General features: G+C 31.8%; 1 protein-coding gene across 2 annotated transcripts; it reads left to right on the forward strand.

The window, feature by feature from the left end:
* The first annotated feature begins 7571 nt into the window (after positions 1 to 7571).
* On the forward strand, positions 7572 to 59078 carry LOC139519870 (nucleolar complex protein 3 homolog). Of its 2 annotated transcripts, none has more exons than XM_071312159.1 (21): positions 7572 to 7679; positions 16714 to 16991; positions 18240 to 18409; positions 19485 to 19666; positions 21735 to 21896; positions 22553 to 22646; positions 23085 to 23161; positions 28900 to 29019; positions 30512 to 30583; positions 32276 to 32332; positions 35457 to 35564; positions 37590 to 37670; positions 38786 to 38886; positions 42485 to 42557; positions 43591 to 43726; positions 46958 to 47028; positions 48033 to 48143; positions 49796 to 49924; positions 51197 to 51291; positions 53966 to 54062; positions 58979 to 59078. In XM_071312159.1, the coding sequence occupies exons 1-21, from the start codon at positions 7665 to 7667 to the stop codon at positions 59045 to 59047; spliced, it is 2298 nt and encodes a 765-aa protein (XP_071168260.1). In that variant the 5' UTR covers positions 7572 to 7664; the 3' UTR covers positions 59048 to 59078. The 2 variants fall into 2 exon arrangements, with proteins under 2 accessions (XP_071168260.1, XP_071168261.1); XM_071312160.1 differs by lacking the exon at positions 7572 to 7679 and adding an exon at positions 7682 to 7855.
* Positions 59079 to 60948: the final 1870 nt, after the last annotated feature.

Consider the following 60948-nt stretch of genomic DNA (forward strand, 5'->3'; position numbering starts at 1 on the left):
CAATCTCAAACTACTCATGAACGATGCCGTTTTGCTGAAATTTTTTGTTTGATGGATATCATTTTGGTTTAAACGTTGCATATCCATATTATTGGCTAAACAGTGTCGGTGTGCCTGAATTGCACTTGACCGATTCTCAGAGTTGAATCTTTCACACTTATTTAGACACGTTTTAAGTTATTGCTTTTTTTTTTACTTTCGAGGTAAAGTGCTGAATAGAAAGAAAAAAAACTTTTATGTTCATCCTTATCAAAATATATAGTTACAGGCTTTAACCAGTTGCAGGTTTAACAAATGGTAAAAGAAATGCTGATTTCTGATTACAAGTATTAAGTCTGGTCACGCATTATCTTTCACGATCAAAATCATGCGTTGCCTGATCTTTCACGATCAAAATCATGCGTTGCCTGATCTTTCACGATCAAGGTTGATGGAAATTCAACAAATTCAAGGTTTTCATATACAAATTAATGCTTTTAAGGGAAGAATATTCTTTAATTTTACTGTACTATCAAATACACCAAAGATTAAATTTCAAATATATCATGATAAACTGAAATATGACCACAGGTACAAAAAGCGTGTTATTTGTAATTAATTTCATAGACGTGCATTGCGCCTTTTGTGTTTTTTCATAGAGTACTGCATATTTTCTTTATCTTATTTCACAGTAATGTTGAGGAAGTTCAACCATTTTGACAGACATATTTTTTTGTTCGGATTTGTTCCGCGTTTTGAAAATTGATCTTTAGTTGGTCTTGGCCATTTTTTATTGTTCTGTACAATAAGCAATCGTCGGCAAAAGTCTTACTGATGATGTTACTCTGTCTGTAAGGTCGTTTATGTGGCACAAGAACAGGATTGGTCCTAAGACGGTGCCCTGAGGTACCCCAGAGTCAACCGTTGTTTCACCTTCCACGATGGTGCGCATTGAAACTGGCAGTTAGGAATAGCAACACCCGTAATAATTTTTTGTGTGGTACTGTATCAAAACCTTTGAGAAATTTGATATGGCTATGTCGATTTGGTGTCCCTTGTCATGCTCATGTGATAATAATAGTCTTTTATTCAGAAGCAATACAGCTTATAGAATTTACATATACAAATATAATAGCATCAGTGAATAGTTTCATACATTTTTTATATATTACAAACAGTTTGTAACAATGGACACATAATATAAATATCTAATATTATGAATAACGAATCTTCTCAGCTTAATAAAGGAACTTACCCAGATTGTTAAGCTCTTTAATGTTATGAACAGACAATAATTGTATAAGTTTATACACGTAACAAGATGGGTTTTTTTCCCAATAAAATATAGGAAGTCGTTGTCTCCTTTTTATAGGGCATTTTGCTAAAATTCGTATTAGTAACAGTGTTCTTAGAATTGAACAAGGGCGTCACACTAAAACCCCTGTAGAAGAAAGAATTTGTCCTTTGTGCCTCTTAGAAGTTGAAGATGAATTTCATTTCACTTTAAAATGTACAAAACTAAATATAATTAGAGACCAACTGTTTTCCAAAATTAGTGAAATAGTTCCCTCTTTTTTAAATATGACTAATGAAGCAAGATTTAAATTTTTATATACGTGTGTTGAGACTGATATAATTAGAATTATTGTTAAATTTATAAGCGACATGTACATTTCTAGAAATGCTTTATTAAGCACTAAATAACTTTGTGGTACCACCTCCTCATATAATGTTTATGAAATTGCTATGATATATATATGTTTGTATTTTTGTGTATAACAAATTTGTATTGTCTTGGTATCAATCCTGTAATTTTGGATTTTAAACCAATAAAAATTACTTACTTACTTACTTACTTTATATGACCGCAAAAATTAAAATTTTTGTTGGTCGTATATTGGTATCACGCGTCGTCGTCGTCGTCAGCGTCGTCCGAAGACTGATTGTTTCCGGATAATAACTTTTGAATAAGTAAAAAAAAAATCAATAAAATTTAACACCGCAAAAGGAAGCTTGGGATTGATTTAGGGGGTTATGGTCCCAATGGTTTAGAAATTAGGAGCCCAAAGGGGCCAAAACAGCATTTATCTAGTTTCAGGACAAACAGTTTTGTATTAGTATTTCAATTGTTCTGATATGTTCTGACAATGTAAAATACCAATAGTAGAAGATTGGGATTTATTTTTATGTGTTATTGGGCAAACAGTCTGGAATAAAGGGCCAAAAAGGGGCCAAAAAACAAGCATTTTTCTAGTTTCAAGACAATAACTTGTGTGTAAATGTATGGATCTTTATAACATTGTACCAAAAGTTTCCATATTACACAGGGGAGGAAGGCTGGGAATTAATTTGGGGGTAATTTTTCCGAATTTGTAGGAATAAGGGGCCAAAAAAAGGGACAAAAAGAAGGATTTTTCTAGTTTACAGACAATAACTTGTCTTTAAATGTATGAATCTTTATAATTGTGTACAAGAAGGTTCAATACCACTAAAGGAAGATTGGGATTGATTTTGGGGATTATTATCCCAATAGTTTAGGAATTAGGGACCAAAAGGGGGCCCAAAATAATCATTTTTGTAGTTTTCAAACAATAACTTATGTTTAAGTGTATGAACCTCTCTGAAATTAAACCACAAGTTTCCATACCATGAAGGGATGGTTAGTATTGACTTTGGGGGGTTATGGCTCAAAATGTTTCGAAATTAGGGGCAATATTTTAAAAAGGGGGAAAACTAGGTATTTCTGGTCAATGGACAATTAAGATAATTTGTAAAAGCAGTGTAAGGGAGGTAATTCTAAAACATTTAACATACAATGTTGGGTATGTTCGAATTTACCTCCCTTACACTACTTGTATATTATGTATAAAGTAATGTCAGGTTTTGGACTAATCGAAACAAAAAAAGGGTGGTGGTAGTTGTTTTTAATTATTTTTTTCAAATTTCTCAAATTCTAAATTTTTTAAAAGTTAAAAGAAGAAATCTTTAATTGCACAATATTGCGCAATAGATTTGTAAGATCTTGACATTTGTTTTGTGTCAGAAACTCATATTATGTCAAATTTGATTGCAATCCAAATTCAGAGCTCTATCAAGCTTGAATGTTGTTTCCATACTTGCCCCAACTGTTCAGGGTTTCGACTTCTGTGATCGTATAAAGCTGCGCCCTGCGGAGCACCTGGTTTGCGGATACTGGACATGTTTGCATCTCTCCAGTCTGTTGGTAGTTCACCTGTGTCTAGCGAGCATTGCATTATGATTTGTAGAAAGGTCGCTAGTTTTTCAGCAGTCCTTTAGTATGCGGTTTGGGATATTTTCAGGTCCAGATGCTTTGTATTGATTGGTGTTTTTTTGTTGTTTTCCTGAAGTCACTTTTGGACAATCGTTATTGGTTTTTATTGATTTCTACTCGCATTCTTGTTGTTGGTAAGCTAGTGTCTGATGTTGTTGGGAAGACGGACTAGAATTGTTCTAGAAGGAGTTCGTGTTTTCCTTTACTGTCACTGATGAGGTTAGTCCACTTTTTTAATAGTGCTATTCCTGGCGTTTAAATTCAATAAACTTCCGAAAAGGCTTTGTGTCTTTGATGTTTAGGCTCTCAAAGATGTTTTGGTTTATAAACTCATGTCCTGCTTTCCTGAGTTGTTTCTTGCATTCCTTAATTTTTGGAAAGACGTATAGTTTGACCATTTGCTTTTTTCTGACTTGTTTGTAAATTCTGTTTTTTTCTTTTGCATTTTTCTCTTTTTGTGTTTGATCCATGGGGTGTTGTTTCCCAAACTTATGTGTTTTTTGGAATGTTAGTTCTCTGCTTTTTTCTTTTGCATTCAAGTTTCTCTTTTAGTGTTTGACCCATGGGGTGTTGTTCCCCAAACTAATGTTTTTTTTTGGAATGTAAGTGTTCATGGTGTTTTGGAGCTGACTTTTGAAGGTGTCCCAAAGTTGACGTACCTCAGTTGCTTTTTTTTTTTTTTTTATCTTTTCTAGGATGTTTTAAGATCTATGCTAATTTGGTCTAGATTCAATCTACATTCATTTCTGTCAGCAACATTTAGGTACCTAGGGTAATGTTTTCCATAGTTCAGTAGACTTCCAACAGAATTTTTGAAACTTTGGCAGAAACTCTTTTTTGTTTTCTTATTTTGAGGCAAACTTGAAAATATTTTTGTCTCGCCTGCAACGAATTATCTAGTATGCTAGACATAGGTATTCAGAACTATCCGACAGCGACGGCATTAACTATTTGTATCATGAAAGCCTTATATTTCAGAAGGTAGAAGATGATTCATATCTTGTATGCAGATAGCTTATGTTACGAAGTTTCCGTCTGTCATGATGTCTTCGGTTTTTGACCTCATTTTCATGGTTCAGCGATTGCTTGAAAAAAAAATAGAGCTTTTTTTATGTGAATTTCTCACTTATTATGAGGAATAAGATAACCGTAATTGGTTTTTGGGTTCCTTGCGACCTATACATGTCGTCAGAGATGGTTCTATTCGAATGACCATGCTCTTATTTCATGGATTAGTGATCAAGGTTAGAGTTTCGTTTTTCAAATGCAAAAAGCATTATGTCAACTATATGTGGTGAATGGAATGACTTTTATGGGTACATGTCAGTCTGGCAGGTTTACCTTTACCTTAATTCCATGGTTCATTGGTCAATGTTAAGTTATTGTGGTATGGCCGTTTTTTCAAGTACTATAAGGAAGCTACCATTTGATTTTTAGGAGGACTAGTATGAAAAAAATTGTCCTGCATTTTTCATTTTTCACTCTATTTGGTCCTGCCTTTTTTTTTTTTTTTTACATAAAATGTCATCCTTCATTGATTTGGCCAATTGCTGATTTTTCCTTTTTTTTTTTATATATTTCATCGACCCCCCACCCCCCACCCCCCACACACACACAACAACCCACCCCTTTGCACTAAATATGTCAACTATAAGGATTTTGGATGATTATAAATTGTACATGTCTGTCTGGAAGGTATCATCTGACCTTGAACTAATTTTCATTGTTTATACTCAATGGAACGTTAATATTTAGTGTGTTGGTCTGGGTTTTTTTTCGTGAATTACTATAAACAATAGGTGAACCTAATCATCTGGTACATATTTCCCTTATTTGTGTATTAGCATATGGATTTCTATGACTTTTACTATAAGGTTCCATACTTCAAGAGGAAAGATGAGATCAAATTTAAGGGTAATGGTCCAAACCGATTTATAAAAGGGGTGATCATGAAAAGCGACCAAAAACATGAATTTTCTGATTTGTGAGTATAATTCTATTCATTCCTATTTAATTGTGTCACAAGGTGTTATACCATTAAGGTTCATGTGGACCCTATGGCTAAAATGGCCGTATTTTCACCTCAAAATTTTCTCTGAGTACAGACAAACCTGCGCATCTGTAAAAAAATTCAGGCATAGCATGCCCTAGATAAATGACTTTCAAGTATGTTTTATGTTTTAGAAAAATAAAAACTTACCAGGATTTTGCTGTGCACTTTTTTTTATTCCTCCAGAAGGTGCCAAAATAAACTAAGTTGGGAAACAGGTTTGAGAACTTCCCCACAGGTAAAAATTAAAGTGAGCGTTTTTAATTGACATGGACATTAGAGGACAATAGATACCTGACAATAATTGGTTATTTAAACTGTGTACCTGAGTGGACCATATCAAAGTAAACTCAACTGATTGTTAATTTTATCATCTTCTGCAGAGACGAAAAAAAGTGTACGGCAAAATTCAGTTAAGTTATGAATTTTCTAAATCATACAATGCATTTGAATTCTATTTATCTAGGGCATGCTATGCCTTAAAACTTTTCCAGATGCACAGGTTTGCCTATACTCAGAGAAAATTTTGAGGTGAAAATACGGCCATTTTAGACATAGGGTCCACATGAACCTTAAATGAAATTAAAATTGATTTTAAATTACTTTTGTTAATAAGGACCAAAACATATACTTTGAATAAATTAGTTTGTTTTTAAGCAATTTAAATGGGATTTACTTCAAAAGTCTTGAATTCTTGGAAGCGTTTTCATGCTGAATCTAATTGGGCATTTGAAATTCGGATTTAAGAATTTGATTTTGAAATTATTCATATTAAGGAGCAACCATTTGCTTTCAAGGGTGGGAATCATTTTTCTTCTAAGTCCGCAAAAAAAAAAATCCCCAATAATTTATGTAATTTTTCCACGCTTTCAATCAAATTATTTTTTCTCTCGAAATTTAACACCCGTGCATAAATCGAATTTAGAATGGTTTTTTTTTTGTTATCTACTTGAGCATATTTTTTTAATCAAATTGGGGACCAGAATATCTTTTTAGGAAAAACCATCAGCCCCCTTTGAAGTTAAATGGACATTGGTTGTTCCCTTAAGGTCCAAAGAGTCCAAAGTTAAACTTTTATATGTTAAAATAGGGTATGGGCCTTGCTCATTGTTGAAAGCCACGTACCGTACGGTGACCGATATTTGTAAATTTTTGTGTCAGTTGGTCTCTTGTGAAGAGTTTCATCATTGGCAATAAGACCACATGATCTTTTTTTATATATTTGTTTGATTTCTTTAAAAATTAGAATGTTTGCTGGATGTGCGTCCGTTCATCTGTCTCGCTTCAGGTTAAAGTTTTTGGTCGAGGTAGTTTTTGATGAAGTTGAAGTCCAATCAACTTAAAATCAAACTTAGTGTAAATGTTCCTATGATAAGATCTTTCTAATGTTAATGCCAAACCAGAGCTTTTATACCCATTTTACGGTCCATTGAACATAAAAATGATACTGCGGATGGGGCATGTACTAGTAACACATTCTTGTTTTTTTTTTTTTTTTTTGAGGCATGTCCTCAAATTGGTTTAATACATATGCATTAAGGTCCAAAGGGTTCAAAATACATTCTATCTTTGATTTAAAAAAATGAATTCTTGGTGTTCTTTGATATGCTGAATATTAAATTTATCGTGATTTACATTTTTTGACGGATTTGGGAATGATTGGTCCACATTAAGGTCCAAAGAGTCCAAAACTAAATTTTAAAAATAGCTTGCAGTAAAGAAATATGAAACATATCTAATTTTAGAGAACTATTTTGTTGTTTACATCTTATTGATTTGTTATTGTTCGTTAAAGATCGTTATAGCCTCATTGCATGCATTTTTATTTTTTCCATAGATGTGATCCTGCAGTCTGTAGTTTTGTTACTAGCATATATTAAAGATTATGACTGAAAACTATTGTTTCCACTCAGGTCATTAAATATTGCCGTTCACTTGATATTTTTATAGATTGCATTTTCCAATCAATGACTGATTTTGGTCTGTCATTCCATTTAACTTTAAAGGGGGGGTATAGCATGATTAATTTCTGAGTCAGTTTGTTGTGGAAACTGAATTTTTTTTTTGTATTTTTGTCATCGAATTGGGGATAAAAAAAAAAGAATTACCCTCCTTGAATTTAATTTAATGGTTCCCCAATGCCCCAATGGTTGCCCGAAGTTAGTGTAGTGAGTTTGTTAAAGTCGAGATTTTTGCCAGCGAACAAGACACGGAAAAGAATATTATCAAACCGAGAACGGTCTGTATGTTAATGTTTATTAAAATCTGTATCTGAGAAACGATTATAATGAATGAAAAACAAGTTCTTTGTAAAAAATCAAAATCTACATTGAAAATTTCGAAATGAAAATGAAAGGAGTAAGTTTCACGTGTTAATTCACAAAATTGACCAGCATGTCATTTGGCGTCCGTCATCCGCTTCTAAACTCAAGACTTTTAATTAGCCCCCGAAAAACACTGTCGTTTGGTCTAACTAAGTCCATCGCTTTCCATCTATCTATATAACTTTCCGTCAACAAGTGGCCTGTAACATGGTAAGATCGTTGTGGGGATCATATTATGGAAGGATCCTTTCCTTTTTAGCCCTCCCTATTTTGGTACACTCTTAAAACTGATTTACACATCAATCCTGTACATGGTTTGGCAAAGTTTGGTGCAATGTTTAACACAATTAAAATTAAAAAACTTTATGTCTTCATCAAAAATTATATCATTGACCTGACGAAATCTAGAAATGAATTAAAATAAGTAAAAGAAAGAGCATAAAAATAGTTAGCAAACTATAGTTACAGATAAATAATATGAGGCTGCATTACGTGTGAAAGGGGACAAAGTCCATATCAATTACTATTTTTTAATTCTAACATATTTTAATGTAGTCCAAATAATTATGAAGTCTGGCAAGGCTAATTTTAATATTTTTCTGGGACACCTTCCAACGACGTCATAACACTGAAGCCATTTTTTCCACCTGGAGTTTGAGAGCAAGTTTTGGATGTAAAAAATTAGGTTGCAAAGTCCGCTCAATATTTGCTCTCAAAGTCCAGACATAAAAAATGGTTTCAGCGTTATGACGTCATAGGAAGGTGTCCCAGAAAAAAAATGAAATAGCCTTGCCAGACGTCATAATTATTTGGACTGATTTTAATGTTTGAAATGAAACGTAAATGACATAACGTTCCCGATGTTTTCTCTGCTGTTGCTCAAAGTCTTATGACAAATGAGACTGGAAAAAAGACAGAGATTTCTGCCCAAATGTGGGAAAATAAAAAAGTTTTGAGTACATTGAAAATTATATATTTAAAAATATTTTTTTTTATTGATTTTTCTTCTGTTATAGGGGAAATCGTCCCCTTATTAAGAGAAAAAAGTAACAAAAGCTATTACTGCGCCGTTCTTTGAGATCATGATGTTATTATTAATGGACATGGAGACCCCTGTGGCCACCTTTTAGCATCCACTATTTCGTGTTGAGGAATAGGCTTTTTATGCGTGTTGAAGGCCTTACTTTGACATATATAATGGTTTACTTTTATAAATTGTTATTTGGATGGAGAGTTGTCTCATTGGCACTCACACCACATCTTCCTATACATTGCTATATCTACATGTATTAATGAATAGAACAATATTAACATCTGGGCTGTTTTTGTATTAGTCTCTGGTTTACTTTTTAATCATTTTCAGGACAAGCACAAGAAATTACAAGTAACACGAAAAATAAATAAAGGGAAATACAAAGCACACACATCAAACCAAACAAAAGAAAACAAAAAAACAACATCAAAGCACGAAACACATGTGAAATAAAAAGGCTGAATTTGTTGCACGTAAAATCTCTTTAGCACCCTATATCACAATGCCCATGATACCAGCAGGGTCCCTGAAATGCTAGAAAATCTAAAATGGCAAACTTTACAAGAATGCAGGTTAAACATCTTAAAAACCAGACTCCCAATGTTCCTCACAGTCTTCAACAATAAAATTGCAATACCATCGAAGATAAACTCAGAAAAAGCCAGTCTAAAACAAGATCCACCCATCAGTTAACCATTGTTAACAGAAAGACAACTTCAATGTAACTAAGACAGCTTTAACATGTTTAAATTTTCATTCTTCAGCCAAACAATCAAAGATCGGAATAAATTAACACTGGATACCTTAAACAACTTAAAGGATGCACTCCCTCATGAAGTGCACCTTCAAACATTCTCTCACCTAAACTAAATATGCTTATTGTTACATCTTATTATAAAAAATATATATATATATAAAAACTGTAAAAATCAAAACTCAAAAAATTATAAATTTCATAAATAAATAAAAGAAAAATTGAAATTAGCTCAAAAAGAACTCATACAGGCATGCCCTGGAAATTAATCCTATAAAGGTTGATGGTATTCTGTTACTAATGAAGAAGGAAAAGAACTGATATATAACGGACTGCCAATGATGGTCTATACATTGTACTTATTTTAAAAGCTTTCTTACACAGTTTTTGAAGAAAAAAAATAAACTTGTAGGTTCAATCATTTATATTATGTTGTGAAAAATGTCTTGAAGGAAAAGAAATATTACATCTAGATTTCGCTAATTTCCAATAACATGAATGTCCACAGGTATTTGTCTTGATAACAGTAAGATGTATCTTCAATTCGTTTAATAATTTTAAAAGCTTGTATCATATAATCTCTTCACCTTTTGTTAAGATGAAAGTTTAAGTTCTTTTAATCTTTCTTCAATTCATACCCTAAATGTCTTGCATGTATATCCAGAATTCTACTGCATTAATATCTTTCCTCAAATGTGGATACTATATTGTGTTTCCATATTCTATGTGTGGTTGTACTAATGCAACTATATTTGGTGTATGGAAATATTTTATATCATTTTCATACTTCATTGCTCAGTTTTAAGTTTTATGTTTTGGCCTGATTTCATTAAACTATAATCAAAAGGTCAAATATATAAGGTGTAATGAATGATTGTAAGGTGCATAAGTCTGTCTGGTAGGTATCATCTGACCTTGACCTATTTTATTGGTCAATGTTAAGTTTTCTAGTAAAGTTTGTTTCTTAGATAATATAAGTATTATAGATGTTTACTATTATTTAGTGTTGTCAACGGTTAACTGGCTAACCGGTTAACCGTTCGAATGACTGAATACCAAAACCACTAAACGGTTAAACAGTCTTTTTAGCTCACCTGGCCCGAAGGGCCAAGTGAGCTTTTCCCATCACTTGGCGTCCGTCGTCCGTCGTCATCGTCGTCCGTCGTCTGTCGTCCGTCGTCCGTCGTCGTTAACTTTTACAAAAATCTTCTCCTCTGACACTACTGAGCCAAATTAAACCAAACTTGGTTACAATCATCATTGGGGTATCTAGTTTAAAAAATGTGTGGCGTGACCCGGCCAACCAACCAAGATGGCCGCCATGGCTAAAAATAGAACATAGGGGTAAAATGCAGTTTTTGGCTTATAACTCAAAAACCAAAGCATTTAGAGCAAATCTGACATGGGGTAATATTGTTTATCAGGTCAAGATCTATCTGCCCTCAAATTTTCAAATGAATGCGACAACCCGATATTGGGTTGCTGCCCCTGAACTGGTAATTTTTGGGAATTTTTGCTGTTTTTGGCTATTATCTTGAATATTATTATAGATAGAGATAAACTGTAAACAGCAATAATGTTCAGCAAAATAAGATTTACAAATAAGTCAACATGACTAAAATGATCAGTTGACCCCTGAAGGAGTTATTGACCTTTATAGTCAATTTTTAACCATTTTTTCGTAAATCTTAGTACACTGTGTCTAAACCACACCGGCAGAATTTGATCGGACTCGATGGTATCTAACGTCCGGTACAATGACGGAACATCAATAGACAGAAGAAAGATAGGTTTCTCCTTATTTTCTTATTTTTTTAATGATATCGAAGAATATATATACATATACAACTATTTTCTATTGTGAGATGCAATATTTTCTACAACCGTTCTATATTAACGGAGAAATAAGTCAAAATGCATGTCAAAATGACGAATTGAGTGAACCTTGCCTCGAAATTGTTTAATTTCTCTTTAAATTGTTCACATTGTACGGAAAGACAGGTACGGGAAGATAGATATTGACACGGAGATTGCAAATATAGTTATTATGAGCATCTCAATAATTGTAACTCTGTGTATGGAACGAAAGAAATGGGTCATGCTAAAATGGAACTGGCCGGTTTCGTCAATGTATACAACCCGGTTTCGTCATAAATTTCAAAATGCATAACCCGGTTTGGTCAAATAAAAAAAATCATAATCGCATTACATTATAATTGATTATTTAATTTCAGAGTTCAAAAGGAGTTTTGTGGGTCGTTCGAAAACAAGTTCGTTCACCGGACAGCGGCTTATTATTTATATGAGTCTCAGATTAAAATAAATAATAAGCAAATTCCTACTCTTATAGAACTCAAATATTTTAATTTTACTTTGCATTCCGAACTTTTTTAACAGCATATTGAGATTAAAGCTCTTTAAATATGCGTTTTCTATATGAGTTATGGGAAAATATGTTGAACATGTTTAAACTTGAAATTAAAGGTTACGGGTCTTAAAAATAGAAACACACAATTGATATGTGATTTTCTCGCACAAAAGAATGGACACCTTTATAAGTAATCTAATCATTCCATGTATGTAATCTTTTCTACCATCGTTAAAAAATAAATCTTCTTAAGGATAAACGTTGATGACAAATGTATATGCATGCATAATCGACATAGAATGTAGGATTACAACTACCATGCATTAAAATAAAATGTATTTATCACTAATTGTAACTATACTGCTATGTACAAATTAGTATAATAGTCTCAGGTCATCGATAAAATTCAATAATAATTATTTTGTTAACATTATTAAAAAAAACGAGTCTGTACTGTCGCCATTGTGTTATGATGATCGTACACTGACGTTGGTCAATATATTTTGACAATGTATACGGACAGACGGATTCAGTTTATTTCAAAGTAGGCGATTTCGAACAACTTGTACATACCGCCGAGCGTAGCGAGTCGAACAATATTTTGATTATTTTTTGCTTTACAAAATCGTTAAATACAGGAATCAATATAGTTTTGGCAACCGAAGGTGGGTTCGGGGCGTGCAACCTATACGTCATCTAGATTCGCCACTTATCTTATAAAGTGTATAACGAATTAAAATATTGTAAGAAATGAGAAAACAGGGACACCCGGGAAATCGGATTATGTTTATTATAATAAATGCCGAATATCAAGTTCTTTTTATCGATTTCTATACATTTTTCTCAAATATATATAAAAGTTATATAGGAAAATGATAAGGCAGACAAATATACAAATAAATCGACTTGGCCGATATCCTAATAAAACTTATTGACCTTTTATTACGAATTTTTTTTCATTTCTTTGCGTTTTTACACGCCCATCCCAATTTTGACAGGACGTATTATTGTATACACCCGTCTGTCCATCTGTCCTTCCATCCGTCCGTTCCTTCATCTATCAGTCATTTGGTCCGTCCGTCCGTCCGTCCGTCTAGCTATCCGTCTATCTTTCTGTCCAGCGTAAACATGTCGCACCGTAACTTGAGAACAGCTTATCTAGTTTTCATGAAACTTAACAAAGTTATTTCTTGAAATGGTCAAACGATTTGTAAACCTTTTAGTGAAAATCAAATTAAATCTTTTTGAGTTACAGAACTTTGTAAGTAAAACAGGAGTGTTTTTTTTAACATGTCGCGCCATATCTCAATATGGTTAATCATTATTGCATCAAACTTTACACACTTCTTAGTAATATAAATCTTAACTTCTGCATACTTTAAGGTGATGTTTTAAATTTTGTTTTTAAGCGTTAATTAGGTTTTTTTTGTAAAAAAAAAAGGGGGGTCACATACTGCGATGTATCTCAAAACCTATTTAAAAAAAAATATCATAATGTTAATGTTATAAAAATAATTAGATATCAGTGTTTGCTATTGAGTATTTATATTCCATTTAAAATTAGTTTGAAGATCAGTGAAATAACGGATACGACTTTCATTAGGAAAATGTGTAGTACTATAATTACCTATGTAAATAAATGTAAACACGCCAAGTTTACTTTATAATGCATATATATTTAAATTCTTTCGAAAGACAATGTTCAGATCCGTGTTAACGTTGCTTTTCATAAATTGTTGGTTTAAAAAAAATATAAAAAAACCGGGTGACATATATAGACGAAACCGGGTGTTGTGTAGTAAACAACAATGACGAAACCGGTGTATTTTTATTTGACATGGCCCATTTCTTTCGTTCCATACACATAAATACAAGTATTGAGATGCTCATAATGACTAGTTTTGCAATCTCTGTGTCAGTATCTATCTTCCCGTACCTTTCTTTCCGTACAATGTGAACAATTTAAAGAGAAATTAAACAATTTCGAGGCAAGGTTCACTCAATTCGTCATTTTGACATGCATTTTGACTTATTTCTCCGTTAATATAGAACGGTTGTAGAAAATATTGCATCTCACAATAGAAAATAGTTGTATATGTATATATATTCTTCGATATCATTAAAAAAATAAGAAAAAAAGGAGAAACCTATCTTTCTTCTGTCTATTGATGTTCCGTCATTGTGCCGGACGTTAGATACCATCGAGTCCGATCAAATTCTGCCGGTGTGGTTTAGACACAGTGTAGTAATCTTTTACAAAAATCTTCTTCTCTGAAACTACTGGGCCAAATTAAACTAAACTTGGCCACAATCATCATAGGGGTAACTTGTTTAAAAAATGTGTGGTGTGACCCGGCCAACCAACCAAGATGGCCGCCATGGCTAAAAATAGAACATAGGGGTAAAATGCTGTTTTTGGCTTATAACTCAAAAACCAAAGCATTTAGAGCAAATCTGACAATGGGTAAAATTGTTTATCAGGTCAAGATCTATCTGCCCTCAAATTTTCAGATGAATCGGACAACCCGTTGTTGGGTTGCTGCCCCTAAATTGGTAATTTTAAGGAAATTTTACTGTTTTTGGTTATTATCTTGAATATTATTATAGATAGAGATAAACTGTAAACAGCAATAATGTTCAGCAAAGTAAGATTTACAAATAAGTGAACTTGACCGAAATGGTCAGTTGACCCCTTTAGGAGTTATTGCCCTTTATAGTCAATTTTTAACCATTTTTCGTAAATCTTAGTAATCTTTTAGAAAAATCTTCTCCTCTGAAACTACTGGGCCAAATTAATCCAAACTTGGCCACAATCATCTTTGGGGTATCTAGTTTAAAAAATGTGTCCGGTGACCTGGCCATCCAACCATGATGGCTGCCATAGCTAAAAATAAAACAAAGGGGTAAAATGCAGTTTTTGGCTTATAACTCAAAAACCAAAGCATTTAGAGCAAATCTGACATTGGGTTGAATTGTTTATCAGGTCAAAATCTATCTGCTCTAAAATTTCGGATGAATCGGACAACCCGTTGTTGGGTTGCTGCCCCTAAATTGGTAATTTTAAGGAAATTTTACTGTTTTGGGTTATTATCTTGAATATTATTATAGATAGAGATAAACTTTAAACAGCAATAATGTACAGCAAAGTAAGATTTACAAATAAGTCAACATGACTGAAATGGTCAATTGACCCCCTAAGGAGTTATTGTCCTTTATAGTCAATTTTTAACAATTTTCATAAAATTTGTAAATTTTTACAAAATTTTTTTTCTGAAACTACTGGGCCAAGTTCATTATAGATAGAGATAATTGTAAGCAGCAAGAATGTTCAGTAAAGTAAGATGTACAAACACATAATGATCACCAAAACACAATTTTGTCATGAATCCATCTTCTTCCTTTGTTTAATATTCACATAGACCAAGGTGAGCGACACAGGCTCTTTAGAGCCTCTAGTTTCAATTTATATAGATTTGATATAAATTTGTATTGCAATTAAATCATTAAATAGTTTTGTTTTCTTTAAAAATTATCATAGTGGTAATTAATTTGACGGATCAATTGTCCAGTATATTGATTGCTATTGTTAATCCAAAAATATAAAATTAATAAGAACTTGTCTCTCAGCTCGGGGCAAGATATTAGAAAAACATACATGTAATTAGTTGCATGTTTTTTTAACAGTAATTTTTAATCAGTAACACGATTAAATTTTACGATTTACTTCATTATTTTATTTTTGATCTTATATTGTGTAGACCATCATCTGAATGTGCAAACGTCAATTTAATCAATGTATACATTTTTGTACCTGATGGTACATTGTACAAATATCAGGATTAATCATTTTAAATTGAAACACCTCACATTATTTTCGGAGACAACAAGACAGAATGGAAGAATCATCGGTTTCAGACATATTCAGTTCTACGAGATCAAGACGTTTTTTTTTTATTTTTCAATCTAAAGTTAGTACAAACGCCATAGTTGGTATTTGATTAAAAAGTCAAACTTCGACAGGAATCTTCACAGGCATGCCTTATAATACCAAACGACAAACTTCAATTCATCGTATTATAGAAACGTAAACGTATGACTTGGATGGAAGGAAGTCACATTGACACTCATACCAAATCTTCTTATATCGATGTGTAGGGTACTATTGATAAGGCCTTCAAACATCATCTTAAACTACCGGTTAACCGGTTAATCGGTCAAACTATTATACAAGTAACCGGTTAGGCAAACGTGTACGATTTGACAACACTACTATTATTTAACCTATAGATTGATTGAAAGGTACTTGTCTGTCTTGCATAGTTCATCTGACCTTGACCTAATTATCATTGATCAATGTTAAGTTTTCCTGATTAAGTTTGTATCTTAGATGTGCAATAGGTAAACTATATTTAAAGCATATCTGGTGTATGGAATAATTGTAAGTTAAACATGTATTTCTAGTAACTAGTTTGTATTACATGTATCTGACCTTGATATCATTTTCTTGGATCAGATTAAGCTTAGGTTATAGTTATAGTGAAGCTTTAGATTTAGGACTATCAACATAAAATCAAGAGTTAGTAAGAAGGCAAGTCAACTCTTGTTTTACATTTTTGACTGTGATATACATTGTGTATGCTATGTATTAGGCTAAAAAATATTATATGTGTTTCCTCTTACATCTTTGAAAAAAATAGGGTAGGTACATTGTAGGTAGGGATATTTTTTTATTGAACCTTTTCTTTACATTGAGTCTATGGGAGGGACATTCATACATTAACAGTGCTTATTGAACAATGACAAAAAGAACTTTTTTAGCTTAAAAAATAGGGAGGGTAGGATAATAGGAAACACACATCATTTTTTTTTTGCCTTAGTGAACTGAATTTTGACATTTAAAATATCTTTTTTAGAAACCATCTAGGTCAAAAACCTCAAAGACAAGTCAGTCAAAATTAGCAAATAAAAAACATAATCGATTAGCAAAACAAGGAAAATTGAAGAAAAGAAAAAAGAAGGATAAAGATCAACAAAGCCAGAATGAAGACAAATTACAGCATCAAAATTCAGGAAAATTACAAAGTCAAAAAGTAGAAAATGGTAGTGAAGAAGAGGACCAGTTAAATCCAGAGGATGTAGAATTTTATGGAACTCCAGGACAAACCAGTTTTGTCAGTGCTGCACAGAAAAGGTACTCACTTTTGGCTTGTATTTTGAATAAGAGGGTGTAATATTATATGTAAACAAACCTAATAAAAAAATTAAGTGGTAAATTATTAAAATGAAATACATTAACATATAATGTGAATTCTGAAATTATTTTGATTTTTTTTTTATTATTGAGAATATTGCGACTGAATGAGTATTCAATAATGAGAACTCACATTCAGATATCTGATACATATCTGTATACAGATTTCCCCGACGTTGCAATATTTGAATTTAATTGCACTTTCTTCAACCATCACAATACTAAATGCAATTTTTGTCTACAAGTTTTCATCTTTGGGTGTGATTGCTAGTTTCATTACCCTTTGATTGAGCACAGGTGACACAATTCTTCCTTCATTACCCTTTGATTGAGCACAGGTGACACAATTCTTCCTTCATTACCCTTGGATTGAGCACAGCTGACACAATTCTTCCTTCATTACCCTTTGATTGAGCACAGGTGACACAATTCTTCCTTCATTACCCTTTGATTGAGCACAGGTGACACAATTCTTCCATAACAATCTTATAGGATCCTATATTTGAATGCAAGTTATACAGAGAGCCTTTACTTGTGATTTTTTTGTGTATGCTCCAGCAGTTCCTCGCTTAATTTAGATTGTGTTTGCCTATATAATATTTAAGGAATGACTGTAATATTTTTTCTGTCTATGAAGAAATAACATAAAAAATTTGGTGCACACTGACTAATGTGTGTAGCGGGTTATTTAACAGTGTGCACCACATTTTTTATGGTATTTCGAAAAGACAGAAAAAATATTGCAGTCATTTCTTATAATTTAATTCTAAATTCCATTTTAAACCGTAGAAACCATGAAAAAACGTTGATGACGTCACGGTCACATGATTAAATTATGTCTATATATGGGCTGATAACAAAATAACGTCAGCCAATCAGAAGACATGTAACATCCAAAATTAAATTATTAATAAACGTAGAACATTTAGAAAAGGATATGTGATATGATAACCAAGGAGAAATCAGAGCAGTCTGCACCAAAAACTTTTTCCACTACTAGTCCGAAGACCAATATTCTGAAATTTTTCTTATTGGTCAAATCAAAGTTATGCAAAATCTTACTAGTCTGAAAGAGTTTTTACTAGTCTGGGGCATCGGACTAGTGGCTAATCGTGCAGACTGTCAGAGTTCAAATGCAGTGGAGGTTTTAAGAATGAACAAATATCTACATGCTAAATTTTCTTTTAGATTTTCAAATGGAGAGAAAATTGTTTCTAAAAGAAAAAGAACATATTCAGAATCTGGAGAGATTTATGAGCAAGAGCCAAGAAAATTATTTGCTGGAGAAAGTCGGAAGAATATGAAAGATTTGCTACCAATTAAGACAAAGAAAGGAATTATTCCTCAGATGATTGAAGGTACAATTAATATTAAAAAGGGAAGTATGCACCATCATTTTTCAATGAAATATTTGTATGTGTTAAAAAAAATATTGAGCAATAAATAATGAGCCAACTAAGTTACCATTATATAATTGTTTAACTAGCTATGCTTCCATTGCATATACTGCTAACTTAGTCATGCTGTCAGTTGTTAATCTAAACCTCAATGCCAAGTTTTACAAGCCTTAAAATTTTACTTATGTCACCACATTCTGAGGAAAGTGCAAAAAATGTCATATAACAAGGATCCTAGGCATCAATATCAATGGAGTAACTCATTATGATTATTTCTTTGGTCACAGTGATTTTCTGTGGGAGAACAAAAACTATTGAAGATTGTGTTTAAATCAATTAAATCATTGTACGTTGTTTTTTCACTTATTGTAGAGCTTGTAACTTTTGTCGCAAAAGCAAGACAAAGCGATACTACATTCCGTCCTTGGAGGCTGTTGTGGCCACAAATATTCACTCTGAGGTTAATGTTTTTGAAATTTTGATAACTTTCTTAAACTGTCTTGGATTTCTACCAAACTTGGACACAAGCTTGATTATGATCAAAAGCTAGTATCTAGCAGGAAATTTTGTAAAAATATATTTCCTGTTTTTCCGTATATTGCTTATATATGGACTTAATTTTTCTTCCAGTTAACATTACAAACAGTCTGCAGTTTTTAAAATATTTAATTTTATTAGATTCATAGAGAGGCGATACACTGGATGACTGGGTTCTGAGGAACTCTTGCAAATTTATTCTTTTTAATTTTTTTTTTTTTTTATCAAAAATGGATAATCTTCAACTGAAGATCTATTATGAAATAATAAATAAATGTTAAGATATTACTTTAAAATTTTAAACAAAAAAGGTTAAATATTAAAAAAGAAAAACAATTTGACGGTGACTGGAATTCATCCAAATTCTACATGTACATGTATATGTTAATGCAATTTCCATGCAGATAAATGTCATAATTTTCAGCCTCAAGTTATTTTGGCAAAACTATTATTTTAAAAACTAAACATGATAGTTGATTATATGTTTTAAAATTTCCAGAACCAAATGGTGAAGCAAGTTCAGACATTATAGAAAGAGATACCATTATCAACCAGGAACCAAAACCCTTGCCACAATTATCTAATATTCAGCTGCTTATACAAAGAAAACATAACCTAAATGAAAGGAAAAAGAAGATTGCTTTACTAGCAAGTGATGTGATAGAAAACCCTGAGGAAAATGTGAGATATGTTGAGATTACTCTCTTTGATCATTTAGTATCCAATAGTTTGTTGCAAACCTATTTATGTGACTAATAGTTATTTATGAGGAAAAGCCTGCCTTTTTTTAATTTTATTTGTATTACTTCAAAATAGTAAATGCGTTTTATAGAGAGAAAGTGTTTGTTTGAGTATCATATAAACTATTGCTTTTTTATGATTACTATAGTCCTAGTTTTTTCATGCAAGTGATGTTTGCCTATCATCTGGCTACTATCTTAAAAACGTAAATCATTGTTGCAGATTTAAAGACTGAAGAAAAAAATAAAGAAAATGCAATTTTATAACTGTGATAAAAAGAATAAGTCAGAAATCCTCTATGTTTTATTCATCTTTATTGCAGGTACATGTATGATTTAAAATTAAATCAGATAAACTGAAACAATTTGCTCACATTCATACATACTTTGGTACTTTGGTAACTAACAACAATATACATGTATCTAAATATATGTCATTTACGCATGATTTCAATTCTGAAATTTAATTGCTTATTTCATCTATATATAAATGAGGAGATGTGGTATGATTGCCAATGATAAAACTATCCACTAAAGTTCAAATGAGATGAATGTAAGCCAACAAAGACAACCATACGGCATTCAAAAACTGACTCTGTATAGTCAGCTTTTAACAACCTATGCCTGAAAAATGTGAAACAATTCAATTCTGAGGAAACTAATGACCTGTTTGTATCAGAATTGACCATGTCCATCTTGACACCTCTTACACGTGAACATTTATAATTTCAAGCTTTAATGAGTCTGTTTGATTGAAAAAATAAGTATGAACTTACTTACATTGGTAGTTATTCAGGCAGAATAGTATATGAAAAATCTTATTCACAATGTACATGTAGCAATGAATATTTAAGAAATAATTCATGGGGGCTTGAATATATCATGATTTTACCATGGATTGGTCCTTTATGACAAATATTTACCCAGGGTCCTTTATGACAAATATTTTACCCAGGGTAAAATATTTGTCATAAAGGACCAACCCGAGGTAAAATCACGATATATTCAGGTAAAATATTTGTCTTAAAGGACCAACCCATGGTAAAATCAAGATATATTCAAGCAGGTAAAATATTTGTCATAAAGGACCAACCCGTGGTAAAATCACGATATATTCAAGCCGCCATGAATTATTTTGATTCTAAAAGGACAAAAACGGCAATTTGTTTTGGATCAAAGCTTTCTAGGTGAAGGCTTTTTTTGCGGTTCCCATGAATAAAAGCACTATCAAATTGACGTAAAAGAACGTAGCAAACTGAATAAGAGTCATGCTTAAACTATTTACAATAAAGTATTTTGATAGGTTTGGATGAATCTAAATGATTATTGTACTTATATGTCTTATAGTATTCAAAAATTGGCCTATATAACACATTTAGTATCGTTTGTTTACATTTCCTTGTTGTGGTGATTTCGGATTCACAAGTGTTTATTTTCCTGTAAAATGCTTATATTCTGATGTCATACATCTATGACGTCGTGTAGCTTATTCATAAAAAAGCATATGATGTGGGAGTACAATCGGAACAGCCCAAGCAATATATTCATATTCACAGGTGTGCACTCCAAATGTTTGAAGGACATCATTTTAGAGTTTAAACTTTTCCATTTTATGCTACCTGTAAAATGAACCTGGGTTGTTTTTTATTCTTGGCGCAAATAAAAGATTGATTTTAAAAAGAATGGCGCCAAAGGAATACTGCAATAATGTAAAGTTGTTGTTTGTTAATGTGTTGCATATTTGTTTTTTGTTCATTTTTTTTTATACTTAAATGAGGCAATTAGTTTTCTCAATTGAATTGTTTTACATTGTCATTTCAAGGCCTTTAATAGCTTACTATGCATTATTGGCTTTGCTCACTGTTAAAGGCTGTACGGTAACCTATAGTTGTTAATTTCTGTGTCATTTGGGTCTCTTGTGGAGTGTTGTCTCATTGGCAATCATACACCATCTTCTTTTTTATAAAAATTAGAAAGAAGTGTTTTTAAAATGTAAATGTAATTTTCAGATGAAGAAATTACGAGAGTTAAGATTGATGTTAGAAGAATGTGAATCAGATGCCTATATAACAGTAAAAAAACTTGTGATGCTATCACTGATGGAGATATTCAAAGATATCATACCTGGATATAGAATACGTCTTCTGACAGAAAAAGAAAAAGAACAGAAGGTACTAAACTTCTTTCTGAAGGGCAATTTTACTAAGCTAACTATTATTGTTAGTACATGTGGTTACAGCGCAATGTCTTGAGTTGTAGGTAAAGGTTATATCTTTGATAAGCTTGCTTGCTAGCTGAACCATGAAATCATTATTAGTTAAGGTTCTACTTTCATTATCTCGGGAGGCTTGGATAATAATTGTTTCATAGTTCAGCAAGTAAGCAAGCTAATCAAACACTTTTTCCTAGACACTGAAGTCCATATGCTTGAATTTCAAAATTAAAATTACTGGTAAGTCTCATAATTCAAATTTTGAAGAATTAGATTATTTACAGTTTATATTTATTTGTACAGTGTGTTAAAAATTATATGCTATAAAATTGAGAATGGAAATGGGGAATGTGCCAAAGAGACAACAACCCGACCATAGAAAAAAACAACAGCAGAAGGTCACCAACAGGTCTTCAATGTAGCGAGAAATTCCCGCACCCTACCACAGTCTAAAGAGTATACAGTTTTTAGAAATTTTATGCATATAAGATCAACATGTGATTATATAGATAGTTAACTTTTTCATAGTTTATATCAAAAAAATGTAGTTGTCTTCTGTATTTATGTGTAATATATGTAATGCAAATAAAAAATCATTTTTGCCTTTTTCAACAGATGAAAAAGGAGACAAAAGCACTACAAGATTTTGAACAAGGATTGCTAATGAATTACAAAGGTTATCTTGAAGTTTTAGAAAAATATTGTACAGGTAATCTTTATTTACATGTTAGTTTTAGGTAATCTATATTTACATGTTAGTTTAAGGTAATCTATATTTACATGCTAGTTTTAGGTTATCTATATGTACATGTTAGTTTTTCCTTTCACACAACAGACTTGTTGACATAAAAAAAAGTGTGTCTTGTGTTTGTTGGAACTTCAAAAAATTCTGGCAGTGTTCTGAGAATCTTGTTTTAGAGGAGACCTGAATGGCCTATAGAAGCTACCAAAAACTCACCAATAGTGAAACATGAACCCCTCAGGGGTTTAACACATATTGTATTTTATATCAAATGCAAGTGAATTTTAAGGACGATGATCCACTTCATTTGTAATTAAAAATTGAATTTGAAGGACATTCATTCTTATGAGGAGAAAGAAAGAAAATGATAAAAGTTTTTTATATATACATAATCTTTCATTGCAGGAAAGATTAATGAGCAAAGTAATAGACAGAGAAGACATGGTGTTAAGCATATACATATACCAGAAGATGCTTCTCAGGTAAATATATTGTATTTGGTAAAATTAAGGTATGTTGACAGGGGTTTTGAAGAGGTATGTGTGAACATACCTGTAAGACTTCATGCAGACATGTGACAGAGTTGTCAAGCCACAACTGGAGATTTGGACATTTTCAGCTGGAGTTTGGGCCTCATAACTGGAGATTTTTTATCAACATTTTTATCGACACACGGTTTTGTTGTGTGTTTAAACTGCATATCTTCCTTTTTAGCTCACCTGGCCCTTTCACCTGGCCCAAAGGGCCAAGTGAGCATTTTTCATCACTTGGCGTCCGCCGTCGTCGTCGTCCGTCGTTAACTTTTACAAAAATCTTCTCCTCTGAAACTACTGGGCTAAATTTAACCAAACTTGGCCACAATCATCATTGGGGTAACTAGTTTAAAAATTGTCCCCCAATCACCTGTCATGGTTCATTGATTTTAATCTTTTGATAGTTAATATGTTACTCAGAGAAGATAAATCTCTGTGGCAATGGCTCATAAAAAAAAGATTTGGTATATATAATCTTTGCAAGTTTACAGTAATAGTTATACTATATAAGGTGTATAGAACCTTGTGAGGTGTAAATTCCATATGATAGGGTTCCTCAAACATATAAGAGAAAAAAATTTAAGTTTTTAGATATAACAAGTGATAATTCCAGAAAAAAATATATTAGGTACTTATATGTTATATAAGTTATGTTTATACATAATTTGATTTTGATTACTCAGTAGTCATTATTTTAGGATTTTCCCAGGATGTGTATTTTCTTTGCTGTTGAGATGAAACAGATTTATTATCATATGTCAATCAGTTAGATATGAAGTTTATCACATGTTCTTAGCAGGAGGTCTAATTTCATCAGTTCCAATACAAATATACATGTCTTGTTAATTAGTGACCACTTGTGGCATTTGGCTTCCTTTGTCCTTTGTTTCTTGATACATTAATCTGGGTGCAGTTTTAACTCCTCCCACTTAGGAGTATCCCATTATTTTTTTATTTTTTTTTATTTCATGGCTTTATTGAAGGTACCCCCTCCCTAACCTCACAAATCCTTGGGGACACTCAGCTGTTACCATCTGTGTTATGGCCATTTATGAAATTTTATCACTGGTTGTTTCAAAAATTTCACTCATCCCCCAAGGATTTCTGGGGATAAACTGTCAAATTTCATACAAATTCATTCCAACACCAATTCAACATCAACACTACTAGGCTTCCTCATAGCCTCCTTACAGGCTTCCTCATTGTCTCATTATAGGCTTCCTCATAGCCTCATAGGCATGATAGCCTCTAGGAATGATAGCCTCATAGGCTTCCTGATAGCCTCATGCATTTATTTTGAACCATCGTTCCAATTGGATTGGTGTGATGTCAAGCCAGGGGTCTATACTTTGCTACTTTTCAGTATGCACATAGCTAGGCTCTTGGTTTAGGCATGGAGCAAAAAATTAAATTTTTTAGCTGAGTAGTTTCCCCAAGGGCCAAATTATAATCGTGATGTATATATATATAAAATAAAAGTTGCAATTAAATTATGATTTATGTTTAATTCAAACATGGATACCAATGGCATTGCTACACAGTATTTCCCAGGAGTTTATTTACAAGATAGGTGATAGCAGGAAAAATTAGGTTGATAATAATGTGAGCACTAAATCCTTAATTTTACATATCATGAGTTCAAACAGTGTGTTCTGAAAGAAATCAGGGGTAATTAAATTATTTAAATTACTATGAAATTAATATGAACTCATTATGTGTGACTTTGAGGATTTTGTTCACTGACACATTTATTAGCAAAATTAAAATATAGGGCCGAAAGTTAGATCAGGATGGTTTAATTGTCAGGTCAAAGATTTGCAAGAAGATATGAGGTTGGATGTTTGCTCAGGTGTTAACACACATTTCCCTATTACATAACAGATTACCACAGAAAAGATACAGTATAAACAAAAGACAATTAAAATAAGATTAGAACAGCATCACATCAAACAGAAATAAATTTACCCTAAAAAATATTTACAAAGAATCAGAACACATTGCAAACATGGAACAAATGACAATTAAACATATTCAGGATCATTTCTGAGAATTTTGTATAAATAGGTACTTATATGTTATATAAGTTATGTTTATACATAATTTGATTTTGATTACTCAGTAGTCATTATTTTAGGATTTTCCCAGGATGTGTATTTTCTTTGCTGTTGAGATGAAACAGATTTATTATCATATGTCAATCAGTTAGATATGAAGTTTATCACATGTTCTTAGCAGGAGGTCTAATTTCATCAGTTCCAATACAAATATACATGTCTTGTTAATTAGTGACCACTTGTGGCATTTGGCTTCCTTTGTCCTTTGTTTCTTGATACATTAATCTGGGTGCAGTTTTAACTCCTCCCACTTAGGAGTATCCCATTAAGAAGTTGTGTATTAAAAACCTGTGTATGCTGCCTTGAGTATTCATTTATCTAAATGCAGATTAAGCAGTTATAGAATAATCTTGGCTAATAGTGCTAATAGTGTTTTAGCTAAAAACTTGCCTCCCACCGACCCCTCCTTTCACCTTCAATATTGCCATGACAGGGGAAGCAATCTCAGCATTATGTTTATTGATTTCATTTATGAAATTTTATCACTGGTTGTTTCAAAAATTTCACTCATCCCCCAAGAATTTCTGGGGATAAACTGTCAAATTTCATACAAATTCATTCCAACACCAATTCAACATCAACACTACTAGGCTTCCTCATAGCCTCCTTACAGGCTTCCTCATTGTCTCATTATAGGCTTCCTCATAGCCTCATAGGCATGATAGCCTCTAGGAATGATAGCCTCATAGGCTTCCTGATAGCCTCATGCATTTATTTTGAACCATCGTTCCAATTGGATTGGTGTGATGTCAAGCCAGGGGTCTATACTTTGCTACTTTTCAGTATGCACATAGCTAGGCTCTTGGTTTAGGCATGGAGCAAAAAATTAAATTTTTTAGCTGAGTAGTTTCCCCAAGGGCCAAATTATAATCGTGATGTATATATATAAAATAAAAGTTGCAATTAAATTATGATTTATGTTTAATTCAAACATGGATACCAATGGCATTGCTACACAGTATTTCCCAGGAGTTTATTTACAAGATAGGTGATAGCAGGAAAAATTAGGTTGATAATAATGTGAGCACTAAATCCTTAATTTTACATATCATGAGTTCAAACAGTGTGTTCTGAAAGAAATCAGGGGTAATTAAATTATTTAAATTACTATGAAATTAATATGAACTCATTATGTGTGACTTTGAGGATTTTGTTCACTGACACATTTATTAGCAAAATTAAAATATAGGGCCGAAAGTTAGATCAGGATGGTTTAATTGTCAGGTCAAAGATTTGCAAGAAGATATGAGGTTGGATGTTTGCTCAGGTGTTAACACACATTTCCCTATTACATAACAGATTACCACAGAAAAGATACAGTATAAACATAAGACAATTAAAATAAGATTAGAACAGCATCACATCAAACAGAAATAAATTTACCCTAAAAAATATTTACAAAGAATCAGAACACATTGCAAACATGGAACAAATGACAATTAAACATATTCAGGATCATTTCTGAGAATTTTGTATAAATTAAACCTTCCTTCCTTGCAGAAACTTAATTTTTCAATATGATGAATTAAATTCATCTTTTTTGTCTCTCATTCATGAGATATTCTGCTAAGGAAGTCACTGTGTGTTTTGATGTTTTTATTTGATTTAATTATAATAAAATATTTAGATGAATCTTTCATTTCAAATATATTATATTTGATTGGCTACATAAAGAATCACACCACAAACTAATATCAAGGTAATAGATATACTCTTTGAGTTTTGAGCCTTTATTTTATGAAGAAATAAAATTATTATGCCCCACCTAAGATAGAAGAGGGGCATTATGTTTTCTGGTCTGTGCGTCCTTTCGCTCGTTTGTTCGTTGGTCTGTCCGTCTGTCCTGCTTCATTTTAAAGTTTTTGGTCAAGATAGTTTTTGATGAAGTTGAAGTCCAATAGTTTTTGATGAAGTTGAAGTCCAATCAACTTGAAACTTAGTATACTGGTACATGTTCCCCATGATATGATCTTGTGAAGTTTCTAATTTAAATGTCAAATTAGAGTTTTTACTCCAATTTCATGGTTCACTAAACCATGGAAGTATTATATTGACAGGAACTCCAACGAAAAATTAGCACATTCGCACCCCACTGATTTCTTTACGAAAATAAAAGGTTCCGACTCAGTATGTCAAGTATGTGATAACTCCTTTGTGGGGTATCTGCGATGCCGCCCTCGCGTGTGTAGTTTACAGAAACTGATCTTATCACGTGATCTGTTATCGAGGGTCTAATCTACCTACCAATGTAAATAAACACGGAAACTCCCGTGGCTAATTGCGAATCGCTACATGAATAACGACACCTGTTTTTATTCAATAATTAAAGACTACAGCTGAAACAATCTTAAAAATCGGTCCATATTTAACAGAATGACAAAAGAAAAATAACTGTATTTGGAAAGAATGTAAGATTATTTTTAGTTTTGTCTAATATGTTTTTATCACTAGAACTAGGAAATCGGGAAATATCGGATTATGCAGATTACATGACTCTGAAGTAGAGTGTTTGCAGAAAATAATTTGATGTCCGTGTAGTGTGCCTGATGGCGCCTGATAACTCAAATTTTAAGTTAAAGATTGTAAATTTTAATCGAGTGTAACACAAATATTAATAGTTTTCTCGATCGTAAAATGTAACTTAACATATTTATAGAAATTGTTTTAAGCACTAAGAGGTGGATAATTATACGCCCGTGATTGTCTCTCCATATAGTATGTATCAAGTTAAAACACAGATTACATGTACACCTTCTTTTTTTAAATTCAACCTGGTCCGAGATTGCTCTGGCGTCTGACGGATTTGTTTTGGGAAATTTATAAAATTTTCTTTTTATTGAAATGAATGAAACATTTGACACCGGACTTTCAGTAAACAATTCAACAAGTGATTTGTTAGCAGTAAACCTCAATTATACATGCAGATTACAACTATTTGTTTCCTTACACAAGACATTTATTATAATTCAATATAAAAATAAGAAGATATGATTGCCAATAAGACTACTCTCCACCAGAGATCAAATGAAACAGAAGTTTTCAACTATAGGTCACCTTACAGCCTTAAACATATTTTAGCAAATCCATTTCATATATGAAAAAAATTCTATTGGCCTGATTATGCACAAAACAAATAACAGAGAAACAAATAAGCGAATATAAAGAATAAATAGATATTTGCGATTGAAAATGATGTCCATGCAAACGATTATGTTTTTTTTTCAGTTTTTTTTTTTTTTTTTTTTTTTTGGGGGGGGGGTCGTTAAATGTCATATCCTTGACATTTATGTATACATCCGGTTACTTCGGTAAATTCCGTAATTATGAGTATCCCGAAAACGTCGTTGAACCCATGCATCGATACAACTAATTGAAAGATGTCAAATTAATTAACAGATACTTAACGATTTTGCGGCATCGCACTATAAACGTTTGAAGTCGGTTTGTTGGAGTTCCTGTCAATATAATACTTCCATGACTAAACATAGAAAATGATAGTGTGAATGGGGCATCTGTGTACTATGGACACATTCTTGTTATATATAACTTATAATACAATTGTTGCTTTTTCAGGTCATAGCTGAATTAGCTGTTAGATGTATGTGTGAAATGTTGTCAAATCATCCACATTTCAATTATCGTAATAATATCATAGCAGTTTTAGTTCCATTGATGAATAAACACAACACAGTGGTAAGTATAAGTCAAAATTACTGCCAAAAAATAGACCATATACACTCACATATACTCACCCTTAAGAAAAACTAGACCATATATACTCATACTTAAGAATAAGAAAAGGTTATTGCAACTACATGTTAGTCCTTGAACTTTACTGTTTCCAACTGGAGTATTGTAGTATTGCGAGGAAACTGAAATATTGGTGTTTTTTTTAAATGAGAATAACTATTTATGATACAGTATTTCATGATAATGATAATGAAAATGGCTACAATAACATACTTTTGATCAGGGGATTCCAAACTTTGGAATTTTATCAAGAAGTGACTTCTCTTTTTAGGCCAAAAAAGGAAGAATCTGATGATCCAATTCATGCTGTTCATGAATTAAATTTCCAAATATATATACTGTCTTATTATTTTTTGGGAGCACTTTGCATGACAACTGTGACTGTCAAGGTGTAATTTCCTTGCCTTGTGATCTAAATGAAGATAGGAAGAAATGAAAAAATAATACAATGCATTATCTTAAAGCTTTTTCAAACACATTTCTGTGTTTAGATTTGCTCACAAATATCAGATGAAGCAAGAAACTGGGACCCCCCCCCCCTTTTTTTTTCCAAAACAGAATACAATAAAATCCAATTTTCAGGGCTCATGTTAGCAGGCAAGTGGAGTGAAAAAGTATCTTATCCATCTTTTACTTTGCTATTGTTGTTCACAAAAGTGGCTTTCAGTCGCATTTAGTTACTTTCATCATTGGGAATTTTCATATATTACCAAGTTAACGAATCAGCAATTTTTCATTTAAGAGATAATGTCTGAAGCAAACTTTGAAAACTATTTTGTTCTTATTAATTATTCAGAATTTTCCTAACATATGCACTTTTAGTTGTTAACATTCCAAAACATTCAAGGATTATAATATAGACACCAATAACTTTTTTAAACCTTCATGGAATTTTATGAAACTTGGACCAAGAAAAGGCATTACAAGAAAAAAGGGAAGTTTGAAAAAATTGCCCCAATATGTTTCCAACTCACAGAGAAAATCATGCATCCTGAGTCGGTCTACAGTTGGCCCCAAAACAATAATAAATACTTTTTTGCAGGTCCAAAAATTTAGAAGTCTTAGACATGTTTTGAAATCACAATCCTCTATATCTCTAGGCAATGTGAAAAAACCCAATATACACTGAACAACACACAGTACAACTCACAGTACAACTCAGTTTAAAAGAAGTTCAAGTCCAATATTAGAATAGGTTACAGAAAAAAAAACTAAGCAAAATGACATGTTTGTATTGAAGGTAATTTCGTTGATGTCTTATATAAGAATAATGAGATATGGTATGATTGCCAATTAGACAACTATCAACCAAAGTTGATTTCTCAGTTTATTTAAAATGAGTTATCACTGATTATGTTTAACTGTCATTTCTATCTACAGGAATCAATCAATATGTTGATTACGGTTGATTTCAGTATATATTATTTTTTGACAGATATCAGACATGGTATGTCAGACAAGCTCTAAAGTTTTCAGAGAAGATAAATCAGGAGAAGTTTCCCTAGAGGTTGGTACAAGGATCCGGAAATGTTTTCACCTAATTTTGGTCATTTTATGATAACTTTAAAGTTGGTGCCGTTTTTCCAAAAAAGATTACAAAAATCACATTACCAACCAGCTGATTATTTCTCATACTCATAGCATTAACGAACTTGTTTTAACTGTTGCATGGGGTTCGTGTTGTTTATTCTTTAGTTTTCTATGTTGTGTCATATGTACTATTGTTTTTCTGTTTGTCTTTTTCATTTTTAGCCATGGCGTTGTCAGTTTGTTTTAGATTTATGAGTTTGACTGTCCCTTTGGTATCTTTCGTCCCTCTTGCATCACATTTACTTCGCAAATTTTCTTACCATTTTTTCTAAAATCATTCAAGAGCAGTTAAGGGAAGGCAACAGTATGAAAATGAAATGATTTTAATTACTCAAAATATCAATTTCTCAGACATGGCTAACGTTTCTTACGATTTTGCAGACAAACTAGTAACCGGATGTTTTGAGACAGTACTAAAAGGACTAATTCCGGACTCATTACCGGGATTAGTTTTGTTTATCAAATTGACAGGAAATCATCAGCTTTGTAATTTTTTTTACCTTTGATAGTGTTTGAATATTAATGACAATACATGTCATAATTGCACTTGTTTTATTTAGCATGAAATCATTTAAATTTACGATTTTGTGTCTAATCTGCAGAAGAAAATTGCACGCATGCGTATAACAAAGCATGTTTTTTCTACGAAAATTAAATAAGTTTTAATTTAATTTAAAATCAGAGTTGACATTGACATAGTCTAAGCTGAAAAGTAATAAAATAATGAAGACAGTTGATATGGAATTTTAATTTATTTACAATTTAGTTCTGAGCTTGTGATTAAAAACACAGGCACAGAGATTAGCGATTTTCTTGAGGGTTAATCACTTTGTAATACTTGTGGAAGAAAATAATGTCTTGCTAGTTGAGATTCTTTATGATCGTAAGGTAAATAGATACGAAACAATAACGTTACGTTACGTTACATTAACAATAGTGTGTGCGAAAGTACGGGAAACAATTACATAACATAACACTCTAAAGTCTCTTGGACTATATTCATGACAGCGATCATTAGCCAATATTCCCCTGAGGCATTACAAAAGTTATACTGCAATACTGGAGTGACAGTTTTATTACAGGAAAGGGATAACAAAACAAAAATAGTTTTAAGAAATGACCGAAATTTTTCTGCAAAAATATAAAATTTGACCCAAATCCCAATCTGTCGTTAAGGACAAATGGATTTCAGAATCGGTCATGTCTGGCATATATGACTGTTTCCGGACCCTTGGGTTGGTATATACTCATCTAAAATAGTAGCTGACTATAATATTAAGCTTCTCAGCTTCTCAGCTTTGACTCAGGAAAGCTATCCTACTTATACATAGTTTGTGGTAAAATTTGGTTACCAAAAAGTTTCCAAATAAGTGACTTGTAATCCAGGGTCTAGAAAAGGTTTAAAATACAAATGACTCAAATAAAATGCCAAACTTAACACATTTATCAAGTTATAAAAGAATGGAATACACCTTTTGGTAAAAGTATATTTTGGTCTTCAGTTGCTGAAGTTTTTATGCCAATGACACATTGTATTATATTGGTGATATCTGCTAACTGTCAATTCAGTTAATTTATATTAACATTATCTAATAATTTTTTTTTGCAGATTGTCAGATTAATAAATAAAATGGTGAAAGTAAGAGACTTTAGAGTTCAAAGGAAGGTTTGTATTCATGGCAATGTTTTATTAATAGATTATATTTATACTACATGGTTGTGATGGTGGGCAGGGATAACATTACCTTAGAGTTTTATGTTATGGAATCTAAACAGGTAGAAGTGATAAGGCTTTATAGAGAAGTGCCAGGTTTCATAATGACTCTACTATAGAAGAATAAGAAGATATGGTTTGAATGCATTTGTTTGATCTCCTCAATGAAGTATTTTTACCATTTTACAAGAGAATCAAATGATGTATTTCTTTATGTGTCAGTTTGAAGTCAGGAGTCTTTATGGCAGTTCTTTTGTCCTATTGAACAAATACAATAGCTATTCTCTGTGTAGTTTATTCACTGGGACCTTTAAATTTCTTTGAAGAGAAATCTATCACTCATTGATTAATTTATTAGATAAAGATAACAGTTACACATTAAAAAATTGCATGTGATTTTGTGTTTATTCAATATAAGTGAAATTGAGAATGGAAGTGGGGAATGTGTTAAAGAGACAACAACCCGACCATAGAAAAGACAACAGCAGAAGGTCACCAATAGGTCTTTAATGCAGCAAGAAACTCCCGCAACCGGAGGCGTCCTTCAGCTGGCCACTAAACAAGTACATGTATATATACTAGTTCAGTGATAATGGATGTCATACTAAACTCTAAATTGTACACAAGAAACTAAAATTAAAAATAATACAAGACCTACAAAGGCCAGAGGCTCCTGACTTTGGACAGACGCAAAAATGTGGCGGGGTTAAACATGTTTATGAGATTTCAACCCTCCCCATATACCTTTAGCCAATGAAGAAAAGTAAATGCATAACAATACGCATATTAAAATTCAGTTCAAGAGAAGTTTGAGTCAGATGTCAGAAGATGTAACAAAAGAAAATAAACAAAATGACAATAATACATAAATAACAACTAGCAGTTAACTGACATGCCAGCTCCAGACCTCAATTACACTGATTGAAAGATTATGTCTTCATCATATCATTCATATGAATATCAGGCACAATCCCTCCCGTTAGGGGTTTAGTATCATACCATCATAAAATATATGAGAAGAGCATAACCCGTGTCATGCCAACAACTAGTTTTTAAATAAATGTGTTTAGTTCCGATGCAAAACCCTTTAAGTGAATCAATATTAAAGCCAAAATATGCAATCTTTAATGACCTGACAACAGTATTGTAACTATACCCCTTCTTAATAAGTCTATTTTTTGGTTTTGTTAGCTTCTGAGCTGAATACGGACATTTTTGTGCTTTATAAAGAATATTTCCATAACAGATTGGATGTGAAATACCTGAACGTATAAGAAGTCTATTTTTTAAAGAAAATTTTAAGATATCAACAACAAATTTTGCTAAATTATTATTTGTTAAATGTTGTAACACATAAATTTTAGTTGAAAGGGTATGATGACATGTAGTGGCAGTTTTCTTCAATCTTATATTTGAAGTTGTACAAATGATGACATAATTCATTAACCATATATAGTAAAAACCCAGTGTCTTTTGATTAGGTTTGATGACCTAGAAATATAATGTTACGGTCATATGTTATTTTGATGTTCTGGTTTCTGAAGTTTTATAATGAATTAATTATATATACATGATAAAGCTTCAGGACTTTTGAATTAGGTTGCTAGCCATATGTCCTTGAAAATGCTAAGTGGAAATGACTTTGTGTGAACTAGAAGTAGCTATTTTTTGTACTTATTTAATGTGAAAGTGTACATGGTAGAATCATTAATTTTGGAATCAGTGTCAAGTAAATTATCAAATAATACTGAAAGGGACAATTTTTAAACCAGAAGTAACAAATTTTCTCCCTTTTTTTCAAACAAAAAAGTCAAAAGTGTATAAAATCCATATAGTTTTAAAATATCAGCTTACAATAAGCTATCATTTGACACTGGAAGTGACTTTTCAAACCCAATTTTAAGGTTGGAAAGCTCTTCAATTTATTTCTGAACGACTGTTTTTTAGACCCCTACCGTTGAATTCGAATGGGACTTAAAATTTGTCTGTCTGACTGCCTATCCGTCAATCTGGCAAATCAATTTTCCACACTTTCTTTTCTGCATGGTTGTGTATATTGATTAGATATTGGGTGTATTATTTTATCATGACAAGGTACAGATCAAGTTCAAATTTTGTTCGTGTCTGATGGTTTTGTGCAGAATTATCATCCTTGGACTTAGAAAATTCACTCAAGTAATCAGTTTTCAACACTTTTTTTCATCATGCTTGATATTTGCTGTATAGTTTACACCATAACATGTTATAGATAAAGTTTGAATTTTGTTCCAATACAATGAATTTTTAACCGGTAGGGGACTGTATTGCCATGCAATACTCACAGAATGCCTGTTTAAATTTTGTTTGAATTGCTTCACATTTTTTTCACACTGAGGTCTTTAGTAGTAGTTGACTATTTAAAATGGGTTTTACTCATTGTTGAAGACTGTATGGTGACCTACAGTTGATTAAGTATGCTACATTAGTCCCTGTTGGATATAGTACATTCCACATCACATTATTTTAGTTATACATTGTAGTAGTAAATCCTTGATCTTAACATGAAATCTGATCACAATTAGTGAAAAGCGTGCATTTCAGTGCGGGTTTACATTTCAAATAAGATACTGTCTACTTGACTCATAAGAAGCACAGGCCAAAAATTCATAAGCAATAGGTTGAACATTTGTGGTGTTGAAGTCTATGTTTGTACTTATATCATTTGTTTATCAAATTCAGCGTTTGTATTGTCTGTGGTCTTTTACTCTAATATTTAGATTTCCAGGAAAGTTTGTGGATTTTAGTACAATGTACCATTGTTAGTCTTGTATTATTTTAATTTTAGTTTCTTGTGTACAATTTGGAAATTAGTATGGCGTTCATTATCACTGAACTAGTATATATTTGTTTAGGGGCCAGCTGAAGGACGCCTCCGGGTGCGGGAATTTCTCGCTACATTGAAGACCTGTTGGTGACCCTCTGCTGTTGTTTTTTATTTGGTCGGGTTGTTGTCTCTTTGACACATTCCCCATTTCCATTGTCAATTTCATTTGTCTTATATTACAACAAAGTTTAACACTTGACATTTATCCTAAAGGTTCTGGACACATTCTTAGCTCTGAAGATTAAGGAGATAGATACATCAGAAGATTTGGAGGAGAACAAGAAGAAAAAAAGAGAGTTCATGTCAAGAAGAGAGAGAAAGGTAGCAATGATTTAGAACATTACATATCTGCTATAGGTTTCTTTTTTTTTTTAAATTTTGTCTGATGTTTAATGTTTAACTACTAAAGTGATATGCTTAATAAAGATAACCTGAACTATACTTATAAAGATAACCTGAACTATACTTATAAATATAACCTGAACTATACTTATAAAGATAACCTGTATAGTTAACCTGAACTATACTTATACTGTGCAATTGAGAGAGTAAGTATTGTTATGCCCCAACAATAGTGAACGGAGCATGAATTTTTACTCTTGTCCATCTGTATGTCCTCAAATTGGTTTCCATTATCTAACTTTAGTTAGCCTCAACCAAATGTTATGGAATTTGCAATGCTTATTTCCCCAATACTCAGATCAAGTACAAAATTGTGTAGTGTCACTTTTACTGTTTTGGAGTTTTGCCCCTTTATAATGTTATATGATAGCAGGAGCATCATCTGTGTCCACACCTTCCCGATTTATTGAAAGGTTAACCTTAAGGTTAAGTACTGGTAGTTTGAGGTTTGATTTTCATATAATTGTTTTGTCCAGACAACAGTTCAAAATCTTCTATTGACCATTTTACACAATGTTGGTCAATTATTTTTGTTTACATAATAGATTTATTTGTTTCATTTGATTTCGTTGAAATGCATTGACATATCAAACAAAGTAAATTACCAAATTTGACAAAAAATTATGAAAAAAATCCGACTCATTATACATTTGTATAAATATAGATTCTTACATTGATACCAGTGGATTATTGGATTTATCCAATCAAGATAGTTAGATTATCAATTTTGAAGTCCGAGCCCTGGCGAGGACTTTAAAATTTATAATTTAACTATCGAGATTGGATGTAAGAATCAGTTTCTCTAATTTTTGTGCTATTTTCACATTTCCTGACTGTGTGATAAAAATATTTTTCCTCACTAGTGAAAAATTTGTTCTCGGCAAATGATTGGTTGAAATTTAATTGTGACGTTAAATTTTCTTATTGTGACGTCATGAAAAAGGCAACAATGCCTGAGACGTCACATCAAAAGTACACAACTTTCCTCAAATCTTTGAAACGAAAGGATAAAAATCATAAGAGAAACAGATTCCACTACTGTAACTCGTGTATTATGGTATTTCTCCACTCTCCAACAGTTAAATTTTAAATATTTAAAAAGCTCAGCAAGCCTCGCGCTTTAAATATTAAAATTTAACTGTCTCGAATGGAGAAATATCGTAACACTTATTGCAGTTGTGGAATCTATATTTCTCTAATGATTAAAAATTAAATTTTCTTTTTTTGTTAAATGAAAATCCCCTTCGAGTGCCTTTCACATTCCATGAAGTTGTCAATTTCATTAACACCTATTAGCATATTTTGATTTATCCAGTTAGCTAGAAAGGTTATGACCCTTATAATCATCCAATGATCTTTTGAGATCACCAGGAACCACTCATAGATTTTTTTTTTTATACAATGGGTTCGAATAATAAATTACCATAGAATTAGAGAAAGTTATTTATCACTTCTTCATTTTTTTAACACAACAAAGCAGTGAGCAAAACAAAATTGGTACAATGTATCCTTTTGGAACATTTTGTTGGTAATAAATTTCGTTTGTAATGTAAATGGTAATGGAGTATATGAATATTATGAAGGTGTGGGATTTTGAAAATGATCAAAGAAAACTTTTAAATGTTTTTAGCATTTCTCCAAAGAATACACATCATATAAAATAGTCAACATGAATTTATTGAAAATTTAACAAATACTTCTTTTTCATCTCATTGAATCGATTTGAAATGTTGATGAAGCAGCTAAATATTTTGAAATAATCTATTTATAAACACCCTAGACAAGTATGCTCATAAGAAAATTAAAACGGTGAAAAACATTCCACAACCAGAGTGGTGGAATTCTGATATAAATTGTGATCAATACCATGGAGATTATTTTCTTAGAATTTGAGATATACTTATTTAATTATATTTAGTGTAATAAATTTTGGGATTCTTACAGAAAAGAAAAAAGATGGCCAATTTAGAACATGAACTCTTAGAAACAAAAGCAACAGAAGATAAGAAGAAAAAGGTGAAACTTGTAAGTATATTTAATTTGTTAATGTTTTTTTGGAAAGAATAAAAAATGTACATCACCTTTTTTGAGCTAATTAGTGGTATTGAATATTTAAATTAATATAAAAGATAATTGAGATAATGCATTATAATGAGGATTAGATACTAACATTGTTATCATACCCGTACCCCTCCCCTTGAAAACAAATAAGCACTGTTAAAGTCAATGTTTTGTTCGAATTGTGACTGCTAAAGTTGAGTTCAAAAGTCCAAATAACCCCCTACCCCCTAGTATACTGTTTTACCTCTGTCTGTCAGTCCGTCCGTCCATCAGTCCGTCCGTCCGTCAGTCAGTCCGTCCCATGAAACTTTCGTCACATTTTTCTCAGGAACTACACATCCACCCTTTCTGTAATTTGGTATCAACATTTATATATGTCAGCCATACCGTGTGATGCGTTTTCAGATTCATCACTTGACAACTTCCTGTTTACCGAACACTTGTCTGATTTTACACATGATAGCCAAGTTGAAAATTTTCGTCACATTTTTCTCAGGAACTACAATACAAGGATTTCTGAAATTTGGTTTCAGAATTTATATAAGTAAGCTATACCGTGTGATGCGTTTTCAGATTCATCAATCGACAACTTCCTGTTTACCGAACACTTGTATGATTTTACACATGATAGCCAAGTTGAAAATTTTCGTCACATTTTTCTCAGGAACTACAATACAAGGATTTCTGATATTTGGTTTCAGGATTTATATGTCAGCTATACCGTGTGATGCGTTTTCAGATTCATCACTCGACTACTTCCTGTTTACCAAACACTTGCATATTTTTACACTATTAATATTATCCACTTGCGGCGGGGGTATCATCAGTGAGCAGTAGCTCGCAGTTTCACTTGTTAAAAAAAAAAAAAAAGTAAAGATCTGCAGAACCATTTAATGATGAAACTTACTTGTAATATGTTTTAATAGCATTACAAAGTGACTGTTAGTCTCTTGTGATAATTGACAAGTATGTACAGTAAAGGAAGCACATATTTAATTTGTAATATTTAAGACCAACATACACATGAGTCTCATGACTGCCTAATACTTTGTTATTGAAGTGTTTAATAATTTTTTTAGCATACAGAAATCATAGGAGCAGTGTTCCTGATTTACTTTAAAGTTTTGAAAGGATACAGAAAGTCTACATTGCTTCCATCAGTCCTTGAAGGTTTAGCTAAGTATGTCTGACTCATTACAGTTCTATCTCAGAATAAATTATGACTCTTTAATACGATGAAACATACACTTGATTTTGTATATGTGTTGACTTCAAAAAAATATATTATGGCATTATGATAAAAAATATAATGATTTTATCTTTTGTTTTATACTCTTTAAGGTTCCACCTAGTTATGAATTTTGTTGATTAATTGTGATCTTTGCTGCCATAGGGGATAGCTGGTCTATGAAATGTCTGTCTGAAATACATAAAGGGTACTAGGTTTGAATTATGCCTAACTCCTACTGTTTTCAATAGATTTAATAAGACTCGATAAAATCGCCACTATTCAGTCCTATATAGCCAAAATGCATGTCTTGCTTTATTATTTTAAAAAAAAGATTGGCTACGGCACATTTATCTTTTAAAAAAAATTCAAACCTCTGGGTCCATGATACTGCTAGTAGACATTTAGTCCTTGGTGTTATAACAAGCCCATTGTTAATGCATAAGTGCTGAATTGGAATATGTTTAACATGACATGGTGTACTGTTCATTAGGCATGGAAATCATTTAAAACACGTTTTTTATCGAGCCAGCGACTTTTGATGCAGAAAGCTTGACATAGGGAAAGTGATCCGGCAGCGGCGGTGGCGGTGGCAAAAGCTTACTTCTCAAAAGCTTAATATTTTAGAAGGTTGAAGACCTGGATGCTTCATGACTTGTATATAGATGTCTCATGTTACGAAGTTTCCTTCAGTTACATGTCCAATGTCCTTGACCTCATTTTCATGGTTCAGTGACTACTTGAAAAAAATATTTTGTAATGTTAAAACAATGATTCTGCAGCAAAATAATAAAAAAGTGGAAACATCTTTATCAAAATATAAAAATGAAAGTTTGTCAAATGTCTCTGAGTATTCATTTCTTGGAATTCTTGTGAAATCAAATGGAAACTTATTGCATAGCTCTGAAGAGCTTGTAAATAAAGCAAGGAAAGTGATGTTTGCCATTAAAACTTATACTGGTTCCTTAAATAATCTGCCAGTTAAAGTAGCTTGCAGTCTTTTTGATTCTATAGTTAAACCAATAGCCACTTATAATTCAGAAATAACTTATATGGATACTTATGTTACAAAATTTAGAGCAGAAAAACGTGCAAATATTTCCAAAACAAATATAGACCCCCTTAATTTTACTGATAAATCAAGTTTAGAAAAATTACATTTGTCTTTCTGTAAATATATCCTCGGAACAAGAAAATCTTCATCAAACATAGCTGTGAGAACAGAGCTAGGGAGATACCCACTAGAGTTGCATATAAAAACTCAAAGTATACTTTACTTATCAAAATTACTAAATTCTGAAATTAATCCATTATCATACGAATCCTTTTTACTTTCTAAAAGTTTAGATAATTCAGGTTGCTATACCTGGTTTACATATGCTAAAAATATTTTGAAAGAGGTAAATATGGACGCATCCATTCTTGAGGAAAACAAAAGAAAAAATTACTCAAAGTTGTTAAAAAAAACCTTAAAACATCAATTCTTAAATTTCTACACAAATATATTTGAACAAAAATTTGAAAAAATAGATAAAAAAAGTAAATTGTATTTATATAAAAGTTTAAAGCAAAATTTAGAAATGGAAAACTACTTAAACTGTAAATCTTTTGAAAAGAGAAGGAACATAACAAAAATGAGAATTAGCGATCATAATTTAATGATAGAAAAAGGAAGACATTTAAAAATACCTAGAGAAAAAAGACTATGCACATCCTGTAATACAATGGAGGATGAAGCCCATTTTATTTTATACTGCAAAAAAATTGCTAAACTAAGAGATAACTTTATAGGAAATGTAATTAAACATATGCCAGATTTTATGTCCTGGCAAGAAAATGAAAAAATTAAATATCTTCTTTGTCCATCAACCTCAAAAGAAGTAGAAAGCTTAGGGTCCTATTTTAAACAGGCATTAGAACTGAGGACAGGAGACTCTTGATTTATTTATAAAATATATTTATATATCATATAGATAGATTGTTTTGCTTTTTTGCTTTTTTTTGTTTTCATGGTTTTGTTTGTTAAATGCATTTTGTGTATGTTTATATTATTTGTCACAAACTTATTGTTCAGAGTTTATATGACAATAAATATTTGAATTGAATTGAATTGAGTTAAATTCTTTCTTATTCTATGTAATAGGATAACTATATTTGGTATGTGTGTACCTCGCAAGGTCCTAATGTCTTGTCAGACATTTTTCTCTCTTGACCTTATTTCATGGATTAGTGAACACAGTCAATTTTTGGTGGTCAAGTCCATATCTCAGATACTATAAGCAATAGGTCTAGTATATTCGGTGTATTGAAGGACTGAAAGGTGTACATGTCCAACTGGCAGGTTTTATCTGACCTCATTTTCATGGTTCAGTAGTTATAGTTAAGTTTTAGTGTTTTGGTCTGTTTTTCTTTTACACAAAAAGGTCTACTATATTTGGTGTATGGAATGATTGTATTATGTAAGGTGTACATGTCTAGCTGGCAGGTGTCATCTGACCTTGACTTCATTTTCATGGTTCAGTGATCAAAGTTAAGTTTTTCAGTCTTGGTCTTTTTTTCAAATACTATATGCAATAGGTCAACTATATTTGGTGTATCGTAATATTTTATGATCTATTTGTCAGTCGGGCAGGTATTATTTGACCCCGACCTCATTTTCACGGTTCATTGTTCAGTGTTCAGTTTTTGTGTTTTGGTCTGTTTTTCTATAAGCAATAGGTCAACTTTATTTGTTGTATGGAAGAATTGTTAGCTGTACATGCCTGCCTGGCATGGTTGATCTGATCTTAACCTCATTTTCATTGTTCATTAGTCAATATTTAGTTTACTTGGTTAATGATAAGTATATGTGACAGTTTTAAATAATAAAGCTTTATATTTAGGAATATCAACATAATACCAATGATTAGTAATTATAAAGGGGGCGAGACATTTGAGCAGGTACACTCTTGTCTTTTACTAGGCATGGGTCAGATGTGGTCTACTTTTTGAAATGTTTGGTTTTTCAATATTCCTCTGCCTTTATTTTATTATAACATGCAAAATGGAAAAAAGTGTGTACAGTGTTTTTAATTCATCAAATATGTTATAATTGTGAAATTACAATGCATTTGAACCATGCAGTATAACTGAGGTAGTTTACAAATATATTTCTCATGAGAACTGTGCATTATCCTGATCATCCTGATAGTTCATAGAGGATTTTCATATGCTTTGTGTTATTGCAAACTGTATCCAAAATTTGATTGCAGAAAAAAGAAATCATTTTTTTTTAGTTTCTAACTACTATATATACAAATGTAGGCAAAATTAAAAAACATCAAATGGAATTTTTTTATTTAAAAAAAGCTAACTACATTTTGAGACAGTTGGATGCAAATAGAATAGATTTTATATAAAAGTATTGAATTTGTTTATGTGAAAATATTTTTGAATGGGTTTAAAAATTGTATCAAAATTTGAAATTTGTAATGGACCAGGACACTTTACCTGTACATATATGCTTGCTATAACAATTTTAAATGATGGTTTATGTCTTACTTTTTTTCAGGTTTTCACACTTAATAAACATAGACTTCTTTGATGATCTGTATAGAGTTTTCAATGAATTGATAGAATCAGAGGTAGGTGATATTGAATGTTAGAAGCTACATTAGATAATCCAGTCATTGGTAACTCAATTTATTGGATACATTATGATTAGTTTATAAATAATAAACCCAACATCATATTCATACATGTCAACTTTTCAAAATCTCCTTTGGGAATTTAATGTGTAAGAGGACCTTATGCTACTCTTATATTGTCATAAGGTTTTTTAAGCTCACCTGACCCAAAGGGCCAAGTGAGCTTTTCCCATCACTTGGCTTCCGTTGTCCGTCGTCGTTAACTTTTACAAAAATCTTCTCCTCTGTCACTACTGGGCCAAATTTAACAAAACTTGGCCACAATCATTACTAGAGTATCTGGTTTTAAAAATGTGTCTGATGACCCGGCCAAATAACCAAGATGGCTGCCATGGCTAAAAATAGAACACAGGGGTAAAATGTAGATTTTGGCTTATAACTCTGAAACCAAAGCATTTAGAGCAAATCTGACAGGGGTAAGATTGTTTATCAAGTCAAGATCTATATGCCCTGAAATTTTCAGATGAATCAGACAACTGGTTGTTGGGTTGCTGCCCCTGAATTGGTAATTTTAAGGAAATTGTGCCGTTTTTGGTTATTATCTTGAATATTATTATAGATATAGATAAACTGTAAACAGCAATAATGTTCAGCAAAGTAATATCTACAAATAAGTCAACATGACCGAAATGCCATCTGTGTCCTTTGTTTATTATATGCACATAGACCAAAGTGAGCGGCAAAGGCTCTTTAGAGCCTCTAGTTAAGATTTTTATACAGTAAAACTTTTCATAAAACTTGTTAAATCAGTTGATTAACAGGCACAATGGGGAAAAGCAATCCTGACATACATTTATAAAGCTGCTAAAGAGAGGATAAAGAACTGCTAGTGGTTTTTTTTAAAATAAAAATGATTTAAACTAACTATTATATATACTTTTTAGCATATCTGAAAATATTTCAACAATCAGCACATTCCTAATGAATTTGAATGAGAAAAAGAAATGAAAAAAAATAATATTTTTTTTAGGATCTGACCTACAGAGAATCTTTACATGTGATACTGACAGCTTTTACCATCCTCAGTGGACAAGGCAGTGCTCTCAACATTGACCCACTAAAGTTCTACACACATATGTACAACACACTCTTACATGTACATGCAGGTATACACTTATTTATACACAGCTTGTCTATTCAAAGTAATGTCATTGTTTCAAAAAATAATTTTCTTAGTAAAATGTTTTGTTCTTTTGTATATAATTAAAAAGAGATGTGTTGTTGATTTTGATAAGATATCTTTTAAATCAGAAACAATAGACTGTTGCAACATTTTTGGTTCAACTTAAAATGAGTACATTTGTGTGCATTAGAAAATCATCCCAAAAGATTTTTTTTTTCAATTTTGACAGTGTACAGTATTTATTTCATCAGCATTTATAAATCTGTTTACACAATTCCGTTCTACAGAATACACTCATTGATAGCTCTTCAGTTATTGATATTTTCATGATGCCAGAAAACAAAAAATAAAGACAATTTTTTGAACATTGTCAAAAGGAGTTTTTATGCCCCACCTACGATAGTAGAGGGGCATTATGTTTTCTGGTCTGTGCGTCCATTCGTCTGTCCATTCGTTTGTCTGTTCGTTCGTCCGTCTGTCCAGCTTCAGGTTAAAGTTTTTGTTCAAGGTAGTTTTTGATGAAGTTGAAGTCCAATCGACTTCAAACTTAGTATACATGTTTCCTATGATATGATCTTTTCAATTTTAATGCCAAATTAGAGGGTTTAACCCAATTTCACGGTCCACTGAACATAGAAAATGATAGTGCGAGTGGAGCATTCGTGTACTGGGGACACATTTTTTATTAATTTATTTTCATGACCATTAAAAACAAGAGAGAAAATCAAGGTTTGCTGAGCTCTTATCTTGTTTCAAAGTGGGTGCAAATACTTTCCTATATTGTACGAATATTGTTGTTATGCTGCAGTTTTACATACAAGCTGTTTATAGGACATATTTTGGTATACCGTTGTCTGCCCATCTATACATCCTTATGTCTGTAGTTTGTCCTCATCTGTATAGACCATTACTCTAAAATGGTTTCACCAATTTCATGAAACTTTGGTGAATTGTTAAAATCCATTGACGTAAGCTCCCTTTTGGTTTTTATAAGTTATTGATTTTTATGCATCTGAGTTATGGTCATTAAAAGAATTAGAGATTTACCAGTTTTTGGACTATAACTCGAAAATGGCTTTCAGCAATTTTCATGACACTTTGTTGAATTGTTTATATTTATCAACATAAGTTCTGTTCGATTTTTATAATTTCTGTTATGACATTGTGACGTTGTGGAACTTTATTTGTTGAAAAAATGTTGAAAAAAACCCCATTTTTTACACTTTAAACGGTTATGGAATTTTATTCTTTCAAACATTGAGGCCATGAACTTAGTGAAACTAGAGTTATCCTCAATAATGACAAATATTAATGTTTTGGTACAATGGGTGCCACTGTGTGTGATACCTTTTTATTGGGGGGGAAGAGGGGTCTATTTGAGCAGTGCTCGCAGTATTTCTAGCTATATAGTTGATCATAAGAATTCATTTTAAGTATAAAGACGAGATAAAAGGGAGAGGGAAATATCATGCCCTCATATGGCAGCTCTTTTTTTGACATTGGATTTGTCAACATGACTTAGCAGACCCCAAATTAAACAGTAATTTGAATATAAATAAGCGCCAATGACAGAAGCAGGATACCAGGAGACTATAAATGTAAACAATACAATTATCACATCATGTTGACTGTCAACCTGTATTTACAAAGCAGAAAGGTCACTTACAGGATAAAATTAGATATAAAACACTGTTAATAAGCTAATATACATCAAGATGTCAAGAAAAGGTTACATGTTTTGTTAATTTTGCTGGTCAATTTTTCAGACAATGGTTTCTGAAATCGTAACATAAAATAAACAATTTAGAATATAGTTACAAAAGTATATATATTTTTATTTTTCTGTTGAATATATAAATTCTACAATTATTTTTAGTTCAATGAAATTTTCTTCTATAAATCAGACATTGTTTGATTGTGGCCTACCGTAGTAATAATTTAGCAAGTATTGATATTGGGGTTATGGTCTCAACAGTTTAGGAGTTAGGGGCCAAAAAAGGGGCCCAAATAAGCATTTTTGTAGCTTCCAGAAAATAACTTGTGTTTAAGTGTATGAATCTCTGAAATTATACAAAAATTTTTCAAATTTTTCATACCACAAAGGGATGGTTAGGATTGACTTTGGAAAAGGAGGGGGGGGGGGGGGCAAAAAATGGGAAAAGATCAATTTTTATGGTTAATGGACACTTAAGACAATTTAAAAGTAGTTTACGGGAGGTAATATAAATACATTTAAAAAACAATTTTGTGTATATTTGGATTTACCTCCCTTACACCACACTAATTGTACATTATGTTTAAAGAAATTGTCAGGTTTTGGACTATTTAAAAAAAAAAGGGGGGGGGGGGGGGGGGTCATAGGCACCATAATGTGTATGCAAAAAAGAAAAGAAAGGGGTTGAACTTTTTTTTTGAGGGGGGGGGGGGGGGGGGGTGTCATTTTGCAACAGCATAGTGTATTGCACAAAAGCAAAAATATATATGAATTCAAATCATATAACCAATTCCAAGTTCTTTGTCTACAGTTATTCTGTGTCAGAAACCAATTATGTGTCGAATATTTAATTACAATTCAAATTAAGACCTGTATCAAGCACGAATATTGTGTCCATTTTTGCCCCATCTGTTCAGGGTTGAACGTTTGCGTTTGTATCCAGCTGCGCTCAGCAAAGCAATTTATTTTCTTTGTGCTTTAAGACATTGATTTCATATTTGGTATATTGATTTATCATGAAAAGTTATAGATCAAGTTTTGATTTAGTTCCGATCTGATAATTTTGTTATGGTCCTTGGACCTGGAAAATTCACTCAAATATTCAGATTTCCACATTTATTTTCCGTCATACATAAAGATATTGATTTAACAATTGGTACATTGTTTTATCATAACAAGTTTCAGACCTAGTTTGAATTTTGTTTGGGTCTGATGATTTTGTGCAGAGTTATGTTCCTTGGACTTAGAAAATTCACTAAAATGATGAGTTTTCCACACTTTTTTTGTCATGCTTGAAAATATTGATTTGATATTTGTTATATAGTTTACACCATGATAAGTTGAAGATCAAGTTAGAATTTTGTTCCAGTACAATTAATCTTTAACTGGTACGGGACTATGTATTGCCATACAATACTCCTTGAATGCTTGTTTTAAATATTTTGAAATTATATTTGATCTACAATTTTGAAGAACATTTTTGTATTTGATTTATTTTAGGATGTTCCAGTGATGATTTGCCTTTAGTGATTGATTGTATTGATTGTATGATGAACAGACGTAAAAGATTGGTAATATTTTTAAGGTGGTACCCAACACCTTCACTAAAATTAATTTGACTCGTTTAATTTTCATAAAATTTTGACAAAGTATTTACTTTGACCTTCTGACAAAAATATAAAAATTTCAAAAAATTTGTACCAACTGTTTGATCAGAAAAAATACACTGGTTATATAGCACTTTGACAAACACTTATTTTGAACATTGAAAAGCTTAATATTCCCTTAACAACACAACATAATTAAAACGTTTAACTAATTTTACAGAGTTATCTCCCTGTAGTGTTAGGTACCACCTCAAGACTGGAATTTAAATGTATATTATTGTTTATATAGCATCTAAAAAAATCATGATAATATCAAACAATTAGAAGCTACACTACCTTATCTTTTACATCTATTGTGGATCCATGTATTATTTTATTGGTACCCTTTTCTGATTGATATTTGATTTCATATTTTGCCAAACTCTGCATTAAAGCATAAATAGAAAGTTTCATTACATTTAACATTTCAATAAGTTAATATTTTGAAGTGACGAAAATTGGTATCTCAAGAAAAATGATAAATCCACAGTATTTGCTCTTTTTCACAAATCTGACATCCAACATGATTGGTGCCACATGAGGAGCAATATCTGTTTACCCTTATAGTGCACTTTTTTGGTGACTGATAGATATCTATTAAGATATTATCCTGTCAGTTTTTCATGAATTTCTGATATAACATTGAGTAGTTATTGAACTTTATACTTTGAAAAAGCAACATAAGTATCATGTGCTCATGGCACAGCTGTTTATTCATGAAGACCATCCAACTAGAAACTTAGTACAAATTAGAGTTTTGACCCAAGTTTCAAGGTCCACTGAACATAGAAAATGATAGTGGCATCCCTATTATATTTTTTGGCTGAGAAATTGTTATAGTCCATTAGAAATGAAATGATTTGAAACATGTTAACAATCTGTATTATATTTCACAAAAAAGTTGTATTTTTTTTTCTTTCATTATTTAGATTTCACAACAAAGAATTCTGTCTTACACAAAGAGATTAGCAACTCTTTCATTGCAACAGATGCCAAATGGAACCATAGCTTTCCTTGGATTAATACGTAATTTTATGTTGGTAAGATATCTGTATAAAAAACACTTTTGTCAAGTATAGAGGTTTATTTATTCAGATAGCATTCACATGCAGACATGGATTAAAGTATAATGTTTATGCCTCTACCACAGTGGAGGGGGCATAAAGTTTTACCCTTGTCCCTTTGTACATAGGTACGTCTCAAAATTGGTTTCAGTTCTCTAATTTAAGTTTTTCTCAACCAAATGTTATGAAACTTATAAAGAATGCTTATTACCACAAAAAAACAGGTAAAGTTTGAATTTTGGTGGCGTAACTTCTACCATTCTAGAGTTATGCCTCTTTACAAATGGAAAAGATTCTGAATTTTTCATTTCTGTTTTCTCACTTAAGTTTGCCTCAAATTAATGTTAAGAATCTAAAAAAAACAATGCATGCTTATAACCACAAAACTCAGATCAAGAACAAATTAAGGTGGCAACACTTTTACAGTTCTTGAGTTATGTCCCTTTTTAATGTTATATGCAATAGGGGGCATCATATGTCATCTTTGTCCTATGAACATATTCCCCCCCCCCCACCCTTTTTTTGTATTTATAGAGATAATTATTAAGCTGGTGAATAAATTTCATTGCCCTATTCTGTTAAATATATTATTATGTTAAATTATATATGTTAAGGTTGTAGAAATTTAATAAATTTTGGTTCCAGTGTGACCATCTTGCTTCTATTACTTTAGGAATTAGGGGCCCAAAGGGGCCCAAAACATACATTCATCTAGTTTCAGGACAATAAGTTGTGTATAAGTATTTCAATTACTCTGAAATTGTACCATAATGTTCATACAATTAAGTAAAAGGTTGGGATATATTTCAAGTGTTAGTTGACCAATTGTTGTAAAATATAAACAATTTGTTTTGGCACAAATCAAATGATGCTTTCATGAATTTTTATTTCTGTTAGGTCTTGTTAAGAAAGTATGTCATTTTCTTTTTTAGCATTTAAGAATTGAATGCTTCTTTTTGTAACTTCATTGGGATGTAATGTGCGCACGGTCAACACTTTTACAACCATATGAAGTTACAAAAAGAAGCATTCAATACTTATAATTACATTTTTTAAATATGATCATAAAAACAAGAATTTTATAAAAACAAGAATTTTATAAATATTTTTATTTTAATTCACCTGTGCATTTTATTGTGGGACCACATGTTATCATGAATGAAAAGTTTTATTGAGTGATGCAATTGTTTAAGGAATAACATATGATGTGCAGTTAGCCAATCAGAATAAAGTATTACAATGGAACATACATCTGTTGTAATTTAAATGTGCTATAGCATAATTGTGCTTATTGCAATAAACATATTTATCTTATCTCTTATCTTATCTTATCTAATGTAATTATTTTAAAATCAATTTTAGAAATTTAGAGCTGCACATGTTGTAATAAACTAAACCTAAAGACATGACAAATATCTCAAAATGCTTGTTAATTTTGTTTCATGTCATTATTTTACTTATGTTTAATTTAAGAATGGATTAGAACATATGTTTTTCTATTGGTGTCTATCCTCTTTCATTCATCTATGTTTAATGGAATGTAACATGTAATGTTAATTTTCTGCCTATGAAAGAATACAATTAGACAGAAAAATTAATTGATATTTGTGCGAATTTGAATCTTGTAGACATACAAATACTTGGACTTTTTATTTGATAATGACAGCCAAGGAAGTGGTATATACTTACCAGAGTTACCAGAACCAGAACATTGTCATGCTCATAATACTATGTTATTGGAACTTTCTTCTTTAAAGGTAAATTTTTATATAGAATTTCAATTGCCAGCTAGTATTCTTTGCTTATCACATTGGACATATGACTTCTAAATTAGGTAATTTTAATTAACTTTGTATTATGACCACTTTCAATGTGCACTTCAATTTAAGATAGGTAAAAAAACATATTACTTGATGATCAGGGATGAGGAAGATGAATGGTAAATTATAAGTTCCTTGTTCTTTTAGAATAATGTTTACTTTTGATTGTGTATGATAAAATAAGTATATCTTCCTCTTTATTCAAATATGCACAAGTTAGAGTGATTGCAATTACACTGAAGAAAAGTTTGGGTCATGAAGTTTTAGGTAAAGTATTTATATTTGGTCTGTTTGAATAAGGTAAAAAAAATAAGTATGCCTGAAATCATTTGTCATCCTCTTAAACAATGCCTTGGCTAATAATCCAACTTGGAACAATTTTGCATGAAAGCTATTAAAAAAATCTTCAATTGATTCAATTCAGAGGTAGAAAAACAAGTCTATAGAAACATTCTTATTAGATTATTATGTTTTGTCTTGTTTCAGAAACTACCAGGCCGATGTCAATTTTGTCAGAGATAATATTTGCAACTTTTTCAATATAAATCTTATACTGTAAAGAAAAAAGGCTTCATCTTCTCTTGACCCATTAGACGGTTTAATTTGCAATTTGAATGATGCAGTCTATAAGTCTGGCTATTGGGAGCTGGTAGTTTTTGCATTTGTTCCCAAAATAGTTTACATTAAATTTACATTCAACTGAGAAGTTTTTGAAAAGGCCTTCTACTGGTTACAAGCTTTCTACTGGTTACAGGCCTTCTACTGGTTACAAGCTTTCTACTGGTTACAGGCCTTCTACTGGTTACAAGCTTCCTTAAAGTGCTTATATTTGAAAACCCAATTTAAGAATCACACAGGAGTATGATAAATCAGATAGATTAAGTTCCTGTCTTAATATGACATTATATGGATATGGCTATTATTTTTATGTCCCATTAAATTATATTCCTATGTTTTGGAACTTATAAATACTTGGCTTTCAAATGTTTTGCTTTGAGTGTTTCTAATGAAGGTTAATTGAGATAAGTCTTCAGGAGCATTCAAATTTAAAAGTGCTATTTACAATTTTCCCACTGATTCAAAGAGAATAGTTTAAAAATTAAAAAAATATACTGGTAGAACAGTACAAATTTGTTGTTTAGATTCTGTTTTTAGTTTCAACATATATTTAGCTTGAATAAAATTATTGAGTTTTTTTTTTATTTATAGAGTCATTATCATCCAGCCATAAAGAAATATGCAGTACATTTAGGTAAAATGGCTCCTGTGTCTGGAGAAGGACAGTTACCGTTACAATATAAAAAGTAATTATTACATCTTATTAGATTTAGAACAACACAACATAGAGTTCATTTCTATGAAATGATTATTTTTTATAGGCAATCACAATAAGCCTTTCAAACTTATCTTTTATACGGCTAATGTTAACCTTTAAAATAAATTTCATTTAACCTCAAGAGAAATAATGGCAATTTAGTGCTAAAATAGATTATTTTTTCCATTCCTAAGGGGCATAAATCTTCAGGGAGTAGTTTCCGTCTGCCCTGAATTTTGAAGTGTAGGTTACTTACTTACTCTGCTTAATAGCAGGACACAAACAGATTACCAATTTGTTTATAAGATCGCAAAAATTTTTGCAGTCGTATATTGGTATCATGTCTTTGTCAGCGTCGTCCGAAGACTGATTGTATCTGGATAATAACTTAAGTATAAGTAAATAGAAATCAATAAAATTTTAACACAATGTTTATAACCACAAAAGAAAAGTTGGTATTGATTTTGGAGGGGTTATGGTCCCATCCCTTTAGGAATTAGGGGCCCAAAGGGGCCCAAAGTATACATTCATCTAGTTTCAGGACAATAAGTTGTGTATAAGTATTTCAATTACTCTGAAATTGTACCACAATGTTCATACCATTAAGTAGAAGGTTGGGATATATTTCAAGGGTTATGGGGCAAAAAGTCTAGAAATTAAGGGCCAAAAAGGGGCCAAAAACAAGCATTTTTTAAGTTTCGGGACAATAACTTATGTTTAACTATGGATCTCTCTCAAATTGTACCACAGGGTTCCATATAATAAAGGGAAGGCTTGTTGTCAGTTTGGAGGTAATATCCCTGAATATTTAGGAATAAGGGGTCAAAAAAGGACCAAAAAGAAGCATTTTTCTAGTTTACAAACAATAACTTGTGTTTAAGTGTATAAATCTCTCTGAAATTATACCTCAAGTTTCCATACTACAAAGGAATGGTCATAGGGGGTAATGGATCAAATCATTAAGCAATTAGGGGCAAATAGGGGGGAAACAAGGGTTTTTCTGGTTAAAGGACAATTTAGACAATTTAAAAGCAGTGTAAGCGGTAATCCAATTCCAATTAAAATTTGAAGAATACTGTCATAGATATGTTTGATTACTTGATTACCTCCCTTACACTGCTTGAAAATTATGTTAAAGGGGCACTAGCTGCCAAATTCATGTTCACCGATTTGACTCAAATTCTCATATTTTATTTATAACAATGTAAAATATATTTCTAAACTATCAAAAGTATAAATTAAACAATTTACAGGACATGGTCTCAATAAGATGTAACTTCGTTTCGTGTGAAACTGTCATCTAATTAACTGTCAAGTTGACCTTCTATGACAATATAAGCGATGTAAACATAAACATAGATTTAAATAGATTAAGCAACTCGTGCAATTGGTTTTTTTTCGGTCTGTTAAATCTTGTAATATAGATTAAAAATCTATGTTTATGGTCGTTTTTACTTTTAAAAGAATAATTTTCTGTGGATCGAATCAGTTAATCAAATTATTTACCTTTGTTTCTCTTTCAATGTTGACATTTTTTTTCCTTTAAATACCTGCACACGGACAATGCATGCGTTATTCTATCTCTTTCTACGAGGTTAAATTGGAGTTCACATGAATAAGGATTTATATGAGGTCAAATTATTCACTTGCAAGTGAATAATTCATTATCAAAGTTTACAAGATTTATTTGACAAAATTGAACCATTTTAGCTGATAAAAGCAAATTATTATTTCATTATTTCAATTTCATTAATGGTTGAACAAAAAAAATCATGCTTTTGATTTTTTTAAATATATTTCGTAGCTAGTGCCCCTTTAAAGGCAGTGATAATTGTCTTGAGATGTGTAGCTGTAGATTTATTTTTAGAAGTTACTGTTAATTAATATTAATTTTGACCATGACTGTAAGTTATTTTATATTTAAATACTTTATGATGTATTTAAATGAGTAATATATTGTTCCCAACTTAATTAGAAATTTGAATTGAGATCATTTTTGGAATAAGGGATTGAGGGAGGTGAAAAGATGGGGAGAGGGGGTAAATATTTTCTCATTTTAGATTTCAGAAATTAAAAATAATTTTTCTTGAAACATTTTTTTGAGGGGATTTATATTCAACAAGCATAGTGTATTACTCAAAAGCAAACAAATATTTTTTTCAGTTCATTAGACCACATTCATTCTGTGTCAGAAACCTTGCTGTGTCAACTATTTAATCACAATCCAAATTCAGAACTGTATCAAGCTTGAATTTTGTGTCCTTACTTGCCCCAACTGTTCAGGATTCGACCTCTGCAGTTGTCTAAAGCTGTGCCCTGCAGAGCATCTGGTTTAAGTATAGGATACATTCATTTATGTTTCTAGATTCAGGGGAAGAATCAGGACCATTTTTATGAATATGATGCAAACGGCAAACAATTTAGTTGTGCTTGTATCCTATTTATGAGCTTGCACTCCATTGCATTCATTACCACTCCCAATGATCTCGCACTGGACCCCATTAACTTTGCTAGGTATACTGGTACCGTACTATTTATTTTATCTTAATATACTGCATCTTTCAACATTTTAAGTCTAATGTAGATTGGCTCTCTCACAGTAAAATGGATTTATCTAACTAGCATAACATTAATATAATTTCATTTCAATTATTCATTTTCAGACCTCCACGTGATTTATATAATGAGTTTTCAACAGAAATAGATGTATTTAATCCACCTGTTGCAGAAAAATCAACTTTTAAACACAAAAGTAAAAAGGTAAATGTTTAAAAAAATAAACAAGCAAAGGTGTGACAGGTAAATAAATCACAGCTGCCAATCAGACCTTGCTACTAACTGTCTAAATGACCGGGTATTTGGGTAGTGTTTATTTTTACAGTAAATACTCTCATCCCTAGAAAAGTGTGCCTGTACTTGTGAAAACCGTTTTGCCAAAAATGATCTTCAACTTATAGTTTTTTTCACATGAAATAGTCTGCAGGTCTGGTTACGTGTGATTATATATATCTGGACATTTCAGGAAAGAAACTGATTTGTCTAAATTAAAATACCCAACATCAGCAGTCCATAAAAAATCCGTTTGTGTTATCATTCAAAAATGTCATGTTGTGTAAGTAATGAAAGTGAAAGAAGCATGGTTTTCAGTGTCTTCCCTAGAAAATTCTTGATGCATGGTGGGTCGATTAAAGGTGAATTTGCAATGCGAAGCGCAGCGTTTCTTTGTAGAATTATTTTTATTATGCTAGTGAAATGAATTGTGCATGTCAGTTTAAAAATTTCACATAAATCTGCAATACAGTCAGGAACAGTACTTAACATTTTCTCCCAAGGCCAGCCTGGATCCAAAAGTTTTTTTCAAGGGCCCTCTAGATTTTTTTAGGCTTTATCAGCACATGGCTTTCAACAATTGTAAACAAAGCATTCAATTTGTGATCATGGATTACAGCTTTAATTAATTTAATTTGGATATAGATATTCAACTTAAGGTACAGTCAAGCAATATTTTTACTTTCTTGTGGATTAAAACGGTCCTATTAAAACTAGTTTGAAAGATCAGTTTGAAAAATAAAATAATTTTTGACATCAAAACGAAAACTATCTGAATTGTGAATATCATGAATATTCAGTGCCCATAATTTTTTTGAACTCTGCTACGGAGGTCAAAGTTACATCATAATTCAACCCAATGATGTGTATTCTCTAATACAACTATATTTATATAAATATTTCGATGTCAGACTTATGATTTCAAAACGTAAAATTTATACTGCAAAAGGTTTACTTTTTATTTTTCAAGGAAGGATATTTGGAAGCTGTATCAGGCTATAATATTTGTCATTTAAAACAATTTTAACCTGAATAATGCAGTCCTTATATTCCGCTGATCTACGAAGGCTACAAGGCTCTTGTAGGAGAAAATCGGACACGGAAAGGGCTTGAATTATTCGGTTTAAAACAACTTGAACTCCTGATTTCTATTATGTAATCAAAGTCTTGAATGTTGTTCTATCTAATCATGGAAGTATTATATTGACAGAACTCCAACAAGGGGACTTCAAACATTTATAGTGCGATGGCGTTAATTAACTCGACATGTCTTATGGATGCATGGGTTCCAATCAAGTTTGGAACTTCGTGAATGATTGTAATTACAGAACATACCTAAATAACAGGATGTGTACTTAATTGTCAAGGAAATGAATTTACCGACCATGTGAATGACAAATATTTCAGTTTTAACAGGTTTTGCTGCTTAAAAACAAATCAAATGGAAAGAAACGAAATCCCCGCTACTGTTTTCACCAATTAAAAAAAACAAAAACAAAAAAACAAGAGTAAAAATACTCACAAGCCATAAAGATTTCAGTTTAAGTTGCAATCAATTTTAGAATAGTAAGATTTTTATTCATGAGAGAGCCGTTGGCTAGACATGCGTACCTGTTATATACATGTTAGGCTTGAAAATCATAAAATTCTCATGTAAAGTAAACAGAAAAGTTTTTATCAGTAATTATTATCAGGTTTTACTGCTAACTTTGACAAATATTTTAATGTAGTGTTTAATGAAAAAATTTCCAACAAAAATTTAATCCAAAAGTTGGCTGGGGGAACGGCGTTAAAGAGCTTTGATCTGAAAAATATATCAAATGTTTTCATTTATGGTTTACTGGAAGTCCAGTGGCAAATATTTCATGCCATTTAACAAGAAACAGAAACATTAATTGCTAAGCATACGGTGTAAGATGTTTCAGAACTGTTAAGCTTTTAAACACATAAATAAATTCTAAATTGGTTTCCATGATAAAAAAAATTTAAACTGCTTAGGGCACCCCACAAAGGATTTATCACGTACTTGACAAACTGAGTCGGAACCTTTTATTTTCTTAAAGAAATTAGTGAGATGGGAATGTGCTAATTGTTCGTTACAGTTCCTGTCAATATAATACTTCCATGATCTAATCAATGTGGTTGTAAAATCAGAGCGTTGCATCTAATTATGATCAATTATCAGTCCAGTGAGTTTGAAACACCTATAGAGTTTTGTCACTTGTCACTTTTCACACATAGCACAGATGCCAACCATTACGATTTTTCCGTAGTTTTTCCGATTTTGCGATAAAAACTACGCTATTACGGTCAAAGTCGAATAGTTACGGATTCCCAATCAAAACGCGGATTTTTATCATTACTTTTCCCTCCTGGTCCAGTATTTAGGAAACGCCAATGTAATGCTTCCGGTTTCTCGGGAGTTATCAACCTATTGTTGGGTAACTAACTGACTTCCGAAGGGGCAAACTTGCATTTTATTAAGTAGCTTTCTGTATCCTATGAATTTCTGCCAATATAGGCACACCTCCGTTATATGGAGTAAAACAATAAAAATAGTTCCACCACCGCAACAGTATAGAATATCAATCCATCAATATATATACACTATGAGGATTATGTACACAGTTCACAGTTTTTGATATTTATTTATCCTTTTATATGTAAAAGATAAAAATTGTCTTTATACTATTAAAATTCTATTTATAAAAAATAATATTAAGCCTAGGCGATCTGCAAAAACCCTATTTGACCTATCTAACTGACTTTAAAGTTCATCTTTCTCCTGCTACTTATCAAGTCCATTTTTGAAAGTATTTCGTACCTCTTATTGTGTAATTTATAAATTAATTGTCTACACAAAGGTTCAATTCTATAGCTTATATCATTTTCTGACTCAGCACTGCAAGCATAGTGGAACGGATTAATAATTAGTTGCAAAATGTCTAGCTGAATATTAGAATGTTGCAAAGCAGGAAGCTCACTACATTTACATATAATGTTTTTCAAAATTGGTGTACGAAATTGGTCAAGTGCTCTACAACACAGCAAGAAATGTGAAAGTGATTCTTCTGCTTGGTCACATAATTTACAAGTTGGATCAACGTTGTTTTGATTGTAAGCTGCTCTATTCGTTTGTAGAATGTAGGTTCCAGTTGCAATTTTTATTCTTATTGGAATTCTATTGATGTCTCTTTGATTAGCACTGTTCGCTAAGGCCAAAGGATGAATTTTCCCAACTTTAAATAAAGATGTTGGAATGTATTTCAAGCTTGAGTAATACATTATTTCTTCATTAATTCTTGTTGTCCAATATTTATGTACTGCTGTGGTAGTCAATTTCTTCCATTTTCCTTTTGACATTTCAATATAAAGTAGTGATAATGGGTTTTCTAGACTATATTTGATACATATCTTTTTCATGTCTATAAACCAGCTGTTACTATCAAAGCTCTTAATCTGTAGTTGTCTTTCTGCTAGCTTCCACTCAGATGAATTTTTATTTGATCTTGCAATATTTCCAAACAATGAGAGGATTTTTAAGTGTATTTCTGCTTCTATAGGTAGTAAACCAGATATTAAATATACAGCAGGGTCAGCCACATTAATATTTAGTGAAAGAATTTGCTTAAGTAACTTTTTGTATTGGATCTGTAAATTGTCAAGAATTTTGCCTTTTGGTATCACAATTTCAAGCCCATAGGTTAGTATTGGAAGAATATATGTTCTCAACATTGCAATTGATGTTTCAGGATCAAGACCATTCTCCCCATGTAGACCAGTTCCCATTAGACTGTAGATAGCCCTTCTGGTTTTTTTTAAATTTTCGTCAACAGTTGTTTGTGCAGAATTGTTTTGAGATCTCGTTATTCCAATATGTGAAGCTTTGTCTACCACTGGCATTACAGTATCGTTCAATTTCCAAAATCCTAAATTAGTTTCTATAGTTTTAGCTTTGCTTTTTACAGGTAAAATTACGCTTTTTGAAGGTTGTAGATGGTATCCTTCGCGCTTACTGAAATCCACGGCTATATCTACCATTGTTTGTATATCTAATGGGTTACAGGCAAGTAGTGCAACATCGTCTGCACATGTCGGTGCACAGCAATTAATGTTTCCAATTTTTCCACCAAGTCCAGAGTCACATAGAAAATTCAAAAGAGGATTTATATATAGTTTATATAAATCAGCACTGAGAGTGCCGCCTTGCCGAACACCTTGTTCTATTTTAAAGAAATCTTCTGAGAAGCTATTGTCCCATTTGACATATGACACTGCATTTTGGTAAAGATTGTCTATCAATAATATTGATTGATTTGAAAAACCATATTGATGAAGTCTTTTAATTAAGTTTGCTTTCCCCCTTTCTCTACTTCTCCTTGACAAAACAAAAATGTTTGAGTCGAGAACATCTGAACAATTAATGAATGGAATACATACTACAGACAACATGTTAAATGACAAATTTTAGTGTGCATCACTTTGTAACCACTCGTCAGTAATTTTTATTGGTAAATGCACGTTTATGAATGATTACTGAAAACTTTTCAAAAATACGGAAAATTTGATAGTTTGTTACTGATTGTGTCAAAAGGGGGTTGGCATCTATGACATAGCAGGATGCATAGCGGGTATGATAAACGCATGGCGGCTGAAAGTTTATGTGTAGCGGTACCGCAATGCATGAATAGCATAGTGGAATATTTTATTTAAATCAGATGAAAAGCAATTTAGACAATTCATAAATTTTGATGTTAATATTGATGAGGTTTCAGATAAAAAAGAAAATTGAAAAATTTAAATATAATTTGGTCATACCTTGTATTTAATTCTACTTTTTATTGTAGATGAAGATGTTCATGCAGGAGGATATAAGTGATATGGTGGTGCAAGTTCTTAGTTCAATACCAGACTGACACTGTAGCAAATAAAAAAAACACAACACTAGTTTTTATACTGTTTATTTCAAAACCTTTCTTTTTCTGTCAAATGTCTTTTAAGGACTCCATTTTAGTGTATTAAAGGGACATGGCTGTCAAATTTATGTTCAACGATTTGACTAAAATTCTCATATTAGATTTACAACAAAGTAAAACATTTATCCAAATTATAGAATGTCTAAAATGAACAATTTATATGACATGGGCTCTATTATATGTAGTTTTGTTTGGTGTGTATTTTAGTCTAGATGCCATATAATTGAAAAAAATTGTAGTCGTATATTGGTATCACGTTGTCGTCATTGTCTGAAGACAGTTGGTTTCTGGACAATAACTTTAGTATAATTAAATAGAAATACATGACATTTATACACAAGGTTTATAACCTCAAAAAGAAGGTTGGGATAGATTTTGGGGGTTATGGTCCCAACTGATTAGGAATGAGGGGCAAAAAATGGGGTCAAAATAAAAATTGTAGTAGTTTTAAGACAATAACTATTGTTTATAACCTCTAACGAAAGGTTGGGATAGATTTTAAGGGTTATGGTCCCAACAGACTAGGCATTAGGGGCCAAAAAGGTGTCCAATTAAGCATTTTGAAATTTCACTACAAAAAATTTTGTTTAAGTGTATGAATCCCTCTTAAATTATGCCATAAGTATCCATACGTCAAAGGGATGGTTAGGATTGACTTGAGGGGGTTATGGCTAAAACCAATTAGGAATTGAGTGAAAAAGGGGGAAAACAAAGATTTCCTGGTTAATGGACAATTTGCAACAGCATATTGTATTACACAAAAGCTAGAAATTGAATATAAATTTAAATCGTATATGTATCAGAAATAGACAGATTGAAAATATAATAATGATATTGAATACCAATAAATACAATAGTGCATGCAGTTTATATGAGTTTCTAGAATTTTTTCAATCAAAAAAGAAGGTTTTTATTTTGGTCAGGTAAATTAATCAATGAGTGAAGGATTTCTCCTAGAAGAAATTTAAAGGTCTCGGTGAATAAACTACACAGAGAACAATAGCTATTGTATACTATTTATTCAATTGGACAATAGTACTGCCAAAAGTTTAAATGGACAGGTAACTATCAGGTGAATCTCTGGAAAAGAATGATTGGGTTCGCAATAATTACAATCCAATTTCAGACCTGTATAAAGTGCTAATATTGTGTCAATTTTTGCCCCAACTGTTCAGGGTTGGATCTCTGCAGTCATATCCAGATGGGCTCAGCGATTATTGGTTATTATTTTCAATATTATATATTATAATAGATAGAGATAAACTGTAAACAGCATTATTATTGCCCTTTTAAAGTCTGCTTTTCACAATCTTTCATAAATTTTTGTAAGTTTTTACAAAAATCTTCTACTCTGAAACTTTAGGGCTAAATTAGACCAACTTTGGCTTTCATCATCCTTAGTGTGTTTAATTTATAAAATGTATCCGATGAACCCGGCGATCAAGCAAGATGGCAGACATGGCTAAAAAATGAACATTGAAGTAAATTGTAGTTTTTGGCTTACATCTCTAAATTTAAAGCATTGAAAACAAATCTGACACGTAAAACATGTTTATCAGGTGAAGATCTATCTTTTTTATGCCCCATCTACGATAGTAGAGGGGCATTATGTTTTCTGGTCTGTGCCTCCGTCTGTCTGTGCGTCCGTTCGTCCGTTCAGGTTAAAGTTTTTGGTCAAGGTAGTTTTTGATGAAGCTGAAGTCCAATCATCTTGAAACTTAGTACACTTGTTGCTTATGATATGATCTTTCTAATTTTAAAGCCAAATTAGACTTTTGACCCCAATTTCACGGTCCTCTGAACATAGAAAATGAAAGGGGGAGTTTCAGGTTAAAGTGTTT

This window comes from Mytilus edulis, chromosome 4 (genome assembly GCF_963676685.1).
Source record: "Mytilus edulis chromosome 4, xbMytEdul2.2, whole genome shotgun sequence".
In the NCBI taxonomy this organism is placed as follows: Eukaryota; Metazoa; Mollusca; class Bivalvia; order Mytilida; family Mytilidae; genus Mytilus; species Mytilus edulis.

Excerpts from the sequence above, each read along its gene's own strand:
- LOC139519870 (XM_071312159.1), top strand. Across the intron at positions 16,992-18,239 it reads GTCAGTGCTGCACAGAAAAG|ATTTTCAAATGGAGAGAAAA; the intron begins GTACTCACTTTT and ends ATTTTCTTTTAG. Across the intron at positions 19,667-21,734 it reads TAGAAAACCCTGAGGAAAAT|ATGAAGAAATTACGAGAGTT; the intron begins GTGAGATATGTT and ends TGTAATTTTCAG.